At 43.2% G+C, this 68,990-nt stretch overlaps 5 protein-coding genes across 8 annotated transcripts; 4 read left to right on the top strand and 1 right to left on the bottom strand.

Annotated features, from left to right (window-relative positions):
* The first annotated feature begins 9,060 nt into the window (after positions 1-9,060).
* fabp3 (fatty acid binding protein 3, muscle and heart) lies at positions 9,061-12,683 on the top strand. The gene is made up of 4 exons (XM_075449411.1): positions 9,061-9,270; positions 10,741-10,913; positions 12,037-12,138; positions 12,224-12,683. Exons 1-4 carry the CDS (start codon positions 9,198-9,200, stop codon positions 12,275-12,277), a joined length of 402 nt encoding a protein of 133 aa, XP_075305526.1. The 5' UTR covers positions 9,061-9,197; the 3' UTR covers positions 12,278-12,683.
* A 2,630-nt stretch (positions 12,684-15,313) lies between these two features.
* zcchc17 (zinc finger, CCHC domain containing 17) lies at positions 15,314-25,027 on the bottom strand. Of its 2 annotated transcripts, none has more exons than XM_075449963.1 (7): positions 24,974-25,027; positions 23,891-24,077; positions 22,915-23,015; positions 22,724-22,815; positions 16,722-16,822; positions 16,438-16,577; positions 15,314-16,138 (listed from the first exon to the last, which is right to left on the bottom strand). In XM_075449963.1, exons 2-7 carry the CDS (start codon positions 24,027-24,029, stop codon positions 15,971-15,973), a joined length of 741 nt encoding a protein of 246 aa, XP_075306078.1. In that variant the 5' UTR covers positions 24,030-24,077; positions 24,974-25,027; the 3' UTR covers positions 15,314-15,970. The 2 variants fall into 2 exon arrangements, with proteins under 2 accessions (XP_075306078.1, XP_075306079.1); XM_075449964.1 differs by lacking the exon at positions 24,974-25,027 and adding an exon at positions 24,841-24,914.
* Positions 25,028-25,117: 90 nt separating this feature from the next.
* Positions 25,118-30,977, top strand: snrnp40 (small nuclear ribonucleoprotein 40 (U5)). Its single transcript, XM_075449269.1, has 10 exons — positions 25,118-25,326; positions 26,094-26,223; positions 26,345-26,438; positions 26,913-27,078; positions 27,709-27,831; positions 28,943-29,063; positions 29,148-29,230; positions 29,573-29,634; positions 30,466-30,569; positions 30,744-30,977. The coding sequence occupies exons 1-10, from the start codon at positions 25,216-25,218 to the stop codon at positions 30,791-30,793; spliced, it is 1,044 nt and encodes a 347-aa protein (XP_075305384.1). The 5' UTR covers positions 25,118-25,215; the 3' UTR covers positions 30,794-30,977.
* A 4,133-nt stretch (positions 30,978-35,110) lies between these two features.
* On the top strand, positions 35,111-43,483 carry nkain1 (sodium/potassium transporting ATPase interacting 1). 2 transcript variants are annotated; one of them, XM_075449880.1, is made up of 8 exons: positions 35,111-35,400; positions 35,730-36,136; positions 36,941-37,078; positions 37,176-37,256; positions 38,589-38,786; positions 38,954-39,014; positions 40,921-41,002; positions 41,694-43,483. In XM_075449880.1, exons 2-8 carry the CDS (start codon positions 36,083-36,085, stop codon positions 41,701-41,703), a joined length of 624 nt encoding a protein of 207 aa, XP_075305995.1. In that variant the 5' UTR covers positions 35,111-35,400; positions 35,730-36,082; the 3' UTR covers positions 41,704-43,483. The 2 variants fall into 2 exon arrangements, with proteins under 2 accessions (XP_075305995.1, XP_075305994.1); XM_075449879.1 differs by having other exon boundaries at positions 35,111-35,406.
* Positions 43,484-45,284: 1,801 nt separating this feature from the next.
* On the top strand, positions 45,285-67,533 carry pum1 (pumilio RNA-binding family member 1). Of its 2 annotated transcripts, none has more exons than XM_075450505.1 (23): positions 45,285-45,395; positions 50,325-50,497; positions 52,595-52,717; positions 52,876-52,944; positions 54,195-54,297; positions 55,019-55,212; positions 55,562-55,734; positions 55,831-56,095; positions 56,196-56,289; positions 57,285-57,383; positions 57,486-57,628; positions 58,124-58,262; positions 58,458-58,592; positions 58,986-59,285; positions 59,448-59,690; positions 60,168-60,438; positions 61,766-61,895; positions 62,062-62,196; positions 62,913-63,050; positions 63,716-63,841; positions 64,051-64,172; positions 64,668-64,860; positions 65,691-67,533. In XM_075450505.1, the coding sequence occupies exons 2-23, from the start codon at positions 50,336-50,338 to the stop codon at positions 65,820-65,822; spliced, it is 3,489 nt and encodes a 1,162-aa protein (XP_075306620.1). In that variant the 5' UTR covers positions 45,285-45,395; positions 50,325-50,335; the 3' UTR covers positions 65,823-67,533. The 2 variants fall into 2 exon arrangements, with proteins under 2 accessions (XP_075306620.1, XP_075306619.1); XM_075450504.1 differs by having other exon boundaries at positions 54,192-54,297.
* The last annotated feature ends 1,457 nt before the right edge of the window (positions 67,534-68,990 follow it).

Below are 68,990 nucleotides of genomic sequence, written 5' to 3'. Positions count from 1 at the left end.
TACATGTAACGGAGTTACGGTAAAAGGATACAAAATAAAAGAAACTGTAATCCGTTACAGTACAAGCAAAAACGATGTACTCAGATTACAGTTACATTCAGTGAGAATGGGGGTTACTTAACAGGATTACAATTTGAGAGAGGTTGCATCTTTGGCCCCTGTTATTTATTTAATTATTGATTGATTTATTCATTTATTATTAATTTATATTATTGCTGCGGCTTGTATGGTTTTGGCTTTTCGTCGGTATCATTTCGTCCATCTTAATTCTTGATGAACTGTATGGTGCCATGTTTTTTTTTTTTTACAATTTTACAAGCAAGGGTGTGCAAAGAAAAATAAAATGTGATGTAAAAGTCTTACTTTGCTTATTTATTACTAAAGTAGAGCACTTCATTGTCATTGCACATGTATTAATGAAATGCAGTTTGGCATCTTATCAAGTGTAACGTGTGCAGATTGTACAGCATGCAGTATTTAGAGATAAAATGCAGTTATTTACAGCTAGTGTAAGGAAAGATGGTTAATAGATATGTGCAGAATAGATAAATTACCTAGGGAAATGCATGTATGTGCAGAGAATGTATAATGTAGTTATGGCAGAACAATGAAAAGAAAAATAGCATGGTGTAAATAAATGTGATAAATACAGATGGAATCATACAGATAATATACAGATTATCCTATACCATAAATAGGTAAAAGTAATCCAAAAGTAATTAGTTACATTACTTTTTAAAAGTAATCCAAAAAGTTACACTACAATTACATTTTAAACAAGGTAACTTGTAACTGTAACGGATTACATTTTTAAAGTAACTTACCCAACACTGGTTCTTCACATCTATATTTGCAAGCGATTTTAACTTTAGTCTTTAAAGTTGAGATTAAGGACACACTTGACTGGCCTTGTGTGTTCAGGGGGTTCTTCTCACAGTTTGACCTGAATCATCAATCTAAAGCCATGAATTACTTTTCATCCTCGTTTCTGATAGACTGTTTAAACTATATTCCATTCAGAAATAAATGGTAGCAGTTTCTGATTTTTTCCCAAGGACATTTATTCAGTTGTACATTATTTTAAGTTTGCACACTCAAGATAATACGTCTGCTCAAAGATCCCATGAAATTGCGACCAGAGTGGTTGTTGCCTCATCAAATTCATACATTCCTCGCATGTGCTGAATCTAGGGAGGCAGTCCTCTTCCAAGTCACCCAGCTGGTGATATGTCAGATGAGACAACTTCTTACACTGTGGAAGTTCTCACAGTCTTTTCAATTTGTGTGGGAAAAGGACAAGAGTCTTTACAGTCAAACATTCTTTGTGCCTTGGTAATAATAAAATGTTGAAAGAACAATCTGGTAGAACTTGTCATCCCAAAGAGTGTGGGAATTTCATTATCTACAATACATAATATCATTTAAACATTCAGATCATCCTGTGAAATCTCTCGGAACAAGATTTACAACATTGAAAGTCCACACTCTTCAGGCTCTCAGGAGGCAGAGAAACTATCCTTTAGTGGGAAACTCTCCATGTGCTCAGAAACGCCTTAAAACCAAGTCCACTGGACACAGTTTGTGAAGTCGTAAAAGTCTTTCACCGTCCCTGGGTGTGAGCTTATCAAAAACTGAGTGACTGAGCGGAGGTAGAAAACTATCGAGCCGTTTCACGGCCGAATCACTTTTTCATTTGAATCAAAGTGAAACAAATTCAAAATAAATAAAAAATATGTTTAGAAACGGAGTCCGATTTTGAACTTTGAAAAACAGAAAATTGTGTTTAAAACATAAAAGAAGCACATCATTTTTTTTTCTTTCAGTTTGAATGTAAGTTTTATTTATGTATTTATTGAAATGTTTTCTATTTCAAATTTTCACTTTTGCACAATTTTGGTTTCAGATTCGACATTTTCAGATTCAGATCGTTTGTTTTCAGATAAAAACCTTTTTTGAGCCCCCACCCCCTAGACGAGCATTGTTCAATATCACACAGGGAGCGCTAAAACAACACATTAAAGTTTGACCAAACGATAAATAACTTATAGGAAAAGTTTTATTTATGTTCTACGAAATGTAGAGAGAGAGCGCCTGGCTTTTGATAAGTGACAGCTTAAAAGCCAGCTTCAATGGTATCCTGAGCTTTCACAAATAATGAGTTAAATCTATACAACAGCTTCATGTGAACCTTCTTTGTTTTATTTTGAATGAGGAGTGTATGGACTCTTACTCCACAGATAATAAAACCAAACACTAGAGTTGACCAAATTAAAATCGAACCAGACTTATGCTGCAGATCAAGTTTGGTCAGTTTTTTTCTTTTTTTTTTTTAAAGTACCTCTATTTTAACGCTAGTTAAATTGTTTATTCTATTCTATTCTGCAATACCAGAGTTGTTTCCCACCAGTTACAAGGTCCAAGAAATAATACTTTTCTTCCATCCTTTGGTAAAACTTATTATACCTTCAACCTGCACACATACACGACACCTGCACCATAAGAGCTTAAAGGAATGCGTTTAACACGGACGCCGTCGGGCTGTTTTTAGTGCTTCAACATCGTGTTCAGTATTTTTACACATTTAGAATTTAATACTTGAAAAGATGTAAAAAAAAACATTAATTAGATTTAGATTTGTTTTATTTATTTAAAGGATTTGTTTAAGGTTTTTAAAGGTTAAAGTTTTAAGGTTCGGGAAAAAGACGCTCAGAGGTCAGAGGTCAGACTCTTTCAGGTCATTTAAAAAGCTGGAGGAATCTTTTCCTGACAGAATTCTTCTTTGCCTTCTGCTCTTCCAAGCTCGTTATCTTTTCCATCAAACAGTCTGCAGATTGGTTCCTTTCTTCTTCTTTATTCTCCAGAGTCTCCTTCATAGCTGATAACATTTGTTGAAGGCCGGACTTTTCTTCCTGCCACTGTTTTCTCTCATTTTCGCAGCTTCCTTCGTGCTGGTGGCTGTTTTTATTTGTTCTTCCAGAAGATGGGTCTTGTCCTGCTCCCACTGTCGTTTTTGTCAGTGGGAGTAAGTCTTTCTGGATTTGGAGGAGACCAGCCTTCATTTTGGAGTTTTCCTCCATTTGTACGGCTAAGCTGGTCTCGGCTTCCTTTGTCCTGGACTTCTCAGTCCTGAGATCCGATTCCAACTTGCTAATTGTACAGGTGGCGTCTGCATTTAGCTTCTCTTTCTTTTGTAGTTCTACGTGTAGAACGGCGGTGGCTTTTTCTTTCTCATCTTTCAGATTTTTTAGCTCATTCTTTAACTGCTGCACTTCGTTTGAAAGTGAAGCGTTTTCCTTCATGGCGTCCCTTTTCTGGTCCTTCAGTTGAGTCACTGATTTAGTCAGTCCAGCCTTTATTTTGCTGGTTTCCTCCAGTTTCTGAGCTAAAGAGCTCTCAGCTTCCTCTCTCTTAATCCTTTCTTTTTTAACTTCTTCTAGCAGTCGGCATGCAGTTGATGAATGCAATTGCTGTGATTGGTATAAATGGTCATGAAGCCTCTTTACCTCATTCACCAAAGCACCATTTTGTTGTTGGAGAGTTCTTATCTTATCTTATCTTATCTTATCTTATCTTATCTTAGTCACCCAAGCTTTTATAAAACTCCAATTCTGGGATGGTCAAAAAACCTTGGGTGCGGGTTAGGTTCCTATTTACAGTTTTTGTTTGGGCAGCTTCCTGGTTAGTAGATGTCGTTACTTGTATGAGTTTCAGAATGGGATGTGGCTCCGCAACTGGCTTTGAGACGACAGCTGATGGTTCAGGTGCTGGTGCTGGTAGGGTGGAGGTCTCCATGGTCAGAGTTACTTCTACCGCAGCTGAAACTTCAGTTTCAACAGACGGTTCTGCAGGTATATCAGATGTAGAGGCTGTTTTGTTGGAGGTCTCAGCAGCTTGTAGTTTTTCCTCTGTTGCAGGACCTTCAGCAGCTGATTCTTGTTCCTTTGCTACTACAGCAGGCATGTCAGGGGTGTGTTGGTGCTGGCTGTGAAGATTCACTGTGACTTACCTGCAGAGCAGAAATTGGTTGTTCACAAGCTCCGACGGGTTGAGCAGCCGTGACAGTCCCTGGAGTGTTTTTGAACACTAGACCGAATGTAATTCTACTGGTATTCTTGAATTTTTTTTACTTCTTTTTGTGCACTGCCTCCGTTTTGGCCTTATGTTCGGGCTTTCTGTGCTGGTCAGGCTGCTGTCTTTGAAGTGTGGGGAAATGTTCTTCATCTAAGACCAGGATAAGGGTAGAATCATCTTCTTCCTCTGGGTTTGATTTAGATTCTGCGTAGGTTTGTAATTCAGGAGTTTCCTGGATCTTGTTGTGTGGGGAGTCTGCATTTGTCAATTTAAGACGTTGTTGTTTGCAGGGCTCCTCCACAGAAGTCGGACGTCTCTGAGCTTGATCTTCCACTGTGGGATTACTGGTGGACAGGGTGACGTGTTCTGGTTGTCTCATAAAAACCTTGAAGGTTGTTCCACTAGACTCCATTGTGAAAAATTCGGTTTTGTTTTTGGTTTCTAACGATAGTATTAATATGCGTTTGTGCTTCATATCAGTGTTGATAACAGACTGTGATAACGGGGATACGTACGCTCTAACTGTCTAAATGACCTGATGTAAATCCTGTCCTATATAGAAGGTTTGATGATGTCACGACTGATGTCAATCTAATGTCATGAAGGAACGGGGGGGGGGGGTTCTGGCTTAATTTTTATAATTTGTGAAATATTGATGTATTTATTTGTTCCTTTGACTTTGAACCCTATGCACAAAAAAGGGGGAAAAAACTCATGTCTTGCACAAAAAGTCCGAATCAGACCATCATTGAAAAAAACAAAAATTCAATCGATTTAATGTGAACTTTATTGAGGAATCAAAGGAATAATGTGTAAACCAGACTTAGAAAGACTGATCCATGCGTTTGTCTCCAGCAGGTTAGACTACTGTAACAGCCTGCTCACTGGGCTCTAAACGGGCTGTAAGACAGCTGCAGTACATCCAGAACGCTGCTGCTCGAGTCCTGACTAGAACCAGGAAATACGACCATATTAGTCCCGTGCTCAGGTCTCTGCACTGGCTTCCTGTCGCTCAGAGAATAGACTTTAAAACAGCTCTGCTTGTGTACAAGTCTCTTCATGGTCAAGCGCCAAAGTTCACCTCTGACATGTTAGAGCCATATGAACCAACTCGGGCTCTGAGAACCTCAGGGAGGGGTCTCCTGCTGGTGCCCAGAGTCAGGACTAAACAAGGTGAGGCTGCGTTTCAGTTTTATGCTCCGAACATCTGGAACAGTCTTCCAGAAGATGTGAGACAGGCCTCAACTCTGACATTGTTCAAATCCAGGCTGAAAATATTTTATTTTTGGCTGTGCATATGACACTTGAAAGTATTTTATCTGCACTCTTCGCTTTTAAATGAATTGATTAATGATTATTTTTTATGTTTTTTAAAAATTATTTTATTGCCTTCTTGTGATTTTATGTAGCTGTAAAGCACTTTGTGTACGAATTGTGCTCTACAAATAAAATTGCCTTGCCTACTACCCTTGTTGTTGTATTAGTATTGTAAGTTAGTAGTAGTAAGTTAGATATGTTGTTTGTTTTTTCTTTCTATTATCAAGTGTAAACACTCTAACAGAAAACAAAATGATAACAGCAACATGTATCAGAATTGCATTTGCTCCTTTGTCCACCCTGCTGTCCAACTAATGAAAAACCCATTTTGTTCGGACACATCTCTTCATCTTAAAGTCCCTTCACATTCTCTTCAGCTTACCTCAGAGCTACTTCAGCTTCACACCCACTTTAGAAATGTTTTCTTCCCTGACACCGACGAGAGATCCATCCCACTGTCCAGTTTTGGGAGCCTGGGGGGACAGACCTTCCTGGCTCCAGTCTCCAGAACTTGGGAATTCTTCCTGTCCTGATATCTGAAATATTGATTTTGGAGGAAAATTTAAGTCCCTTCTTGGAACTCAACATTCCAGACTTTGGTCTCATCCAAAAAGGCAATACTTACAAATCCTTAAAGTCTTCTTGAACTTATTTGCACTGTGTTGCACAATTTCTGTGTAATGCACGATGCTTTATGTACAATACTGCCGGGTGCCTTCTTTTTGCTAAGAATGGGATGTGGCACTATCTGTACACTGTTAGAACCCTACATAGTCTTGAGGTGTGAGCATGCAGCCTGGTAACCAAGCTAAACCAGCAAGTCACTGCAACAGGTCAAGTCATCGTCCAGCACAAAAAGAAATTAATCTGTTTTACTGGTTTAAAGGCATCGCATAGTGTAATATAGCGTTACCTTTGGGCAGAGAACGTATTTGCTGCTGGTCCATGTCTTTAGGTTAAGATAAAGGTAACTGGTTACTAGTTGTTCTGCTTCATCAGTACTGTGTGGGAGTGAATCAAACAGATGTTATTACTAATAGCCGGTAATGTAAACAAAAAACCCCAACTCTCTAGTTAAATTTTGACTCTAATGTTGCTTTAGTCTGATTTCTCAATAAGTTTCCAGGGCCTTCAGTGAAACTATAGATCTGTCTGTTTGTTGAAAAGATCAAAGGTAAAACTGCAACGGCATGTCTCACAGCAGTTGTTGCTGTAAAGGGCTCTCCCAGTTTTCAGTTCACAGTTTCATTCTATATAAGGTTAAATAATTTCCTGTTACAGCTGAACACTGTTGTTCTTGATCACATGTAACTCAGGACATCAGAAGATAGGATGGTACTATTTGTCATCGACAAACACAAATCTGCTATAAGGAATTACTGCACCTGGAGGACGGCTAAGAGCCTCAGACACACCAATCTGATGGCATTCAGACCCAAACTATAATTATACCAGAATGCTTCTGCATCAAGTCAAGTCACAGCTTTACTTATATAGCACACTGAAAAACTAAAAAAAGTTGAAAACCAAAGTGGTCGAAGTGAGAATCTGGTGGTAATTATTATAAGTAAGTTAGTGCAGAGGGAGTAAAAATATAAGTAGTGCACTTTGAGGCTAAACCATAAAAAGTTGAAAAATAATAACGGTAATAATTGGGGTTATAATGACATATTTAAGAATCATTCCTCTGCCTCACTGGTAACCAGTGTAACTCAGCCAGAACTGGAATTATGTGCTCTCATTTCTTTGTAACAGAAGTAAGTCTGGCAGCTGTGCTCTGAACCAACTGTGGTCTGGAAAGGTTGGACTGAGTTAACCCCATTGACAGAGAGTTACATTAGTCCAACAGAGGGGAGATACAAGCATGGATAGCTGCCTCCAGGTCCTTGCCAGATAAACTAGCTTTAATTTGGTTATATTTCTAAGCTGATGCCAACGGAGCCTCACAACAGTGCTGACTTGTTTGTTCAAATTCAAAGAAGAGTCCAGGAAAACAGATTTTTTTTAACCGCAGCATGTGTTTTGTTTGATTTGAGACGGTTAAAGATGTGGAATGTACCAAATATGATAATTTCTGACTTATTTAAATTAAATTGGAAGAAATTATTGGCCAGCCAGACTCTTAATGTTGTCAAGTTAGCCTAGTAGTACCACTGTTAGTGAGGTGTCTTCAGATTTAACTCTCAGCACAGTAGTGATAAGAAAAGTGTTGTTTTTTTAACACTTTATGAATACATAAAATAGTGTAATTTTACATGAAAGTGTAGCCAAATTTGCTACAGAGACATTTTCTTTAAGTTATTTGAATGTGATTTTGTGTCATGACGCTGCAGTTACAAAATCTGCCATTTATTAGAGCAGAGCGACAGCCTGCAAATGCTGAAAAAAACGTGAGTTGACGAGAAGTCTTTCTGGACTGATCTGTGACGGACAGAAAATGATTTGAATGAGGGTAGCTTTCTGGGGAAATTTGTCTGCACTTTATTGTCTTTACAAAAAGATGGAGCTCTGTTGCATGTGCAGACTGCCTAGGTCAATTTTAAGTCCTATTCAGCAAATACATGCAGGGGTAAATTAGCCACAACTGTGTAATCTGGGTGTGTTAGTCCGGTTTGGAGGAGTTTGATGCTGTGTACAGTTTCGGTCTGACTAATGGGTTTATATGCATTTTAAAAGGCCAGTTTCGGCTGGACTAACACAATGATATTACATATACCATATGAACGTGCTTGACTGGTTCCTTTTGATTAATCTGATTATCTGAAGTTTGTTTATGTTATAGACCGGTGCTTCAATCTAATCACCTGCTAAGTATCTTTTGTAAAATCCTGCACTTTTCCAAAAGGTTTCCCCAGAGGTCAATTCAAATTCCCACAGTCCTTTACTCTGCACAGGGTGACAGCTACACAAATGAACACCAATGCGTTTAAGGCTGAACACCTGCCTAAGGCAATGCAGTTTCCTCCTCAGGCAAAAACTAGTTGTGTGTGTACAAAATAAGCAAATTAAGCACTGTAGTAACACACACATCTTCCAGATTCCTTTCCCATCAAACTCATGACTACAGCCCAAACATTGGTCAGTACGCTACTGTAAGCTTAAGTTTACGTTCTTGATCACACTGATAACCCTGTGGTCAGTTAAAGTCAAAAGCACACACACAACAGAGCGAGGAGGGCAGTGTCAGGGAGGACAATCATGACATTTTCAACCCTCCGCACCCTTCTGCAGAAAAATCAATCATCGCCCCTCCTCTGCTGAGGCGCAATCACTACCACCCCTCCTCCATCTCTTTTCTTTACTCCTTTTATTCTCTAAGCTTGGGTCTCTTTATGGCTCTGCTGCTTACTCTGACTCTCCCTCTGATGCCCTCACTTCTGTGCAATGAGTGTGGTGAGCAATGCCGATATCATAAACTACTGCATCCTAAACGCACCACCACAACACCTGGAGACCAAACCCACTGATGCAAATAAACCCTTCGTTACGTGCAAATAGACATTATTTGCATTAAAATTAGTCTAGCATCTAATTCAAGTAAGTACATCACATGGCCTCACTGTCTGTCTCCAACCCGTTCCTTCCTCCCTCCCCCCGGCTCTCTGCACAGCCTGATGACATCATGAACAGCCGGCATATATCCAGCCAGTAGGATCGCAGAGAGGTCTGTGGTGCTGACTACACTCTCTCTGCCTGTCCGCCTCTTCTTTCATTCTGACGCTCCTCTGCTTTGCTGCTCTCTTTCTCTCTCACACACACACGCACACCCTCACAGTCTTTCGCCCTCACTTCTCTGCACCGCTGCAAACATGGCCGATGCTTTTGTGGGCACATGGAACCTCAAGGAAAGCGAGAAATTTGATGAATACATGAAGGAGCTTGGTAAGTGTTTTTTTTTTCTTTTTTTTTTTTCGTGCACGTTATTACATGTGAGTGTGTGCGCATGCGTGTGTAACAAGAGAGGGAGGATGCGGCGCTGCCAGTGCAGCGTGTGAGCACATGTGAGAATGAGGTAAAGGGAGAGAGAAATGTGTGCGGGGTTTTTTTTTTGTATTTGTATTTGTATTGGCGGATGGAGACATTGGGAGGTAAACAAGGGAGGAACCAAAATGAAAAATGAAGAAAATGATGGAGGAGAAAGAGGGATGGTGAGACAGCAGAATAAAAAGAGAGGGACCAGATGGGGGAGGAAAATGATGGAAGTGGTAGACCGCATGGCTTAAGTACTGCAAACAAGGGAGGGGCTCTCCTTAGAGCAGAGAAGAAACCTCCAACTGTGAGGGAATCTAAATGGCCAGTGGCATTCACACACACTTGAGTATAATGTGAGTGACCTTCCCTGAAAGCTGCTCATTGTTCATGTCAGTGGGAGGAGTTCAGTGTTAACATGGCCAGATGCCGAGCAGTTAGTGGAGTGAGAACATGGCTTCAAAACATCTCGAAACACTTCGGTTTAGTGTGGATGATGGGAACAGGTGCGCTGGATTTTACAGCTGTGTGGAGGCTCGCTGAACCATTTCACTTTGTATGTGCGTGACTGACAGAGAGATTCATTGCCCATGACCTTAGAGGCATATCATCATTGACTTGTCAGCCCTGGTTGCCATGGAAACCAGCGGCCTCTCCACCTCTAACCACAGGACTTTGAGCCTTCCGCACACACACTAAAGCGCCTGTTTTATGTGCTGCTGTGGGCTTCTGGTTGTCAGCCTAAACCAGAAAAGGTTCTCCGCTTTGGTAGGGATGGGTGTGAGTCACTGTTGCCCAATGAAATGAACTCTAGTGATCCCTCACAGACACACACCCAAGTAACTGTTTGCGCTTGCAGGTCCAGACAGGCACGCAGGTCAATGGGACTGTGCAGTGTTTGAAGAACATGCTGCAGGCCTGATAATAGACAAATAGAGATGACAGATGGTTTCTTTTGAAGGAACCTCTGAGGGCAAATCCACATTTAGCACTCGAGGGATGGTGGTGAAATATTACAATTACCATCCAGATATTTCTCTTTAGAATCAGCCACCGATATTCACGCTCCACCAAACTTTTTTAACGACTTCTAGGATTTTTCTTTTTTTTGGCTCAGTATCTCACAAAATACTTACAAACCTGGTGCTCCAATACACAAACATTTACATGACGTGGTGGCACACAGTTTGTTAGCATGTTTAGCTCATTCCCCCCCTTAGAAACGTTTCCCATCAGTGTCATTGTCTAAAGATAAATGTGGCCAGAAAACTGGCATCAAGCCGATCTTATCGATCATCTGTGAATGTTTTAATGTGATAAAAGAATCCTCTCCTTTAACTCTCCCTGATCATCGCACCCTTGTGGCTGTTTTTTTTTGTGCAGGTGTGGGCTTTGCTACACGCAAAGTGGGCAACCTGACCAAGCCCACCACGATCATCTCCTTGGATGGTGACACGGTGACAGTGAAGACCCAGAGCACCATCAAGAACACAGAGCTTTCCTTCAAACTGGGAGAGGAGTTTGACGAGACCACCGCTGATGACAGGAAGGTTAAGGTGAGGGGTCAGAGGTCGGGCCGCCAGACAAAATGCTGTCGTAGATGATCGAATCTTAAGAGTTTTATCATAGTTTTGATTCAACATGCCCGATAAATATCTTTTAAAAAATTTATTTTGTCTTGCTTTTCCATACTTCATGTCACACATGCGATGCTACAGAGTTGAATGCATATGCTAAATGTTTCTAAATTTTAAAGTAATGCTCAGACTGCAACCCATGCTGAAAAACCAACGTGCTTCAGGTCTCTGGCCCATTAGAAGAAAGTTGGGTTTTGGGGAGGAGAGCCTTGAAGAGATGGGCATTTCAGACCGAGGATGAACCAAAGGGCTGAATAAAGAGCCTGCAAAAGTTAGATATGGATTTATTTTTAACTGTAAATCATGAAAATGCATGTAAAGTTGTGAATGTTCAGTGGTATAAGGAGTCCCCTTCAAGCGCTTTTGTTTGAGGTGAGCACTTCTTGTAAAACCAGCCCGCTTAAACTCTCTGTTGTGATAGTCACAGCCACAAGGATGATGGATGGCCAAACAAATGGCTGTGATATGTCTCTTGGGGCCTGTAATTCTTCTTGAGGTGTAAGCAGGTCAGAGAGACTAGTAGGATAGGTGAAGGTCAACGAAAATGGAGACGTGCTGACACAACACAGGACTCGCAAGATCCACAACAAACAAATTTCTTCTAAAGCTGAGGAAGGCAAAGTTTCACAGGCTGAAAAGCCATCACGGATAAACACTCTTATCATAACAAGATATCACAGGCTATAGCTTACCTTGCCTAACGTTAGCTATTGCTATGGGCTGGGATTTACAGTAATCCTGTGGTCGCTTTCTGCTTGTTCTGCTGTTACATTAGCTACGTTTAGCATTATCTAAAACTGTTAGAGTAGTGCAATCTGTACAAATGTATCTTTTTCGCAAACTCCTCATATTCGTGTAAAATAAATAGATAAAGAAGTTAAACACAGGTACAAAGTAGCATAAAATAAAACCAACCTGGCAAAGCAAGTAACTCAGAAACTACACACATATACAGAAGGAGATTTATCTCGATTCAGTGCCATTCATGCGTGTAAACTCTGGTTTATTAACTATGTTTGACTGTATTTTTTTCCACCTTTAGTCCATTGTGACAGTAGATGGTGGGAAGTTGGTACACATACAGAGGTGGGACGGTAAAGAGACCAGTCTGGTCAGGGAAGTCAGTGGAAGCAACCTCACACTGGTAAGTTCCACAGAATGCGCACTTTTAACATCGGTATAAGGGCGCTCGCTGTATTTTTAACTGTCTTTTTTTCTCTTTGCTACAGACGCTCTCAATGGGAAATGTCGTTAGCATACGTCGCTACGAGAAGGCAGAGTAAAACCCAACACTGAACCCCTACTACAACACCCACCTGCATCTGTTAATGCCCCAGAAAACCTCCAAGTATCACTTAAACACAGGCCTATGTATGACTGCCGGCTCCTCTCAGTGTGCATTCTCACTGTACTTTCAGTATTAACGTTACTGCTGAGTGTGGCTTCCCCCTATCTCCCTGCCCTTCATTTCTTTCCTCCTTCTTCTCTAAGAACCAATGAATAAATTCCAACCATTTGTTGACTTTTTTTTTTTCTCAATAAAACTCCAGGTATGTCCTTTTTTGGTTGTTGTTGGAAATTGTTTTGCGTGGTGCCAAAGATGGCCTGGAAAAGTGTTGGAATTTTTGAAAAGTTTTTATGTTGAGATCTGAAAAAAAAATGGCAATAAAAGTGTCCCACACTGACAAACGGGTCCACTCTGGCTCTTTTATTTTTTACGTTGAAGCATGCCTGTTGTTACAGTTGATCTATCTATATTAATGCCCATATTTTTTTTTTTTTTTTTTTTTTTTGCAGCTGCAGTCATGACACATTTATGCAAAGTTTTATTCAGGGAGCCTCACCAAAACATCTCATGAGCTAAGAGCAGAACTTGAGAGTGTGACAATCCTGAAAATGCAGTTAGTCACACATCAAAGTGAACGGTTCAGCAGTGCAGCACATATCTACATTGTGTGCGATCACTGTTTCCATCACAACTGGCTTTACAGGGACTTGAAGCGAGGTTAATTATAGCTTAACATGTTCTGTCTGTGTGCGCGTATACAAGTAATAAAAATAATACATTTTATTTATAACGCACTTTACATTTACAATAAAATCTCAAAGTGCTAACAAGTGGGTATCTTGCCTTTGCTCTAGTTATACAAGGGGAACGTTCAGTTAAAGTGCGTTCTGGCAGTGAGGGTGAAGTTATGTCCTGTACTCAGGAATTAGGTGCGAGTTCTAAATTTGTATCGTTCCTCCTCACGTCATGTGTTAGAGACTCGGTGCCAACTGGAGGTAGGGTGAAAGGTCCTGGGAAGAGACAGCCCACCTTCTAAATTTACCCAGAACTGAAGTTTGTCCCAAGGAGGAGCTCACTTGCACTTCTTTGTTTCCTGGCATATTCAAAAGTGAGGAATTTCGAAAGGCCATTCAAAAAAACTTTGCTGGCCTCATTCATTAGTTCCACCAGCAGCTCTGATTTGTGCTTTAGGTCACGGTTCTGTTGTAACACCCATTTTGGGCCAACTGTCAGGACTCCAGCTGATAGTTGGAGGTTAAGCAGAAGTGAGATATATAAATAAATCTTTTCGTAATCACCCTTACTCCTCCAAAGATGCATCTGATCACTGTGGTCAAATAAATAAATGTTTTTTATTATTGACATCTTATGCTTCTTTTTGGAACAGCAGCTTTTCTTTTCATTGCGATGCAAAGCTTTCTTTACGAAAACACCGGTTCTCCTTCAGCCTTGGTGGTTCATAGATTGTTCCTCACCACCTGAGCCCCTTTCTTCTCAGCCGAGGGTTACAGTTTGAGTCTTTTTCCAGACCGTGGCAAAGTTCAACTCCCAATAATTTGACTGTATGTGCAGTCGTTTGAACTGATGATCTTGAAATCTGCAGTTGTTTGATGATGTCTCCAATAAACGTGCCTGGCTTGTGTAAATATGTGATAAGCTCTAATAGCTCTAATAGCTCTAATAATAAGCTCTTTGAGAATTGTTTGTCAGTCACTTTCTTTTTAGAGCACACGGAATCTGCCGGTGAATCTCGATGACTTGAAAGAAGAGGAAATGTTTGTGTCTAAACTGAAAGGAAATCAACCAAACAAATACCAAAAAAAATGAGCAGGAATATCAAATAGATGAAAACTGAGCAACCGATAACTACAAGTAATGGAAACAGTTCGAATGTCCAGCTGGTGTAGCTTCACTTGGTAGAAGTGTTAGATCCCAAACCCACTTAAAAAGCCTCTGCATTGATAGCTAAAGTTGTGCTTTGTGAATTCACAAGTGCAGTTTCAGCTACCTCAGTGTTCTATTTTCAAGGCCATCCCAACTTAATATTGGCAATAACAAACACCACAACGCCATCATCAGATCTCCAAGACTCCAGCTGAGCCCATAAAACATGGCTGTGGGGTGTATGTTTGGCATAAATGAATGGGAAAATAATATCAAGTTGAGCTTGACCAACAAAGTTGATTCTTGAAAACACTTTTTAACAAAAGTCATCTGAACTCGGTGTCTGACTTAAATGACAATGGGTCTTTTTCTGATATCACGATGCAGTGGAAAGCTAAAAGTGGATATAGAGATAAGTTTTTACCTTGAGCTTAAATGATGCCTGTTCGTATGTCTGGTGGTTAGACAATTATTTCTGAGTCTTGTTCAGTAATGGAAACACGCATTCAGACATATTAACACCTAGTTTCCTTCATTCTAATTACTTTGTATATTCACCAAACTTTCAACTGTCTGTAAACAGTTCAGAATCATTTAAAACAATTAGTAAAGATTCACGAAATCAGATGATCTTTAAAAAGTGGAGGCATGACTATCCTACACAGAGAAGGAATTCGGACCAGCCTAATGTCAAATTAAACAAAGTGATACTTGCTAAACAGATGCAGGTTCACTAACTAACATTCACTGAGGCTGCACTCTGTGCAATGACACCATGAAAGCTTAAATTTCTGGTTGTGCAAGCTCACTATCTTGCATTACATATCCATCTGATGCAAACAAGAAACTCACTGGAGTTCTTTCATTCAACAATTTCACACGCAGAAGCGTGAAACTTGATCGATGTGGCACTACATTGATTCTCTGTCAGTAGTTTCTCTCGTCTTAAACTTGGATGGAATGAGGCATATCCTGCACTCTCTGCTGTGCAACTTCCTTGGTCCAGCCACCTTACTGGAAAACATTAACTGAACATGACCTAAGGTTGGGCCTGTGTGTGCGTTCTAGTCCCTGAAGGACTCCCAGTAAACGGCAACTATAACTTATTACGACTTCAAGGTCCTTGAACAAAGACAACCACGAGGCGTTTTGCTACAGACAAAAACAGCTTTAATGACGTTAACAGTTGACATGCAGGATGAGGGCTGAGTGCGCTGTGAGGTGTCCCCCTGGAGGTAAACCTCACAAACACACTTACACAATGACATTTACACATAGGTGCAGAATGAATGGAGCACAACCTCAGGATGTCGCCACATGCTGAGGTTCCTGTTGCGCTCACTTGTGCTGCATTACATTTCCTGTTTGTGTCTTTACTATTTCCTTTTGTTTGTGTGAGTGTGTGTCGGCCTTACGCCCCTCGCGTCGGCTTAATGGATTTCCCAGAGTGTCAGAAACCAGATAGTTGTAAACAATACTTTTCAAAAGGGGTCACCACTTGCTGCCATATTGCTTACATATATTTGATTCTCTTTGTGAGGGAGCCAGAGGTCACCTCAGGACAACCGGTGATACTCGTATGATTTCTTCTTGAGTTTTAGCAGGAAGCGATTACCCACATATGCGGAAAAACTTCTAAAATAAAATGAGGCATTCTTTCATTAGCTGTTGGTTTATGAATAATTACGAGTAGATATAAAGCTGGAAGTCAAGCACTTTGTTGTTGCAATCCACTTCCCCTGTCTGCGTCTGTGTGATAGCTGCATTGTGTGCCTGTATTCCCGGGTCTCGTGGTGCGGCTGTGTCAGCTGTGTCTGTGGGATTTGTGTTTTTTGTGTTTCTTCTTTTTCTCTTTTTCCTCTCTTTCATGGGTGTCGTCATGGCGCCTCCTCTTGGATTTGCATTCATTGCTGCTGCTGCTGCTTTCGGACTCCTTTCTTTCCCTCTTCTTCTTCTTCTTCATTTTCTTTTCCTGCAGCGTGCGACACATAAATAAAAATATAGCTTTAAAAGAGGAATTACAAGAAACTCGGACGATGCTACATGAATATGCAAAAAGCTGGCCGCAGTTCCTGCTCCTCATGAGAAACTGAGTCACTGTTTTTTTGTTTATGTCAGCACAAAATCTGCCTGTGTTTTTCAGAAAGTCAAGAGTTCTGTTGAAGCAACAAATGCAGACATGTGTGATCACATCACTGGAGTCAGCTGAGGAGAGATGGAAAAAAAAGGAAGTGAGAGCCATGTAGGTTTTCTTATCCGTTTCATTTTCACCTTCTTTTTCTTCTTTCTGTCTGAGTCTTGCTGTGGCGTGACCGCAGATGTCTGCTGCCGCTGTGGCTCGTCGTCGTCCTCTTCAGGCAAAAGAGCGTACTGCAGTCCCGGAGCAGAGAAGCAGTCCTTTGTAAAATGACCTGAAAGCGGTGAGGAGTTATTAAAACCTGCTGCAAAAGTGACTTCAAAAGATATGACAAACTGAATTAAGAATTAGACAAATAAGATCTATGTGTTTGCTGCTTTAAGATATGACACCCATATTACTCGTGATGATGTCGTACCCTTGCAGCCGCACTTTGAACACGTTGTGTTGAGTACAGCCTCCAGTGTGATCCTGTTACCGGTTTGATCTCTAAAGTGCCTTCGTCGCCTTGCGTCCTGCCTACGAACACACACAGGTTGTAATAACACACTCCGACGCTGACAAACACAACCTGAGTTACGAATGTAACTACGGATCTGTGAGACCGAGGGATGACCGTCACTACGGTCTTAAAAAGGAATGATCACCTTCGTTCTGCCTATCACCGAAACCATATGTCAAAAACGTCACGCCCGTGACCTCCGGAAGCAGAACGACCTGCGTTAACAAATAGCAGGGATTGCTCCCGGTTCAGTCTCCTACCTTGAGCGCCTCAGGCTGTTCTGAGCGACAAAAGATAGTGACGGTCATCCCTCGGTCTCACAGATCCGTAGTTACATTCGTAACTCACGATCTGTTTCGACCTCACTCTGACCGTCACTACGGTCTTAAAAAGGGATGACAAATACCAAAATGGTCGCGAAGGACATAAAAGCTAATTATTAAAACCTCGCTCGGTCACGGACATGAGGGCGGCGTCGCCGACCGAAGCTGGGCGAGTTACATCCACCCTATAAAACCTAGTAAAAGTGCATGGCGTAGACCATGAGGCCGCTGCACAGATATCGTCTGCTGGTACTCCCCTGAGGGCAGCCCAGGACGTTGCCATACTTCTGGTAGAATGAGCTCTCATACCAGGAGGGGCTTGCATCCCCCGTGCCTTATAGGCATGGGAAATAACCTCTACTAGCCAATGGGACAGCCTTTGCTTTGAAAGAGGCAACCCCCTTTTTGCTGCCCCATAGCAGACAAACAGTTGGGAGTGTGCTCTCCTCAGTGGCTGTGTAAGGGCCAGATAAGCCCTCAAGGATCTCACTGGGCACAAGGTGAGTAACTTCTCCTGCTCTGCCTGTGAGGCAGAGGCAGGCTGAAACTGATCCACCTCCAGAACATGGTTGATGGACTGCCTGTTAATAACCTTTGGTAAAAAGGCTGGATTTGGCCACAGTGACACACCAGTGCCGCCTTCCCTCCATCTGAGGCAGTCGTCACTGACAGAGAGGGCACACAGTTCCCCGACTCGTCTTGCTGAGCAGAGAGCCAGAAGGAAAGCAGTCTTGAGAGACAAAGAGCGTGGATCGGAATCCGAAATGGGCTCGTACGGAGCCTCCGTGAGTGAAGTTAAAACCATCGGAAGGTCCCAGCCTGGAGCCCGTAGGGTACGAACTGGACGTAACCGGCGCGCCCCTTTCAAGAACTGGCCAACCAAAGGATGCCTTCCGAGAGGCCCGTTGTTCGCCCCCTGGTGGAAAGCGGAAATGGCTGAAGCATAGACTTTCACCGTACTAACCGCCTTGCCTTGATCCAGTTGGGACTGCAAGAAGCGTAACACATGAGGCACAGGGCAAGTTGCTGCTGGCTCAATATCCATACTACGGCACCAGTCAGAAAAAATTCTCCATCTGAGCGCATAACTGGCTCGAGTAGATGGGGCCCTGGCGTTGTTGAGTGTCTCCTGTACAGACTCACCTAAGCGATCAGCGACCGGCTCTGCAACGGCCAAACCCAAAGGCGCAGGGCGGCTGGGTTCGGATGCCAGACCTTCCCGTCTGCTTGTGACAGCAGATCTGCTCTGCTTGGCAACCGCCATGGCTGACCCTGCAGTAACTGGAGCAGGTCCGAGAACCAGGGTCTCGCTGGCCAACGTGGGGCAACCAGCAGGACTGTGTGTTGGCCCTCCTTGATCCTCTGTAGAACCTGAGGGATGAGAGGGAGTGGAGGAAAAGCGTACAGTAAGCCTATTGGCCACTCTTTCGATAGAGCATCCAGGCCCAAACTGCCCCCCTGCCCCCTGAGGGAGTACCACTCCGGGCAGTGGGTCGTTTCTGCTGACGCAAACAGGTCCACTTGCGCAACCCTGTACCGCATCCAGATCTGGTTGACCACATCTGTGTGCAGTCTCCATTCTCCCGGGAGTGGACCAGTCCTGGAGAGCATGTCGGCCGCGCCGTTCTCCACGCCCGGGACGTGCACAGCCCTCAGTGACGCCAGTCGTGGCCATGCCCATGTTAGGAGCTCCTCCGCCACTTGGAGGCATTTCTGGGACTTTGTCCCCCCCTGGTGGTTGACGTGATACACCGCAGAGGTGTTGTCCGATCTCACCAGAACATGGCTGTGCTGCAATGTTGGCAGGAACCGCTGTAGCGCAAGGTGAATGGCCTTCAGTTCGAGAACATTGATATGTTCCGACGTCCATGGAGGTTGCCAAATGCCCCACACTGAACGTCCTTCCCAGACAGCCCCCCAGCCCGTTAGGGATGCATCTGTCGAGATGACCTGTCTCCTGTGAGGATGACCCCCCAGGGGGACGCCACTGAGCAGGAACTCCCTGCTCCTCCAAGGACGCAGGGCTCGGATGCAAGCCCGAGAAACACGCAGCCTGACCTTCCTGTCGTCTCTCGGGTGGAGTCGGAACGCATTGAACCAGCATTGGAAGGGACGTGACCTCAGCAGGCCAAGAGGAACCACGACGGCTGCCGCAGCCATCAAGCCCAGCAACCTTTGGACTCTGTGGGCGGTAACTAGTCCGCCGAGCCGAAAGCACTTCAGGGCCTCTATTAGGCTGTCTACTCTCCGGCCAGTGAGAGACGCTTTCATGTGGGCTGAATCTAGGAGGATACCCAGGAATTCTGCCTGTTGGCGGGGCCGCAAATTGGATTTCTTCCAATTTACCACGAAGCCCAGGAACTGGATGTGGGCCAGCAGTGTCTCCGTGTCGCGCACCACTTGCTCTTGAGAATGGGCGCAAACGAGCCAATCGTCTAAGTACGGTAGTATCTTCAAACCCTGTGCCTGGAGGGGGGCTAGTGCAGCGGACACCACACGACTGAAAACTCTTGGGGCCAGGGAGAGGCCGAAAGGAAGGACCTGAAACTGGAACGCCCTGCCTCGAAAGGCGAAACGGAGGTATGGCCTGTGTTCTGGGCAGATTGGGACATGAAAATATGCGTCCTTCAGGTCCAGAGACGTAAACCACTCCCCCTGCTGGATTGATCGTATTACCACTGCGGTGTGAACCATTTTGAATGGCAGCACCTTGAGGTATTGATTTAGGGGCCTGAGGTCGAGGACAGGCCGATGACCGCCGTCCTTTTTGGGCACAATAAAATATTTGGAATAAAACCCAGCTCGCTGTGCGCTGGGTGGTACCTCCGAGATAGCCCCTTTTAAAAGTAGTTCTCGAACCTCGTTGTCGAGTACGGACTTTAAAATTGGGTCTCTTACAGCTGTTATTCTGACCCCTGAAAAAACTGGGGGCCGCCGTCGAAATTGTAGCCGGTACCCGTGGGCAACCATTGTCACGACCCAAGGGTCTGGCACAATCCCCTCCCAGGAGATCCGAGACAGCTGGGAAGGGCATCCGACGGGCAGCCCCTGACTGCTACGCCGGGCCACCGCCCCGGCCTGTGTTTCTGCCCCTGTTTGGTTTTGCTCCCCGCCTCCCCCTGAACTGGGGATGTGGGGCTGGCCCCTGGGTAACTGCCTGAAAGCGCTGGCCCTGAGCGATACTAGCCTGAGGAGGCCGGCCGGGCTGCCGTTGCCTGAACCTACCCCCTGCTGCTCTGTAGACGCCGGGAGCTGCTCTAACGCCTACCCGTTGGACAGCCTCCCTTGATGCTGCGGCACGTTCGGCACGGTCCAGCACCTCCTGGGATCCTGGATGAAAAACACACCCAGGTGCCACAGGGAGGTTAATCAGCTCTGCTTTAATAGCCTCTGGCAGACAGGTTTGCGCAAGCCACACCTGACAACGGCACAACACTGCCGAGGCCATCGAGTCTCCTACATCCCGTGTGAGCTGGGAGTGAGCAGATAGCGCAGCCTCCACCAGGGCCATGGCATCTCCGTCTGCCGGGTCTAGCGTCTTACGCAGAGCCGCCAGCGTCATAGCAAGGGCATTGCCCATACGGGCTGCTCGTGCCGAAGCGTTAAAAGACCTACTGACCAGGCGGTCTGTCTTTGCACATTCCTTACGCGGGCAACGTGGATTAGGGGATGCCCGCGCAGGCCCAAGTGACGTCCAAGAGGCAACTGACGCCTCCACTGGTGGCATGTCTCCCAGCCCTGTTTCAGCAGGGTATACAGCCATTGCCAACTGACGGCAGCCTGGGTTAAACTGGGGCCGCTGCAAGGTCTTACCCCAAGCGGTCCTCAGCATCTTGGTGTAGTCCTCCGCCACGGGAATAGAAGGTGGGGGGCTAGCGTGAGATACACCCTCCCAAACACCCCCATAAGGGGCTGGGTCTGGTGTGGGGGGCTGAAGGCCTAGAATTTTAGAGGCACACAATACCCTTGACAGCAGATGGCTTACCGGTATCTCCCCCACGACTGTGGGCTCACCTCTAGAGCCAGTGTGTAGTTCACCACCACGGCTGCCTCCACCTGTGGCGTCAGAGGTCTGTGACGCGTGGAGGGACAGCACGTCTGTATCGGCCCAGTCCTCCTCCTCACCATGGCTCTCAGGCCTGCGTAAGGGGGGACCCTCCTGGCCCGGCGGTAGGGATGGCGGTAGGGATGGCGGGCCTTGATGGCCTTCTAGCCTGTCCATCCTCCTTGATAGCCCCTGAAGAGCTGAGAGGATATGGGCTAACCCCGCACTGCCGCCCTCTGCTGCCTCAGCTGGAACAGGGCGCTTCGCAGCTCTGGAGGCCCCTTCCTGGTCAGACCTATGGGGGGACTCACGCTGCCGGTCCCTTGAGCATTTGCGCGTACGCTTATGCCCATGTTTTCGGGCCGACCGATGGGGTGAGCGTCGCCCTTCCGCCCTGCCTTCATGCATGTGACCAGACACCAGGTTGGCACGGCGAAGTCGTTCCCCCCTAAGCAGGTCAACTGCTGCACTGCAGGGGTTGTCCACGTCCTCCAACACGTGGGCGGCCCCAAGGCAAGTAGGGCACTCCCTGTGCCCGTCTGCGGTGCTCATCGCAACCATGCAGACTCTGCAGTGGTGCGAGGCCATTATGGCGAGTTGCAGGAAAAAAGCTGGTGGCCGGCAACCGCGCGCGAACGCACCTAACCGGCACACACTCAACCCAACGGCTGCGAACAGCGGCTATAGGGTGCTGTTTGATAAACCACTTAATTAATTAATTAATTTATTTATTTATGTCACCACTGAAACAGTAAACAATAATCAGTAAGCACCAATCTGTACTTACCTGAACAACACTCATTTATTTATAACAATAATCCTTACCTTATCTGGCTACTTACCTGAAAAATTCCAGTGGCCAAAGTAACCCAGTTACAACAGCGGTAGAGTAATGTGAAACTTAAACAACACACTACCTTAGAAAACAATATGCTACCGGCAATACAAAATATATGCAAGTGTAGCGCTAGGGTGGCCCGTAGTATGCAAACGCGTTAAGAAGGCTCACTTAGTGGTAACCAACAGCACTTAATAATCTTCCTCTGGCGGCCCGCACCAGTGCGCGAACGCACCTAGCAGGCGCACACTAACCCCACGGCTGCGAACAGCGGTATAGGGCACGCAACATATAACAAACAATAAATAACAAAACAAGTGAAGCGCTACGGTGATCTGCAACAGAGCGCGAACGCAATTAAAGCAGGCTCACGGCAACGTGATATTAGCTTAACTGCACAGTCCAATTCACAGGGACACAAGGCACCTGTTACCCTCGGGTAGTGAATTCTGTGACTGTGTAGCCTTTGCAAAAAATATCTGCTTCTTACCTGGTCCGGTTTTGAGGCGATCAAGGTGAGAGACTGAACCGGGAGCAATCCCTGCTATTTGTTAACGCAGGTCGTTCTGCTTCCGGAGGTCACGGGCGTGACGTTTTTGACATATGGTTTCGGTGATAGGCAGAACGAAGGTGATCATTCCTTTTTAAGACCGTAGTGACGGTCAGAGTGAGGTCGAAACAGATCCACAAAAACTGTAAGTTTTGCACTTACTCTGCCATGACATTGTTGGGGTCCAAGTCCCGCCCAGTTCCCTGATTGACGGCCTTCATTGAGAAGGAGAGCTTTATTTTGTCACCATGAATCTGATGCACAGAGAAAAGAGATGTAATTGTCCTATGATGACTTAAGATTTACACACCGTACTACACGTGTGTGCTGTCTATTTGTGTGTTAGTTTTTACCTCTCGCCCGATGACTTTAATCCACACCTGCTCCCCAACATCTACAATCTCAGAAACATTCTCAACCCTGGAGGCAGAAATCTCGCTTACATGGACCAAACCTGCATGTAAAAGGATATTATTGTCAAAGAAACTGTAACAGGATTCAGGAATGTTAATTTACATTTGTTTTACGGAAGACAAGGACTTAAAGATTATACCCTTCCCTTTTGTTTCATAAAAATTTAAAACATGCATGAAGACTAACTAGAATACATTAAATAAATTAAATGCAGGGTCCCTATTTATATCTATTTCAGCCTTCATTCAACTCCCACTTTAACCAAACTTTGCTTAGTTGTCCCTCTGGTGGTGAAGATTAGTAACCGCAGTTTAACATCACATGTAGGTCAAGGGCGACTGTGCCTCAGCAACAATCAATCATTCTTAATCATCAAAAAGGTAATTTAGCGTAAATATAGATGTGAAACACCCCACTTCATCAATCTGTCCCACTTTTAAAAAAAAAAAAAAATGCCTCGTCTCAAACACCTTGACTTCGCTCTGTGTATTACCTTACATTTTGACCACGAAGAATAAATCATATCGAAATAAAACAATGATCATGAACAAAAACCCTGACAATCATCAAACATTTTCACGCAATTGGAAGACGTGTCCTGAAAAGTACCGAAACCTTCCTCCTTGGAGCTTTTTTCCACCTTGAATCTCAGGATACATAATTATGGACTGACAGATTTTGATTGACCAAAATTTCAGGAATGGTTCCTACATCCTGTAGTATAAATACAGTTTGTATTATTCATTTAACTGCGGGGTTTTCATCATTCTGAAACTTTTTGAGGCTCTGCTACTTACTTATTTGAGTTTTTGTGCGGTTTTATTTCTTCACATTATTATGGTTCATTTTACTCAGTTTGCTTCTCTGACCTGTGTTTCTTTGTAAGTATTTGCAATTTCGGAACCTGCTACCCACCTTCCTTCTTGTATCCTGGCAGTCGAACAAAGGCTCCGTAAGTTTGTACAGACACCACCTCTCCCTTGGCAATGCTGTGGAGTGGGGGCAGGCCTTCAAGTCCAGCCGGCTCTCGGCCTAAGCTGTCATAGTCAGACATCGTCTCCACTGGGGTGGAGACTTTGTGGATCTGTTTTGATATTTGTGTCTTAAAAATAGAATTTTTAAAAAATGGGAGAAGAGTCACAAAAAGCACACATAATAATCAGTCCATTTCCAACAGTTGAATCTTTGAACTTCACGCTGTAAAATTATGTTGAACACGGTTTTCACATTCAAAGATGAGAGCAGAATTTTTTTTGTGCTCGCTGCACATCCGCTGGCATATCAGCATGATTTATTACATAAGAAATAGCTTTGAGGCCAGCCTTGGTCCAAAATTCACTGCAAAGAAGCATGATGTGGATGCTTGAACCTCATAAGCGCACAAACACTGAAAATGTACTTTTACAGTCAGTGGAATATAACACATCTTGTGTCCAGCAAATAAAACTGTGAATGAAAAAAATAGTAGTAAGTACTTTTATGAGCATTCGTGGATCAGTGAAGGGGATAGTCAAACAAATTAAACACCCTCGGTATGGAGGGAGTGAATTTTGTGTTATATCAACATTTGATTCAATTGTGTGTTGCAACAACACGTACAACACGTGGAATAATGTTTCAGTGGTTGGCGGTCTTAAATTCTGCATTAGAGTCGGTATCACATATTTTAAATTACTATTTTTGTAGACATGCAGTCATCACAGCTGTTTTGTTGGACTTTACTGGCATGAAATTAAGAGACTACAAGAAACACGAATTTACTCAAAAAAACAACTCAAGTTTACGCTTTGCTCCTGTAATCGGAGAAATCAATTGAAACACCGCCGCTAAGACAAATGTTAGCTACATTAAAACATTTACTTCACCTTATTTAACCCGGCTAACTACACAGTTAACACAGTCCAGTTTGTCCGTACAGCAGTTTAAATTCAAGGTGGTAAGCTGTTAAACTTTGCAAAATCTGGCAAATAATTCAGTAAAATAGAATATAAAACGTACCTTTTGTGGCAACTGAACTATTATTATTTTACATCCGGTGCAAACGAATTGACAACAAGCAAAGCAGCCAATCATCACAGCCAGAACAAATTTAAACCAATCACACGTCTCGAAGCTACCGGAAGTACTTCAAGTCTGTCTTCTTCGTCGATGCTGCGTTTTTCGACGTCTCTCGTGAAAGACGTCCATTCCTTTTTTTTGTTACATTATTATATTTGTTGTTTCTTGTTGACTTACCCGGAATGATTGAACCTAAGAAGAGACCCGGAGACATGGCGTTGGTGCCTTCCGCCATGAAGCGGCCCCGGACGGAGCTGGTGGCGGCGGCTCAGTCTCAGCAACTCGTGGCTTCGGTACGAACATTAACCTGGAAACTGCTTCAGGAGCATTTTAAACTTTCTATTAGATAAATGTACAACACTTTCGTATTTACCCAGTGTGTGTTTTAAGCGTATTAGCCAAACTGAGAGTTGTTTCGGTTTTGTAAATTGGACAGAAAGGATAGCTTGACGGTCAACAGGAATATACAAACAAAAGGAAATCCACAATGGTGTTTAACTCATACCTAGCCAAGCTTAGCTAAGACTGGGGCTTTGTTTTTTTAATACTATACCGGTCATAGTAATTGTGTGGTGGGATATTTGTACATAATATCGATATTCACTGTTTACATGCGCATCGGTATTTTGTTAATGTGTTGCACATGTAAACCATCTAATTTTCCTTTCAGAAACATGGTTTAGAGAAACCTGGATATGCTACTTGAAATATTTTGACATACTCAGATGATCAAGTAAACAGGGAAATGGTTTTTCCTTATTCCTGTAAACACCAAATCTAGAATAGGAACAAAAGTGGAATATTTATTTGCATGCAAACACCTTAAATTGATGCTCTCCATCAGTCATCACAACACCAAATAAGGCAATATTTAAAAAAAAAAAAAAAAAAGGATGCTCCACCACGTTCTGTTGGCGCATGCGAGTCCAAAACCTCTTTATCAGTCTTTATGTTGGTTTTTCCTTTTAATATGTCAACTATGCATTTGTTATGGACCTCACGCAGCCCTGAGCTCACTGTTAGAAAGCCACTGCATTAATTCCTGTTGTGTCTCCCACAGGGACCTCCACGGACCTCCAGCCTGCAGTCTCCAATCATGTTGATGTCGGGCCATGAGGGCGAGGTCTACTGCTGCAAGTTCCACCCAAACGGAGCCACGCTGGCCTCCTCAGGATTCGACAGACTTATATGTCAGTTGGTAACACAGTTAAACCACTGCAGTCATTGGACAAATGAACAGCTGACAGGCCTTTGTTGAAACACGTGTCATGGTGATTTCTGTATTTTTTTCACAATGTTTCTATCCCGTAGTGATGTGGAACGTGTATGGAGATTGTGAGAATTACGCCACTCTGAAGGGCCACAGTGGAGCAGTGATGGAGCTGCATTACAACACAGATGGCAGGTATGGACGGTGGAGTGATAGACAGGTGGTACAGTGAGTTTGAGTTTGAAAAAAAAGTCTTTTAGGGAAGCACTTTGGAGTCATGGCTCTTTTTTTTTTGGGATCAAAATGCTATGTTTGTTTTTTTTTTTTTTTTGGTTAACATCTACCAAATTGATCACTAATCACAATTTATATATACAGTATATCTTTTAACCATTCAAGCAAACCATATCAAACTTGTTCATGTGATTTTGGTGTTTGGCTTTGTGATAAATATGAGTTTGTTGGAGTGCATGTGAATTCACCGAGCACATTCACTCATTTGTGTTATTCCTAGAGAGCGAGACACACACATTCCCATTTGCCAAAGGTTCTCATCTGGCTGAAATTATTTGCATGGGTCTCATTAAATACGTGCTTCTTCGTTCTTGGTGTAATCCAGCGGTTTGATAAGGGGGTTTGTCAGTTGTGATTTATTTCTGTGTATTTCAGCGTGTTGTTCTCAGCAAGCACCGACAAGACAGTAGGTGTTTGGGACAGTGAAACGGGGGAGAGGGTTAAGCGTCTGAAGGGCCACACCTCCTTCGTTAACACCTGCTACCCGGCTCGCCGAGGGCCCCAACTTGTCTGCACTGGGAGTGACGACGGGACAATCAAGGTGAGACATTTTTTGGAATAAATATGTTGACCCCTTTCGATTGATGATTGTGTATTCTAGATCTTATGGCTGTATCATTGTGAGATTCACCAACTTCATTGTTCAACCTCTTTTTGATCAAAACGGTTACAGTGCTGATTCTCGGTGAGCGATGTCTGTAGTGATTTGGTTCTGCAAAGAGCCAGCTAAACCAACATCTTAATTTCATCAATCTAGCTTTTAAAAACTGTTTTAAACAACAGTCTGTGTTTGTAAAAGTTCTCTGTAATGCCGACAGTTGTTTATATCAAAACGCCCAACAATGTTTTTATAGATTAATTTGCAAACACTGACTCTGACTGCTGCTCTATGCGGTGCAGCAGACAATGTTCCCACACACCAACTGCTGATATTGAATAATTAAACAGCTTGAAAACAAGAGGAACAGTGACATCACGTTCCTCTACTGCTGCTTCGACTTCATGTACACATTTAAGCTTAGTTTTTCAATTTTTCTCTCTTGAATTAAGCTAATAAGACTAAACATGTAAATCAGGCTTTAAATGTTGTAGGTTTTAGTTGGACAAGGCTGAGACCTTGTTTTTGCTTTTGGTGAAGTCTTTCTCTGTTATGTGTTTGTCTGCACTGTAGCTGTGGGACGTTCGCAAGAAGGGGGCCATCCACACTTTCCAGAACACCTACCAGGTTCTGGCCGTGACTTTCAATGACACCAGTGATCAGATCCTGTCTGGAGGCATCGACAATGACATCAAGGTACTGGGCTCCAGAATGTCCAAAAAAAAAAAAAAAACAGCCTTGGAAGTATAATTTGGATATTTCATACAGACTTAATGGTAATTCACTGCAATAGGTTCTTTGCCCCACAGCACAAGATTTTACCCGCATCATTCAAATGCTGTATGTCATAATTGTTTATGGTATGGCAGTCATTTCCTCTCTCGTTGGTAGCTCAGATTTTTCACTTTATGCCCCTGCTTGAATTAGAAATGATGTTCGGGTGAGTCATTGAATTGAATTAAGAACTAAAACCTTATCTTAGCTTAGTAAACTGGGATCTTTTTGGGATCCTTTCAGCTTATCTAATCTGATTTACTCCGAAGAACGTATAATAAATAAAAATGAGCTGTATTAGCATACGTAGCTCGATTGGAGCATTTCCTCAGCGACTCTACCGGGTTTGCTCTTATGCAAGTGGTGACACCAGGCAGGACTCAGTCATGTTCAAGACAGCATGGCTGAAATCCAAAAAGGATCATGCACAGGTTTAAGGATCTTTGTGTGAAATAAGAATAGTTTATATATAACTAGTTAGCTCAGCTGTAAAATGAGTAATTGCCACATATCCTGTGCGGGAAGTGTTTGTTTTCTGTACACAACACCACAATCGGATAATTTAAATTGGGGATTAATTGATCACTGCTGCAGAAAAAAAACAAGAACAAACTCTGAGATGAACAAGAAGTGGTGGTTGTTCGCACATTAATCTCTTCCCGATTTAAACATCCCTTCTGTAATTAGTAAAGTACCACTTCAATGATCTCGACAGAACACTCAACACAAAAGGTTATACGTATTATCATTGATTTGATCATAATGTTGAGCGCAGCTGGTGGTGTGCTGCTGTATATGTTCAACTGTCACCTCAGTTCAAGCTCTCTGCATATAGATCAGTGTTTCTCAATTCCGGTCTTTGGGACCCACTGCCCTGCATGTTTTCGATGTTTCCCTCCTCCAGCACACCTGATTCAAACGATCAACTCGTCATCAAGCTCTGCAGTGGCCTGATCAGGAGCTATTCATTTGAATATAAATCTTGATACATCCTTGTGTGAAAGTCTCGTCAGAAGCTGTTTGTGTCGTACAGGTGTGGGACCTGCGGCAGAATAAGCTGATCTACAACATGCACGGCCACGGCGACTCAGTAACTGGGCTCAGTCTGAGCTCTGAGGGATCGTACCTTCTGTCAAACTCCATGGACAACACGGGTAAGGTTGGCTTTTGTTTGACTCATTGTGACGACGGTGTATGGTCGGATCCTTTTCTTGACATCTTTTTGTGTCTCTGTGCAGTACGGATTTGGGATGTGCGACCGTTTGCCCCCAAAGAGAGATGTGTAAAGATTTTCCAGGGCAATATTCACAACTTTGAAAAGGTAACAGGACTCTCTTTTTGGTCAAAGGTGCATGTGTTTTACTTGCAGTGAAGGCACTTTCTATCCAATCAGACTTTTTAGCATCTTAACCACCTAACAGAACATTTTCTGATTGATTTACTTTTTTTTAACCCACCCACAAGAGAAACACTAAATATAACGTCCTTAGTTCTTTTATCTTTCGGAATATCATCAATACAAAACATAATTGTTGCATGTTGTAGCTCAGCTTTCATCTTATTGTTACAACAATGGCTCGTACAGCACACGAGGGATGGGGATATCTTTTTTTATTTTTTTTTTTCAAATGCAGTCTGTAACATCTTTTATCCTTTTGTTCAGAACTTACTGAGGTGCTCCTGGTCTTCTGACGGCAGCAAGATCGCTGCAGGCTCAGCCGACAGGTGAGAAACAAAGACACAAATGTGAACAAGAACACAGAGGTACTGCATATCAGCATCTGTTTTCAAAGCCTCCATGTTTATGGTTGATCATTTTATGGTAAACGCTACAATAAAAGCAATGGATCTTTAGCCCTGTTAAACATAAGGATGAACAACGTGCAGAACTAACCTGGCGAAAACAAAAAAAAACGTGTCCCCGTCCTGGACTTTGTTGCCACCTGACACACCCACATACTTTAAACTGAAAGCCATCTACAGCTTGTGGAAATGGCATTTATTAAAGAAAGCTCTAAACGTTTAAATAAAGACACGTGTGACAATGACTGGGACCCAAGCGGATTGCGACCATTTGGATTCTTGTTTGTTTCTCAGCTAACTAGAAGCCAGACGCTTAGTTTTCATTCAAAATAGTGCTCGTTGATATTAGATGCTTGGTTGTTGATGCACAAGGGGATTTGAAATCGAAGTTGTTCCACAGCTGATGTGCCTCTGAGCTGGTAAGGGATGTAATAACAGAGGTGAAACGAGCAGTATGTAAGGGCCAGCTGGCGTCTTGGAACGCTGACGCTGCAGTGCTGGCTTGATGTGCGTAAGCACACACTTGATGCTGGGCTGAGCCCCCTCTGTTTAGCATGTGGGAATTGCCAACCTGACTTCAAAATGTTGATGCAACATGTGTATTGCTTCAAGCTCGAAGGTTAAAATTACACGTCTCTCCATGTCGTATAGGTCATATTCCAGTTTTAATGATTTCTATTATTCTAACGGATCAAATGAGTAAAATGAGGGTAGTTTGTATAGAGTTATGATCGGCTCCGTCTGTGTTTGCAGGTTTGTGTATATCTGGGACACCACATCTCGTAGAATCCTCTACAAGCTGCCAGGTCACGCTGGCTCTGTTAATGAGGTGGCCTTCCACCCAGAGGAGCCTATAGGTGAGTCGAACAACTGCGTCAGTCACAGATTCCTTCACAGAAGGATCAAGGAGTTGTTTTTTCTACAAGTACACAAGGTTTAAATGACCTGTGGATAGCGAAGTAAGGGATTTCCAAATGTTCAAAAACAAAAAAAAAAAACTTAAATTGTGTTTTCTTCTTCTCTCTACACAGTGGTTTCTGGCTCCAGTGATAAACGTCTGTACATTGGAGAAATTCAGTAGGATGTATGTGTGCATTACATTGTATGTGAGTATGTGCGTGTCCTGCCTTGGAAGTGTTTGACGGTGGGGCAGGAGCCTCACGGTGGTTTCACGTGCTTCAGCCTGTCTCACAACAACCTCAGGGTGAAGTTTATTACGATCAGCCACAAGAGCCTCCACAGCGACTTGTTTTTTTTTTTTTGTTTTTAAAAACGATGCATTTCTTTTTAATAAATTTCAATATTCTGTAAAAATGGCTTGTCATAGTCTTGTTTCATTGTGATGTTTTGCTGCGGTGGGAGAAGTTTTACCTTTGTCTCCACTGCCATTCTCAACTAGTTACTTTGAAAGTGGAAGGTTAAATGTCATATACATTAAATTGAGTAAAAATGTGTTGGATTTAAGCTTTTCTTACAGGAAAAGTCCACATTAAAGTTGAGTTTAGAGTTAAACACTGAGGAAATATGTTATTTATGGCTGACTGCCGTGTTCTGTCCCACCTCTGTTATTTGTTGCTGTAGAGTTTAGTGTTTTTACTGCGTTATTGAACGGACTTCATTGCAAGGTCAATTATTTCTAACTTCACTGTATTTAGAAAATGGAGACAAATCGAGTTTCATTTGGCAACACAAAAAAAACCCCTCAAAATTGAAAGGGAGGTAAGGAAAGACCGAAACAGAGTGAACAGCTTTCCGGAAGATTCTCCAATCGGCACATTAATTGGTGACGGCGTCCATAAAAATCATGATTCGCCACTTTATGTCCGACTCCATCAGAGGCTCATCGATCAGTTCAAAAAGTATTTCTCATCCTAGAATTGCAAAGACCCTTTTTTTTGTCTTTTAACATATACAGGGAAGAAAATTGAGCCCTCGGTGGGAACTAAGTGAGAGACCATCATGGCGCCATGATCCGTATGACCACCCTTGACCACATGACCACATCATGCTCTAGGTTACCTTAAAAAAAAAAAAAAAAAAAAAACTTTTTCTGTTTTTTCTATACAGTCTGCTGCGCCATCAGAAATTGAACCTGAAACTGCATTACACAAGTAGAAAGCCATATATTAGCACTGTTGAGTTCTCTGGTTCACAAGCTCATCTCAGATGGAAAGTGGGCAAAACTGATGTTTTTGAAGATTTGCTGTGCGTGATGCTTTGGAGATGTGCTGCCGTCAAGGCAACAGCTTATCCTGAGAGGTCTGTGGTTATTCAGGCAGGAAAATAACAGACCTCGTTGGGCAGAACTTTTGACGGTGTAGCTTCATGGACACGGGAGTGTGTGTTTTAATCGACCTGCCTGCAGTTCAGGTCCATCTGAAACCGTGTGAAGCATCACGAAGAGGAGAATCAGCCGATAGCCGTGGCAGATACTCCTGAGCAGCTCAAACCTCGTATTCAACAAGAATGAACACAGGTTGCTCTGGAAAAACTGCAACAGTCATAGCCTTCTGTTCCAAAACTCGTAAAAAAGGCTGATATAACACAACAATAAACCTCAACTTATGGATGTGTTGCTGGGACACTGAAAATCATTTATTTTATGTGTTAAATGACTCCACAAATGAATGATCAATTTACAGATTTAAGATTTTATTGGATTTCAGAGAAAAACAAGTTCTTGAACTTGTTATCATGCATTGTTTTCCCTTTCATTAGAGTTTCCTGACAAACATTTCTCAATTCTGGACAGACTGTACAGGTCCCAGTTCCCACAGCGGCCTGTTTAAGTTTCAAGTGTTCTCCTGTTAAGTGAAACCAAACACTGAAATGAAAGAGATCATTTAAAACGAAAAAAAAAACCTTTTCTGTTTGTGTTTTTACGCTGGTGCTGATTTTTAAGAGAAAAAATGCCAACAATAATAACTTTTCAAAGCTTTAGATAAATACAAGTCAATTCAATATGCTTTATACAAGGCATTAGAAAACTGGGAAAGTTAAAACATGTTAAAAAAAACCCAACAATGTCCAATCTGACAAACAGCCCACTAACCAAACTCAAAACAAACCAAAGATAAGATTAATCCAATCAGAGGCACAAAAAGATAAATTGTCCATTTTAAGAAAAAGAAAATAAAACAAAAGTGAGTGAATTTATTCTCTTTATTGAATCTGAGAGACATATTTAAAGTGATGACATACAACTGTGTTACACGAAGGAAGGGGGGGTGGGGGGGGGTGTTCTGTTGTCACATGGCGGTCATTTTCTGTCTCTTTTATCTGACCCGACATACGTGAGGCTCTCTGTACCGACCGGCCGCACAGCTCGTGGTCCGCGGCAGAAATGCGCCGAGGCTGTTCGGTGTGCTGTTTCCCGCTCTGAAACACCGCGGACACGAACAGGCAGAGCAGCTCCGGACCCCCCGCTGGTGTTGGGGGTTGTGGGGGGCTATAACCAGAGGCGCAGCTTGTCAACAGGCAAGGCAGGCAACTGCTTGGAGCCCCGAGCCACTAGGGGGCCCCCGAGAGCTGAGGTGCCAAGGTCTCCGCGGATCCTTAAAAAGTATTAAAAAGTCTTAAATAAAAAATACGTTTTTTAAGGTCTTAAAATGTCTTAAATTTCGCCGATTTTCGAAGAGTGGCATTAAATTTCATCTGGGCGGAATGAAAGAAAGATATGTCTGGAGAGACGTTCAAACTTTTGTGTGTGCGCCAGTACTTCCGGTGAAAACTTCCGGTGATTTGACAGCTAGCGCGTCAGGTTAGTAACCTGACTCAGGTCATCTGGCTGCGTTCACCAACTACACGCAGGGGCGTTCCCTTTCCTCAACAAAGGTTAACTTATAGCCGAGAAGAAAGATGATAATATAACGTAGCTAAAAAGACTAGCTTTCTTCAGTAGCCTAATGCTTACCGATTTAGCAAGCCTAGCAGCCTAATTGCTAATGCTAAACGCAGTAACGTTACCAACCATACCCGACGTCAAGGAGTTAGCTGAGCAGGAGCAAGATTATGGGGCTGGCAGAGTTAACTTCATAATGGGTGAGTGCAGGTTTCATTCACTTGTTTTCATTCTTTCACAGGATTGATTCACTTCGTTGGTTTATCCGATTGCTGGCCGCCGAGCCATTATGTGTCTGGGTTTGTGTAGGTTACTGATCATGGTTGTTAGCAGTTGATAGTCAGGTTGTGTGACGTGTGGGTGAGTGTGTATTTTTTCTATGGGTACGTGCCATTGACTGTATGAGCGGTCTGTGCTCGTTTTTTATTTAGATTGGAGATACTTTATTAATCCCGAAGGAAATTAAATTTTGTTGTGTGGTTTATGCAATGCAAAGTCACTGTCCATAGTCTGTGCTTCACGTGAGTTGTCCAAAGTTCTGGTTTAAGTTAACTTGAGTAGTAAAATCGTTTTGCTAGTTGTAAAAGCACAGTAGACATAACTCGAAAATTAGGTTCAATTATGGATTTATTTTGCTCAGAGCCTCAAACAAACAGACAGACAAATGGCAGCGAAAACACGCTCCTTCGCAGAGACAATTGGGCATGATTGTCCTGTAGTGTGTGGTGTTCCCTTGTGCGTTCGAATCTTATGCGATCATGTTGACACACTGAAGCACACATTTCACACTGGACTTTTTTTCAACACCGAACAGCCTAGAGTGTAGTTTTAATATATATTTTTGCCGTGGTAATGGTCTTAATTTTTATTCTTAGAGGTCTTAAAAAGGTCTTAAGTCATTAAATTTGTTGATTAAAAAATGTGCAGATACCCTGGGTGCATTCAATCAGAAATTTTCTAGTTACTTTATAAACTGTCTCAAACAGTGGCGAACGTTCGTGGTGAACATGTTTTCTTTGAACAGTTAAATTTAAATGATTTAGTCAAAGATTATCTCGTTAACATGCCATTCTATAATTCCATAATTGCATTGTTGACTTTGTCAAACTCACATAGAGTTCCACTGTAGGCTATGTTCGCGGAGAACTAGCCCCTCAGAGTGTTTGCGATTGTTGGCAACGTTTACCGGAAATTCAAGGCTAGTGGAAAATAAAAACCATACTTATGAAATCGATATCATGAACAGCTTTACTTGTCACAAAGAATCTTTAAATGAACACAATTATTTTTGGATGGCCAGCTACACCCGGTAGATAAATAGCAACAGGCGAATATCAAGTGCCAACGTAGACAACGTAGTCTTTTTTAGTTATTTATTTATTCTTTACATGTATATTTTAAAAATAACAATGTTTCTCATGTTTGGAACATGTTTGGAATAAAAAGAGGTTTTATTTCAAACACTTTTCGTTGGTGTCAGATGTTTTGGTGACGAACACTGGTCGGTAGGGCCCCCTAGGATTTTTTTGCTTGGGGCCCCCACAGACTCTAGAATCGCCACTGGCTATAACACAGTTAATTATTGTCGCCCGTTTCAGCCTCACTCTCTTAGAGCCCCCCACCCTCCCCACGATTCTTTTGTGATCCTCTCTGACGCCTCGTGGGGGCTGCTGGCTGCTATTCGGTCGCGCGCACTGCCGCACGCGGATCCACAGATCCCGTGCAGCTCCTCCTCGAGGGGTCGCGGTGACTGAGAGCCCCCACCCCCCGGCTCCTCCTGCGCTCGCCCCGGCACCGATTGTTGACAAAAGACGCTGAGAGACGGAGCGAAAGGAGGCCAGAGCCCGGTACTGGTGAGCAGATCTGTGCGCTAACTTGACTTCTTTCCATTAACAGCTCGAGGAAAGGAGGACCTGGATGGCGGGGGGGTTGTTGGCGGGGAACGAGCACTGTTCCGCTCCTAGAAATCCGTGAATCACAACGGGCTGCTTTGTGTCCGTAGCGGATTGCGTGCAGCCGAACGTTAGCCGTAGTACCACTGCGGGGTCGCTCCCCTCCTCCCCACCACCCCCGTGTGATCCGGTATCATATGATGTTCATTTCTGTCTGTAGCCAGGGGCAGATTATGACAGCTTTCCGTCTCTCTTTGTGTCTTTGTGTGTCCCCTCTTCGGAAGGTGTGGCCGAGGTGATTCGGCGTTGGTCGGACCTCGCAGCAGGCCGGTGTGAAGTGGACCCCCACCACCACCGCTACCTCCTCCTCCTCCTCTTCCTCCTCTTCCTCTTCTCCTCTTCTCCTCTCTTGTTCCTGAAAGCAGGAATTAACCAACAAAATCAGAGGCCGAGATGGGTCAACCGCTCTGAGGGGAAGCATCCGGACCAGCGTTGCTGGAGGAGGCGGCGGCCTTTCGCAGGTCTATTCATCCGGGAATGGTGTGAGCTGAGACGGCTTGGCAGTCTGGATCTGACCGGGGACCCATCATTTCCCCGGAGCCTCCGCGGCTCCAAGCCGCGTCCTGAGCCCTCCAAAATGGGGAAGTGCGACGGCAGATGCACGCTGCTGGTGATCTGTTCACTTCAGTTGGTAAGTATGCATGTTGTTGTCCCTCTACACACTCGCCACGAAGATATAATTAGAGCAGCGTGCCACAGAGACTCGCATTGTAATCAGACATTTTTTTGTCCAGCCTGTCTGTACAGTCACTGGGATAAAAAGAAGAAGCTTTGAGCCGCAGCTGCTGGGGCAATGTGTAACATGAAAGGCGAGGCTGTGAGTCTCTGAAGGAGTGGGAACTGGGTTGGGGGGCGCTTTGGTGTCAGGGTGGTCTGTATGTGTTTGTAAAAAAGAGGGGTGATTGCCCTTTTCAGGAAAAAAACATGTGAATATTAAGCACAAGGGGTACAAGGAGGCCCTGTTCAACATCTGGTCTCTATCCTGAAGTTAAACTGAGCCCTTCCTTGTGTTCTCAAATAGCTTGAGATGTAATAAGTGTGTAATAAGAGTGTGTGTTCCTGGCGTGTGTGTGTGTGATGCAGACAGGGACAGTAGCAGGGTGAGGGCTCGCTGTCGAGACTATTGTTCGCAGAGCTAATGAGTTGTTGTGCAGCAGGGGGATTTGTCCCATAGATTCTCATTAGTTTTGTGGAGCTTTTTTTTGGGGGGGGTGCTTCTCTTTTACAGTCACTGGACTAGCTGGTGCTCCAGGCAGTTACCATGGAAACAACTGCGGCAGACCTGTGTATGTGTGTCCCTGTCACTGTGTGTGTGCGTGTGAGTCCTTGATTAAGTGCGAGTGTTTGTTTTTGGTCGCCCCTTACGTATGTTTAATCTCTTTTCTAATGTGATTTTGTGCGTTTTTACCCCCCCCCCTCTTCACTTTGTCTCCAGGTGGCAGCCCTCCAGAGGCAGGTGTTTGATTTTCTGGGCTACCAGTGGGCTCCTATCCTGGCCAACTTCCTGCACATAATGGCCGTCATCCTGGGCATGTTCGGCACCGTGCAGTTTCGCTTCAGATACCTCATCTTTGTGAGTGCTGCTTACTCACCGTCTTCTGCTGACATCAGAACCAGCTTTACTTAAAGTTACTAATATGCCAACACTGATCCCTCTGTCTTCCCGGCAGTATGCAGTATGGCTGGTCCTTTGGGTGGGATGGAACTCCTTCATTATTTGTTTCTACCTGGAGGTGGGAAACCTGTCCCAGGTAAGGGTTGGTATGGATGTGACACCAATAACAACATCTTTGTTCCCATCATGGGCGTCAGTTTGATTTCAGAAGTGCTGGGGACAATTACCATAAACCTGAGTAATGTTTGAAAAGTGCTGGGTACAAGCTAGGCCCATTACTTCCGAATTGAGGTTTCATGATAAATAATAGGCATTGCATTAGATGATGCGTATTGACGCGATATTGTCCCCATGTTAAAAGTTAAAAGCCATCTGCGCGGTCTTGTTTAGGCCGTCGGAAACATCCTGGGTTGGGACAAACTTAAGCGTAGGCCCTATTCGTATTTCAAAATCCACATTTTAGTACAAGACACGATTTCGGTTATTGCACAGCCCTTGACACACCAACAAATCTCAGACAAACCTCGACCAAGCAAGAGCGCATCAGGAGACGTAGCCTGGCTACAAACAGCCCTTGCCCTGACAAAGTTTTCAAACATTGCCAGGCTATGAAACGGGCAAGAGTGAACGAGCAGCAACCCCTCTGTGAAATAAGTTTTCATTCGTTGTCTATCTCGCCTGATATGCATCATAAACACTGACGAATCTTCACCTGCAACAGTCTGTTACACTGTAACAGACTGCAGACCGCAAGCGCAGTGTGTGGGAGCAGAGCGGATTCAACATAGTTGCTATTCAGCAATGGGGGCTGATCGCAAGCGCATTCATACAAGGAGAGTGAAAGCAGAGCGGATCAAATAGTCTTTGGTTAGGAGAATGCCATGATACAAAATTATAGTTTTTAGCAAAAGCGGCGTTTGCACTTTCTCTACTTTTTTAAAGTGGTGGGGACAAATCTGCTCGTCAGACAAAGTGCCGGGGACGCGTCCCCACAGTCCCCGGCGGAAATGACGCGCCTGGTTCCCATTAAAAACCCTTTTTTTTTTTTGGTCCAGCTTGCCAGTTCTTTCGACAATCGGTTAAGCGTTTTAAGTCCCTCGTTCTGCACTTTTATGGCTTGTCTTTTACCTAATGTCATGTTTAGTTGTAAGTCCCTGTCACAGACGGCTTACATTATCTAAGAGTGAACTCTTTTCCCCGTCATTTAGTCCTATTTCAACTAATTCAACAAGTTTCAACAAGTTTTCCTTCAGTCCGATCCCCTACATTTTCCCCAGCTAACAGCTGTTGAGGACATGCTCTTATATGTCATGTATCACCTCACACATTCTGGAAGTTCCAACCTCGATAATCCAAAGATTGGAGCCACTTCGGCAGCCTGAAAATGACACCGTATTTTGTAACATTAGAGATATATATATATAATATACTGACTTGTGAAAATTGGCGTTTCTTGGTGTGTTTTCAGGACCGGGACTTTCTCATGACTTTCAACACGTCCCTCCATCGTTCGTGGTGGATGGAGCACGGTCCTGGTTGCTTGGTAACACCAGTGCTGGACTCTCGCATGGCCCCAGATGACCACCATGTCATCACTGTGTCTGGGTGTCTTCTGGACTACCAGTACATCGAGGTGTTGAGCTCGGCCATCCAGATCCTTCTGGCTGTACGTATCTAACGCGCACACTCACAAACGGCAACTTCAACATTATTTTGGCTGACATTTACCAGTTTCTGTGAAACGTTGGGACAGTCACTCCTACGTCAGCAGTGACTCAGCTTTATATAACACCACTCTCCATATTCCTGACCATCACTTTTCTTCTCTGACAGCTCTTTGGCTTTGTGTACGCCTGCTACGTAAGCAAAGTCTTCCAGGATGACGAGGACAGCTGTGAGTGCTTTTGTCTTCTCCTAAAAGCTTGCTGATGGTCTTCCATCGCCTCGTTCAGTTGATTAGGTTTACTTGTCCCGCTCTCGAGAGGGTTTTTGTGTTAGAGATCCATGGCTTTGTGTGTGAGTGATGTTATCGCATTGTTTTCTCTTGCATGAGTCATGCTTAGTGATATCAGTGCAGAGGATTCCCTCTGGGTGATCTGAGCGATCCATCTGTGGAGAGTATTATGTGTGCTGGAATATTCCCACCATGAAAGTGTCCGTCTGTCTGCTGGCAAGTGCCAGACGTCTGTCGGGTCTGCCATCTGTGATTCTGAAGTGTTCCCCTTGTGATGTTCCTCCCAACAGTGTTTTACTTTCCCTCAGTGGAAGAAATGAAGTAGGGTTTTACATCACAGGCTTGATTTCCGCTTAGAGGAAGCAGGCTATTATATTAATAACTTAGTGGTGATGATGGAGCAGCCCTGGTGCTTGTTTATGATGCTTTTACAGCAAAACCCAATTAATATGGAGTTGTTAGGACCTATTCTGGTATTGACACTGATTATTTGAAGCCACTTGTTTTCTGATATAAATACAGCTCTCTTCCTAAAAAAGAGTACCAGATGTAAATATAAACAAAATGGAACGATTTGGAAACCGTAAAAGCAGAAACTGTGAAGTGCTGAATATAAGACAGAATTTGGCCGGGGAAGTTGTACGATGGCAAAAAGCATGCGGTGGAACATCTGGAAACTGCTTAGGCTCATTTTTAAAAGGCTAGTAACACAATTGTGTGTAAAAAAAAAAAAACAACAAATTGGCCTCAGAGTGTTTTTCATAAGTAACAAGATGTGTGGACAATATTTGTGGATGTAACATTACAAAGAAATGTGTGATTTAATCATTTTCTGTGAATAATATCGTGACAGAATTGTGAGAATCTCTGCACAGGACAAGATTGAAAAACAAAACAATAATGAATAGCTGTGATTGTCGGGCCTTCTGGCACCTCTGTATTAAAACCAGACATGTTTCTGTTGTGTAAACTCAGCAGCGCTTCTGGAAATCATCAGAGACGAACACGGTTCATCGCTGCATCCACGAACGCCAACCCCCCCCCCAATCTGAATAAGTTACAGAATGCTCCTGCCTTTTCAGGCCCCGATCTAATTTAAGATGGACTGAACCTAAGGAAAGAAATGTCCTGTGGTCCGACAAATCAAATTCAAAACAAAAATAAATGATTTTCGGGAGGTCATGGACATCGTGTCCGCACGGCTTCAGTTGAGAAACGAGCCTCCGGGGGAGCATTAGTGCACATGGCATGTACACAGGTCTTGAACCAGTATATGCTGCCATTCATTCATCTTTTTTGAGAAGGGGCCTTGCTTCTGTCAGCAAGACCGCATTCTGTGCATGTTAAAGGAGCATGGCTCCCTAAATGAAGTCAAATCTTAAAATGGCATGTTTGCAAAGAGAAAGTATGAACATTTCTTGCGACTTATTGGCTGAGGTAACGCCACATAATATCTTTCCCGCAATAAACTAATAATAGAAAATCTTTTTGCCACCCGGTATGAGTTTGAGGCAACACGCATTTTTGTGAAATAAGTCAAACTATAGTGGTTTCTACCATGTTCTGGTTTAAACTTAATACAACGCAATACAATAGAATAACGACAAAGATGAAAATGAGAGCGACACAGCAGAAAGGGAAGTAGTGAGAGGATCTACTGATGTTTAATCTTTGGATATTCTGATATCCAGAATTATATATTAAAATATTCCCACAGTAGGTTTGCAGAGGTTTTAAGTGTGCTGAATGCGCTGGATGATGCGTTCTGATGGCGTCTGTTTATAGATGATCTGTTTATTGGAAAATAGAATGACGTCATTCTTTTTCTTCCTCACCCTTTTTGAAGTTGATTTCATCGGTGGGTTTGACTCGTACGGCTACCAGCCTCCGCAGAAGTCCTCTCATCTACAGCTGCAGCCTCTATACACGTGAGTCACCAAAATAATGTTTGCCTAACTTCTTCTGCTTGAATTGCTTTTTTTTTTTTTAGACTTAAGAGTTTCTCTTTTGAGGGGCACCCCGGCGGTTTTGTTGGACCTTCACATGAAGTTTGTGGACTCTTTCGAAAAACCTTTAGTCAAAATTCAAGTAGAAGTAGCCCTCCAAGGCTTTATTTATTTATTTACTGGTTTATTTTTTGGTGTTTCATCAGGTGAGCTCCCCTCTGAGCAGTTAACCTGAGAACTGTTTTTGCCAACTGAGTAGATGTGGTTTAGTGATACCTTGTTGTTCCTTGTGTGACATCTACATGTATATATTATTTTGTGTTTCGTGTGTTGTTGTGTTTATTACTGCTGACCTGAAATTCTTGAACCTATGTTGCCCAGAATACAGCTTAACAGCATATTGGGTGCTGTTTTTAAACTCCAGCCCCCCCATATCATAACCCAGCATTTCTTTTTTTAATATTCAAATGAGTCACTTTGCTGAAGAAAGCTCCCTCCAGGGTGACATCAGATACCACAGAACTGTTTTCACAGGCTGAGTGGCAACCTTACAGTAAATTCCCCTGCACGCGTAACGTCGATGGAGTCATGTAATTGTATCGTTGTGTTTTACTGTAACATTTGTGTCTGGCTGTGAAAAAACCCTCTGACCTCATCCTCTCTTTCCTCGCAGGGCTGGTTAAGCGTTGGTAGCGCCCCCTTGAGGCCAAACCCGAGGGTGTCACAGTGGATGGAAAGCAGCGGCAGGTCGTCGTGATTACACTCACTCTCTGTGTCACAGTTTACCAGAGGAATGGACTTTTAACCCCACCCAGAGGGAGAGATGTGCGTGTGTGTGTATGTTTGTTCTGTTTGTGTCTGAGGAAGAAAGCCCTGAATAGAATGCACAGAGCTCAGGGATGAACCAGCATGTGATGTGATGCGATGAAGGAGTGAAGCGATACAGACCGCAAGAGCTGGAAGACTTCAGTCAAATCACGTAAGAAACAATTCACCAAACTGCCAGCTCTCAACACTCCCTCTAGTGTTTGTGTGTGTGGTTGTGTAAGTCCACAGGACAAGCTGGTGCTTTGTGGTTGCACCCTGGACTCTTTACCATTTGGTGCCCCTGTGAATTTTTTGAGGGGGTGCTCCTGTGTGTGTGTGTGTGTTTTTGCGGGGGGTGGGTGGGGTCACATAATAAGAAGAGGCACAGCTCGTACCTGTTGTCGTTTTAGAATGTGGTGATGTCAAACTAGAGCAGTTTTACAATTTCCTGTTCCCAAAGCCATCTTTAGTTAAAACTTGTTTACATGGGAGCCCGGGCCTGCTGCGGGAGCAAACCTGAGCTGGTGGAGTAAAAGTGGCGAACTCCTTAGAAGATAAGGCTGGCATTATGTGATAGGTTTATTGATGTAAAAAAAAAATATTTAATCCAGTGAAAAGGCCATTGAAGTGTTAGTATCTCTTGCAATAATTTTCCACGTTCCCAGCTATTCTTTGGCATGCGGACCAAGTCCATTTATTCTGCTTTATTTTTAAAATGACGTACAACAGCTGGTCAACGCAGCAAAGGTCACTCCGATAGTAGTGAACTGTTCATTTGTCGGTACTATTTTAAGACGAGAAATACGGTGTCCTAATGCCTGGTCTAATAAGTATTAACATTAGCGCAGATTCGAGCATGGGATTGATGCAAAATTGATAAGGACACTCCACTTAGTAGAGCCTCCGCCGGGCTAAGTTCTCATGAGTTTCACCAAAAGTTGAATGTTTTGGTTCTTTTGGGGGAAAATACATGTAAGCTGTATAATATACAGGTAAAAGCTATGATGGACAGGCCGTTATCAGTTCACTGTCTGCATATGGTATGATTACAGTGAAAGAAGAACAGGATATCATCTGTCCTTTCCTTTAAGATTGTTTCACTTCAAGAAATCACGACCGGTACCGGGTCATTTTGTTTCTAGGCAAATAAGTTCTTCCCGTTGGGCACATGTTGATTAGATATGTGGATGGCTTTGGGATCAGGCATTAGTGTGTCTATGGGGGGAGGGATCAGTGGGGTTACTGTGCATGTAAATAACCAGCCAATGATTGTTTTGTTGGTTCCATTTAGAAAAGGGGTCGCAATGTTGGGGCGGGTGGGACCACAGGACAGGGTTACACGTTAGAGTCTTTGCTTCGTACCTGTTTCTCTTGTTCTCTCTTTTTGCGTATCCTCACACTGGCTCACATCTTTCTTTTTTTTTTTTCCTTTAAAGCCTATTTGCAGATATTATCCTTGGTTATTATCTCACTGACTACAGAGAGCGAGGGGTTTACTTGCAGAAAGGTGTATCATACTGTATGTGATGTTTTGAGCAGTTTTTGTCGCTACAAGTGGAAACAGGAAGAGCGAATAGGGGAGACAAGTATGAGGTGCAGACCCTGATGGGTGTAAGGTGAAGTTTGAAATAATAAAAGTACACTTTCTACATTAAATGTGACTTCTGTCTTCATCTAAGGTCTCACTGGGAGTATCTAATTTTTTGGCCGAACTGTGATTCTTTATCTTCCATTGTTGTTATTAAGTTGATCATCTGCAGATAAGATTTGATTGTAAAAATAAAGTCGCAAAATAATTATTATATGGAATAAAACGTAACTCTGGGAGGCTTGTTGTGCCTAACGCTTTCCATAAAAAGCGGCCATGCACCAAAGTTTACTGTCAAAGTATTACGTAAACTGTAGTCTTTTTTTAAGAATGGTACTAGCATATTTTTTGGGCCAAAGGAAAAGTGAACTGGCTGAACAAAAGCACATTAAATTTTTGGATTCCAGCTTTCTAAAGATACGGCTTAAAACAAAGAGTTGGATAAGACCAAGAAGAAGCTTTTTGTCGATATTAATGTCCACTGGATTCAAAAATTAATCCCAACATCTAATACTAGATCAGTTCAAGATAAAAAAATTTAAATATTTCACCTCAGGACTGGAGACAACTGATTCAGCTGCAAAATGTTGCAGTGCACTTCCACTTTATTTCCCACGCAAAACAACATTTTCCAAGACTGATATTTTTAGTACCTTTACCATTAAACTCTTCTGACAAATGAGTATTGGAGCAAGATACAGGTGAAGCTGTGAACTGTTTTTACGATCTGTAAAATGCTGTCTCTTTGGTGGAAGTCTCTCTTCCTGCTGTATCAGTTGACCAGTTTAAAACCGAAACAAACCTTTTTTCTTGGAAAAATATATTTTACTGTGATATTACAGATTAGTCAGTTTATCATGAGGTTTTTTCGAATCAGAAAGTGTCCAGTAGATCAAAATGTTGTCAAGCAATTAGTGACTGTATACAACTATAATCTAACTACACATTTGTTAGATTATAGTCTATAATCCAACTACACATTTGTACAAATGTAATTGGGACTGTTTATATTTACTTTTTTTAATGATCTCCAATTACATTCCACCCGTTGTTACCCAACTCAGCTTATATATAAATATATAGAATAGCTAGATAGCTTTAATGGCTGTTTAATTCGGCCATAAAAGTGCATGAGCCAATCCTAAAAAATGTCCATAAATATTACTCTAGGGGCAACCATCATCCTCCGTATACGCACTACGTCACCCACACACACCGATTCAGGACAGTCTTCACCACGGTCTGCAGCCTCGAGGTCGCCACTGGAACATTCCCAAAAGGCGGCTGGCTGGGGTATTTTTATTCCGTGGGTCGCACACACCCCCTTTTCACACCGTCCGCTTACATTCCGGAGATGTAACGGAGCGTCCAGCAGCCGCACACTTGGCCGTGTGGTGCAGCACGTTGCCATGGCTGCAAGCACCCGTTACCGTAGAGACCCCAGTGCTTTGTGTATAATCCGCCCCGACGCAGGCATGTAATATCACCATAAAGCTATAAAATTATAACACACCGTCACGTCAAACTTGTTTTTCATCAAAAGTACCCTACTTCTAATAACCTGTGTCAAAAATTTAATTTAGTTTTTCTTGCAATGTTTGTGTTGTAGCCTCCCCGGTATTTTTGTGATCTGTTCCCGGTACTCAAGCAGCAACAACTATACTTATGTAGGCCTACTGTAAAAATGATTCACTCCACCACCGACAGATATGTGAATGCGGTACAAACTAAATCATAACAAATACGCTGCACAGCTGACAGACCGACAAACAGACCACACATAACAAAGAGAACCGCTTCGGTATGAACCCTCCCTCCCCTCTCGGTTGGCGCAATGAACCGTACGCTCCCTCTCATCCCTTCCCGTCATGCAGCGCTGCTGCCTGCTCCTCCGTCGAGCCGCCATGTTGTCGGAGTGAAAGCCTGGGGTGTCAGAGAGAAACTGGGGCCGAAATCCGCGACCATCCACCCTCTCCGCCGGTGAGTATCGCCTTGTCTCTGGTCGAGTTTGCAAGAAAGATTAGTTATTCATGCATCTATGTAGAAATTGTTGATTTTCGGGCTACGCGTGGGGTGAAACCGTTGGGTTTTGTGAGGCTGAAGCGTCTGCCTCCCTTTCAGCTGCCTGCCTCCTTCTTCCCGTTGTGTTGGTCTTCCGCTCCAGACAGCTCTCGGGCCTTTGTTAGCATCCGCGTCACCGGGACCTGTGGGTCTGCAGGTACGGCAGACAGGTGGAGACCCGTGGGGGGTAGTTAATAACAAAACGAAACTGTTGAAAGACCGGCGACGGCGTTGAAAACATTACACAGAGCCCGTGTTTAGCCGCCGGTTCGAGCTTCTGACGGGAGGCCGTGTTATTGTAGGTAGACACGGGCAATGCACCCTCCATAACTGCTCCGAGTCTGGCATGAGTGGAAGCGGATACATGAAAAGGAAACCTTGGTAATTGTCTCGAACCATGTTTTCCAATCATCTGCACCTTCTCTTTCGTTTCGATGTGTCATGTCTTACAGGAGAGGGATGTTGGTCTGTTTTGAGACACCGAGCTTTATCTCCTGCTAGCTGCAGGTTGCCTGCTCGTATTGTCACACCCCTGTCGGTGCCCGGTATGCGGTGGATTGATCCCGGGCACTGAATGATTAACCCTGTTAGACTATGGAACGCGCTGCCTTGTTTCCGGATGCTAAGTGTAACTCGCAGCCTACCAAGCCGTGTGCGCTTCTCTTTAGGGGGAATGGCCGTGCTGTGCTGGATTTCCGGGTGTTACTCTGCCTGATTTTTAAGGTCGAGCCCTGGAATGAAGAGCTAACATTTCCTTCTTGCTGAATGCAGAGTTGAGCAAGAAAACAAAGGCAGGATCGCATATGTGAATGATAAGTTGGCAGGCTGGTTTGTTTTCATCTTCACAGGCTGTTCAGCTGGCCGGTTCATGGTCTCAGCAGTCTCAGAAGGAGGCTGCATATGTTTAAAGATGCTTAGTGTCAGTCTCTCAGAGGTAATTACTGCATATGGCTCGGTGTTAAAAAGAGGTGCTTGTCATTTTCTCATGGCCTGTAGGGACCCCATAGGAGACAGCACATTCTGAAAGAGATTAGAGCTTGTTGGATAAAGAGAGGCTGTAAAATATAAATTATACCTGTCTTCCTGCTAAACACCACCGAGGGCTGATGTGACAAATATTGCCCATAACCATCACTTGGCTTTGTCTGTCTTGGAGTTTTATAACTGTACATTTAATAACTGTCTACCCTTCACTCTTCACCCAGGTTAAGTAACCAACCCCCCCCTCACCTGACCTTTTCCAAAAGGGGGCCACCAGTTTATCTCCATGCCTTGCAAATAAAGTCAGTAATCTCTGCGGTGCATACATACCTAAACAGTTTAGTTTTTCAAATTTCGGCTAAACCAATAACAGATTTGTTTTGCACACTGAGGGTGTAATGTGCCTTCAGCTTTGAAGGCTAAAGTTTACGGTGCTAAGCTAACTTTGTGTCCCTGTTTATATTTGTCAAAATGAGTAAATGGAAGGGGTGTATACATCTAAGATAATAAGCCAAAACTGAACATTGGTATCCTAATGAAGATGCGTTTTTTATTTTTTTTATTTTATTTTTTTAATGCAGAAACTCTCTTGTCGTGGACTAACAAGTGTGTTACTCTATCAGAAATCCTACTGTGGCCATATCCCACCCCGGGGTACCTCTTGAGCGCAGTTTCACAACACATCTCTGCAGATAGAACATCTAGAACCAGCGAGGGGTAATTAATCAGTGACCTGAAATAAATGCTCATCATTGGGATGTCTCTGATGTGTACAGACTTAATTTGTATGTGTTAGGCGTAATCCTGTTTGAACTTTTATCTTGTTGGACTTCAAACCACTACGTTTCAAAATGCAGGCTACGGTCACGTTTCTAGTATGTCGTGCAGCTACAGATTGGCAGTCGAATTATCTTCCACGAACTTGTAAAGTGATCCTCTGTTATCTTGTTCTGATTATCTATGAAGTAGCTTAATGGCAAGTTGCCACTTTGACCCGCAGTTGTTTGACTTGCAGTATGAGTAACATCAGTGCTTTCCCCCTCTGTGTCTCCACTGTACACACTTTAGCGTGCACCTTGGGCCTTCTGTGGGGAAACCACTGACTTAATAAACCGTTGTTTATTTTGTCGCTGAAGCTACAGCCCTTCATCCTCCTCACACCAATTCATTTTGAATGAATTTTTAATGAGGTGTTTGTTGCATCTTTAGTTATTAAGGCAGAATTATGGTGCTGTTGAGCAGTTGTTGCTGTTTTGATATTAAATAGAATAGAATAGAAAAATACTTTATTCATCCCCCAATGGGGGAAATTCAAATTAGTCAAGTAGCTCAACAAATTATTAATATTTACAATGATTGTATATTAACAACAACAATAATACCAAATCTAATGAAAATACTACTACTAACTAATAATAATAATAATAATAAATGACAAAATAAAAAATCAATCAATCAATTTGAGAAGAACTCAGCAGTCACTGTTAAAAAGCCTTATGGCTGTGGGAACAAAGGACCTTCTGAACCTCTCAGTCCTGCAGTGCAGAGAGATGAGCCTCTCACTGCAGCTGCTCCTCTGTCCTGCCAGGATGCTGTGGAGAGGATGTTTATTGATAGACAATAGACAATTCCATCCCTGAACAAGTAATCTTTCATTAAGGTATTTGTTATTGCAGTGCACTTGTGTTAGACAGTACATGGAAGATATACAAACTATGTTAACGATTATGTGTAGTTTGAACGACAGTTACTGTCATTTTTTTTTTTTTTGTCTATTTCGAAACACAAGAGGCTGGCCTACTACTCTAACTGAGGGAATATTGTCTACGTTGTCCTGAGATAATAAGACTTCGTGTAGGAGTGATGTGCTAAGGTCTACACGATGGAGGCGCCGACTCTGAACCTTGATTCTAAACTATTCCGAACGCTAAAATGACACGGATGTGATTTCTTTGACTGTCTCTCGTAATCTTAGATCGTCAAGGTTGTACGACGTGAATCATAAGTGAAGACAAAGATTCCTTCATTGTCGCTATATGTAGGCACCGTACGGTGAAATTGGGGCAGAGCTTTCGTTTCTGCAGACCAGCAGACATACATGCTTAGGCGCTTTCACTCATTCATTCCACAGAATAGAAATAGTGAATTTAAAAAATATAAATACACACAAAATACTATGTTACCTCCACTAAGAATAGTGCTACTAGGAGGAAAAAGGGGGGAAAAAGTACTGTATTTTTGTAAAAACAAAAAAATATAAATTAAATCTAAAAGGAGAAAAACTCACTGATACTATTTAGTCAACAGTAGCAGCAAAGTATATTGCAGTTGTCTGTAGGTTTAGCAGCAGTCAGAGGGTGTAAGTAATAGTGCATATTATGCTCACATCTGTGAGCTAACAAGTCTCCGCAAGTAAACTAAACGTAATTGGAGGTTGTGTGAGAGGCTCAGATGACCACGTACCCACAATTTGTTGTGACCACGTTCATCGCTCGTCTGCCACACAAAAACTACATTTGAATAAGTACACGACTGGCCCGTTAACTGCGTGTTATCCTTGGTTATCGTATTGGTTGTTGTGACCTGCAGTGTTATTAAGACTTTCTGGTTGGTCGAGTACTACCAGCAGCTTATTATGCCTCTCTGTTGAAGTCATCTCATCTCGTGTGATCAATGCTGCTCGTAAGATTTATTAATTGGACAAATAGAAACTCTAGCACACCTCTGTTGAAAAGTGCCATTTTGTGGCTTTGCGTAACTGCAGCTGAGCCTCGTCTCCATCCTTTTGTGCACCATGGCCCAGACTTCTCAGACAGATGTGAATGGTGAGTCACCACGCTAATTTGACTTTTCTTATTGTGTAAAACAGCAGTGCAGACACAAAGCGCTGCCTGAAGGAACTTTTAAGTTCCCTTGACAAAGGTACTTGTGGCTAAAAGTACCTGGGTACAGTTTTTGTTGATATAGTGGACAAATGCCATCCTCGGCAGAGATGGAAGTCACGCTTCCTCTGTGTTTTTTGTATTCCAAGCTTCTCTGTTCTATATTTTGGTTGCTGGTTCGGCTAATGGCATTGACTACTCCCCGCTACTTTGTGAAATAAAGATCAGAGTGCAGTCTGCATTGTTGGGCTTGTGGTGCAGTGTTTCCCACAGAGTTGGATTCTATTTCTGGCAATATTGGATGGGACTGGGTGGGCGGAGGGCTGGTTCATGTGCGCAACACGCTGGTGGAATAAGGCATATCGTTATTTTCCTGAATTACTTCATGAAATGGTGTATAAAGTGCTCCACTGCAAATAGTTGCTTGAAACTTTGTGAGAAAAGGATGAATTAGCAGCACATTCAGCTTCCCCTCCAGCGAGTCTCTCGTTGAGCAGATGTACCAACTCCACTCTCCTGCTGCTGGTTCTGTTTAGAGTGGCCCTCCACCTCACAGCAGATCTCCCAAAGAGCATAACTGAATAGCATCATCAGGTCTAAGTCTAGTCTAAGTAGGTGGGGTTTGTGCTTGGGACAGACAGCTGAGTGACATCAAGTCTGTAACTGAAATAATCATGCAAGCATGTACTGATCAAACAGCATGCTTTGGCTTAAAGGGCTTTTCTCCACTAAGAGATGGATAAGATTGGAGTCAGATTTGATCTGGCTGTCTCAAGATGGAGAGCCCTGCGAGCTGTTGTAGGACTCACGAATTGACATGACTGGCATTCGATTTTTGTTATAAAACACTGGTGCTTTTTTTCAGCATCTAGTCATTGTGGATGTTGAACGCAGCACACTTGTAATGAACAGATCTCATGTTAAAACTTTATCAAACATTTGTTTTGTTCAGTGTATTGAACCTAATCATATCCCCCTCCCCCAGGCTGTGGTGGAATGAGCAGTGTGTGTGTGTTGAAGAGGAAAGCAGTGCTCTGGCAGGATTCATTCAGCCCCCACCATAGAAGTACATCTCCCAGCATGCCTGTGGTGCTGAGCAGCGGAGGACACGCCCCCCCAACTGGACAGACCCCTCAGGCCACACCCCCCAGCCAGCAGGTAATACCCGCCCCTCTGACACCTGTCCACCTTTCACTCCTGTGTCGGGTAGCTGAAGACTACGACACCTTACAAACAGTTGGCCCAGCCTCCCAGCTACATAGTGGTTTGGCACAGCACAACATTTGTAACGTGTTCCAACACAGGATACCAGAAGAACCAGCATTCATTGTCAACTCCAACAACATCAGTTCACTCAGGGCTGTTAGCCAGTTTCCCCCAGAGAGTAGCCTGGGGTGCTGCTGATATAGTTGCAGTGCTCTGGTTTGATAAGCCCTCATTTAGTAATAGCACATGATCAGACTGCGCTGTCTTAGTTTTGAGCATGTTTACATCACGACAAAGCCTCTTACCATGTCATCCTACTAAAAGAATTTGTTCTCGCCTGTCAAACAAGATATATGAATTACATATGGCCATGCTGGTTATTGTCAGCGTATTACAACATTAAAGGGGAGGGGGAGTGAAGTGTTATATGGCGGATAACGTAGAACAGCATTCATTCCCAGCTTTTGGATATATTTGCATTTGATTCAGAAAATCTCATGAACCAATTTATTGCAGTCTTATCTTTGAGCCTTGGGGCTTTTTCAGGGCTGTTATCTGCTAAGTAAATGGAGTTAAGTTTGGGTCAGCCCAGCTGGTGATGGCAGCTAAAGCTAGGAGAGCCTGCTTTATCATTTCAATTCCCCGTTTGCAAGCGTGATGAATTCCACGAACTTCATCTTATATGCTCAACAGTCCCAGATAATACTAAACCAATAATCAAAAAGATGTCAATTTAGAGGGTTCAAACACTTTTAAGGGAGCCTCAGTGAATGGCACTGAGGAACTTGTACAGTAGTGATTAAAAGACTTTTTAATGTTTAGGATGTGGTTGAAGAGCTCAGAAATATTAGTTTTTGGGCGATTTGACTGTTTTTCACATTCCGAAACTAATAGACTTTTTTCTTTTATGTATTCTGTGTACGTCTAACCGTAATATTTGGTTATCTTGGATCGTTTGCTAAGTATTCGTGGGATTAAACGACATAATCACGATCCCACCAGGCTTACAGAAACTTTAAACAAATCTTTGTAAAAATGTGGAACGACACACTGTCTCAAACTTTGAAAATCCTTGTTTCTAAACAGAAGTAAGGCATTATTGTTCACATAAAGTAGAGATTTATTGATTGAAATCTTTTTTTCATTGTTAGCGGAGCTGCTCTGATAGCATTAACTTAGCTCCAACAGTATAACTTGTTGCAGAGCAAAAGAAGCATTTTAAGATCACAAGTTGATTCCAAGTAATGACAAATTACTTCTTGATAGTAAAACTTTGTGTTTTTTTCCATATATTACGAAGAAAAGATCTGTCTTACTAATGTGTCCTACTGTGTAAACAGATGACTAAGCCCATCTGTTACTAATACATGTTTTCTGTGGATTCTTTGTAATTTGGGAAATTTTCCATCTACCCTCAAAATGAGCAAGACAGGAAGTCACCTTGAGCGTTACTGGTGAAAAGAAATGCATTGTTTTATTTGAGTGTGTTCGAGTTTCAGACAAGAGCGTGTGGCCCTGAAAGCCTCGGCCCCACATGTTTTGTTGATGATGATGCTGAGTTTTGAAATCACATGTGAAAAAAGTCCCTTTTTATGTGGTCGAGCAGTTGGAACAGTTAAAAAAAAAAAAAAAAAAAAAAGGCCTTCAGATGTGGTTTTATCGCATATTTTTCTAATGCTCTGCAAATGAGTTACTCAGTTTTGGAGAAAGAGAGACTGAAGAACTTTTAGCATTTACATATCCTGCTCAGAATGAAAGCCAAGAGGGAGGAAAAGAGAAACTTTCATACTTGTGGCTTTTCAGGACAAGTCTAGCTTGAAGCACTTTTTTTTTTTTTTTTTGGTTTATAGTTTGTCTGGTGTTGACGGGTATTCCACATACATTTCACATGTAAATTAAATCAGAATCGACTTTAGGAACCACTTGTAAGTGGTTGGAATCATGTTCATTGTGGGCGTTCGGCCTGTTTATTTTCCCAGAGGTTCTGCCTGTCGCTGCCTGCGGTAATTTTAGAGTAATATGCACGTGTTTGCTCGTGTCTCATCTAAGGGTGTGGCGGGTGCTGGACGTTCCCAGGACGATGCCATGGTGGACTACTTCTTCCAGCGGCAGCATGGTGAGCAGCCCGGCAAACATCGCTGGCCCACTGGAGACAACATCCACGACAGTCAGGTATGCATTAATGTGGCATGAAAAAATGTAGATTTAAGAAACCACTTAAAAAGCAACTTGATGAACTCAAGTTAACTGTGTTGTTTATGCGTCGTTTTAGTTTGAATGTCTCCGGTTGTCACTGTTTTCATGACTCAGTGGGATGTGTGTGTGTGCAGGTGCGGTCGATGGACGAGCTGAACCATGACTTTCAGGCTCTGGCGTTGGAGGGACGTGCTATGGGAGAGGTGAGCCACGAGTTTCTGGTCAGGGTCAAGTAGAAGATGATTGCATGGTGCTTTAATGCCTCAGCTTTTCATGAAGCATTTGGTCAGCGTCCACTGTTGATTTCTAAATTTAGATTAAAATGGCTGCTTTTCATATGTTGATTACATATTCCCAATACCTGATATCAAAACGATTGCTTAGTATTTCAGAGTGTTTTCTTTGGCATCTGGCTCAGTGAGTACATGATGAGTTACTCCAATGGATTCCAACTTGAAAAACGGGGAAATCCACGGAGCCTTAAGTCACGATGAGTTGCTTTTTGATTTAAGCTGCTAGGACTGGCTTTGTGGTGTTATGACTGAGAAATCCCGTTCCAGACGGTCCGATCCATCAGAACCATTTGATTTGGGGCAGACTTTCTTTTCTAAATGTTAGTTGACGTTTGGTTCCAAATTAAACGGTGCTTGCTGACCGTTTGTGTCATTCAGGCCCTTTTTTTTTTTTTTTTTCCCAAAGACAGTTGCTTTGATGCTGCAACTCTGCTGCAACCTTTTTGTCTCTTCTCCTACACAGAATTGATAATAAGGGCATAATTCTCAATCAAACTTATCAGTTCCAACCCTTTCATTACATTTGGCAAGACTGTTTGTGTTGAGCCAAGGCCTCCAATTAGTTTTGGCTTGTTCGTAGTGCTGATAAATGTTTCGTTTTCAGAATTGAATGTTGTTTTGCTGCCATTAATTATGTTGGCAATAAGAAGAACTGTGTTAACAGAAACGTACAGAAGACGTACCACAAAGCTTCTTTTTTTTTCCGTCGAAAGAGTTTCAGTTTTAACTTGAGATGCCCCTGAGGGTTTTTGCCCTCTGTTGCCAGAAGATACAGATCACATTCACAAAGACGGTCTTTCTACGGGGGTTTAAAAAAGTTTCTTGTTGTAATCGAAAGCAAGGGGAGATATGAAGATAAACAAGCAAGCTGCTGATAAGATGCCAGAATCCAGACACTGGTCAAAACTATTTGCAGCAATTGAGATTTGAAATGGTGTGGTGTTATCCTTTTGATTCACTAATAGAGTACAAATGAGGGTCAAGGTGTCTTTAAAAGATGCACAAAAGCCAAATAAATCTAGAGATTATGGCTTTAGGAAGGTTTTATGACCTTTTTACCCCCTTTAGTGTGTGTGTGTTTTTTTTTTTTTTAAAGTAACCTTGTCTTTTTTCCTTTTCCCATCTGTTTCTCCTTTACGTTGCTTGTGCCTCTGCAGCAGCTCCTAACTGGTAAGAAGTTCTGGGAGGCTGATGACTCTGGGAAAGATGGACCAAAAGGGATCTTTCTGGATCAGTGGAGAGACAGTGCATGGGGCGCCTCAGGTACAAAGCTGTCTCGGATATCTTTATGGGATCGTTTTCTAACTTTGTGGCAAACGGGAGGCTCAATCGACCGCAGGAGCTTTCCTGTTTATTTAGTTATTCGTCACCTCCTTCCCAAAAGAACATCGAGAAACCATCACTGTCTGGAGCTGGGGGAAAATATATTTAGATTCCTGTTTGAATCAAAAGCTTTTGTCAAAGTGAAATCACTGTCATGTTTTCCCAGATGATGATTTCTTGCTGCATCAAATTAACTTAGTGTAGTTATTTTTGTAGACATGACAAAAGAAATATCCCTGATCTTCAGAGGCAGTGTAACACCGCACACCAAAGGGATATTTGAGCTGCTTCTGCTAGCTCTTCTTCTTTACTCTCTTTTATTTTTTTGAGATAATCATTTTTACATGATACTGTTGGGGCAATTGGACTTTCTTTGGTAATGATGTACAGCTGATTAATGTAAGATCCAATGAATAATTAGAATGTAACAAACCGCTGAGGTTTTAACAAAGAAGAATATTAAAGAAATGCACCCGCTGGAAAACTCCAGAACAGTCAACCATTCTTCACATTTCTCCAAGCCGTAGTTAGACTTGTGGTTAAGCAGTATTATTGACCTGTTTATGATTCCTTTGCGTTTGATGCTGGCAGTGCGTTGGGTAAATATATCGTCTGACCACGCATTGGTTGTAATTGATTGTCTCTGCTCCTATCGTGACAGATCACTCGGTGTCTCAGCCGATCATGGTGTCCCGTCGGCCAGGCCAGGGTTTCCATGGTGGAGGTGAAGTAGGGGTGGGCTCGGTGATGTCGCCGCGATCTGAAAGTGGAGGGCTGGGAGTTAGCATGGTGGAGTACGTTCTGTCCTCCTCGCCGGCAGACAAACTGGATTCTTGCCTGCGAAAAGGACCTTATGTAAGTGTGTAGCTCCTTTTTCTCATCGCCATCAATCAGATCTCTCATTCAGTCTTGTTTCTCCTCCCCTTCTTGAGTTCTGGTGATGTTAATTGTGGCTTTTTTATGTAATTGGCCACAGCAGTTGTCAGGGCTTCCATGTCCAATTGTCTTCCTTGTTTTGTCCTGTCAACCAGTCAAAGGGGACCTTGTTGACTTTGCCTCTTTTTTTTTTTTTTTTTTTTTTTTTTTTTTTTTTTTTTTTTTTTTTTTGGCTGTTCTTCCCACTCCTTTTGCGTGTTTGCCACCGTTATGTCACGAGGACTGCTGGATTTCTGTTTCCACTCAACCATTTTTCTCCGTGATGCAGGGGCAGAGAGATGGGGAGGTGGAGGAAGACAAGAGAGAGAAGCCAAAGACGGCATTTGAGGGAGAGAAACTAAAAGAGTTAACAGAAGGTGAATCTGATGTCATCGGTGATGTCATCAACCCCAATGGGCTGCCTGTACAGAATGGCCTCGACGTTGACGTCAAGGAGTTTGGGTAGGACACAGTGTGACACGTGTCATAAGAGAAATGGTTGTTATTCAGCCACCTTTTCAGGTGTAAAACGAACCTCTGCCTCTCCTGTCCTTCCAGTCGTCCCCCAGGCAACATGACCGCCCCCGGCCCTGAGGGTGACCTGCTCGGAGGCCCTGGAGGAGTAGGGGCTGAAGGCTTGGCAACCCTCGGAGGTGGCGGAGGTCCCAAACCTCCCGAGGACTTCTCTGGTGTGGAACAAGGTGGAGTTACCATGGACCCAATGGAGTCAGTGATGGAGCCTCTTCAGTTTGACTACAACTCTCAGATGCCCATGGACTCTGCGCCCACTGTGGGCTTATTTGATTACGCTAACCAGCAGCAGGTAAGGCCTGTTGGCAGAGAACACAGCGTGTATTCATTTTTCAGGAGCTCTGTTCAGCTGACATGAAACTGTGATTCACCTGCCCTCGTGCTGTTTGCAGCTGTTTCAGAGAAACAATGCCCTAGCCGTGCAGCAGTTAACAGCAGCCCAGCAACAGCAGTACGCACTGGCAGCCGCACAGCAGCCTCACATCGGTAAGTGTGTGTGGATATCCAGCGACATATGAGCATAGAATAGAGCATTTCTTAAATAACAGATGGCCGTGTGACTTTTAAACGCCTAAAACTTAGTCTGGCACATCTTAAAAGTTTATCTTAATTTAATATTCTGAGGCCATTAGGCCATTTGCTGTAGTTTTCTGAAAGTGTCAAATACACAACATTGTACATTTATGTTGCATTTGATCCTAATGGGTTAAAGAAAATGATGTGGATCCGTACCAGAGAAAACATCCACGAGGAGGAGCTAATTTTCTAACAAAAAACGGTACACGATTGCCAACAAAGCAAGTTGGTAAGAGCCTCCAATTGGAAAATCACTGCTGTGATTGTTATGTTTTATTAAGTTTCAGCTGCCAACAAGTTCTTTAATCCTGATACAGTGAGCGGCTTCCCATCCCTTAAACAACCGCATCAGAAGATAAAAACTGGTCGTGGGAAACATGTTACTCTGTTTCAGAGTCAAATTATTAGTCTGCATCAAGCCAAAACAACGGCTAAGGACATTACTGAGACTACTAAAAGTGGAGTTAACTGTCCCAACGCTGGAAGAATAGTGGTGAAGATTCATCTTCATCTGGTCGCAAGAAGATCATGAACCATCGTGATCAGAGATCCCTTAAATGCTTGGTGAAATAACAGAACAAAGAATAAACAGTAGAAGTCACAGCAAAGTTAAAATGTAGAAGAACATGTTGTTGCTGTCCAATGATAACCAGCTAATGTGTTTTCAAATTTCTTTGGTTTACTCTGAAGCAAGTAATGCTTTACATTGTGGTCATGCACCCACCATAAACATGGAGATATGTGATTAATACCTACGGTTCTAATAACGGATTTGCCGAGTATCTTTAAAGTGGTTAACGTGCCTGAAATGTTCATTGAATGGATCTTCTATAAATGATTTAACTAGCGCATGCTTTAAAACTTATTTAGCCCTGGTTCAAATGTTCCCTTCATGTGTTTTTCAGGTTTGGCCCCAGCTTTTGTGCCCAACCCTTACATCATCAGTGCCGGACCACCAGGGACAGACCCCTACGCAGCCGGACTCGCAGCAGCAGCTACACTCGGTGAGACATGCGTGTTTGAGATTTAATGTTCCACCGTTAAGCACCTTCATGAACATAGAAATAGTTACCTAATATCTCATATGTATATCTATTCGTCTCTAGGTCCAGCAGTGATGCCTCCCCAGTACTATGGTGTGACGCCCTGGGGGGTCTATCCAGCCAACCTTTTCCAGCAGCAGGCTGCTGCAGCCAACAATTCAGCCAATCAGCAAGCGGCAAACCAGAGCCAACAGAACCAACAGCAGGTAAGTTGTGCTATCTGCCGAAATCTAGCTATCTGCTATCTTTCATTGTTCAAGATGCTTCTGTCAGAGTTCTTGTGTGCCTGTTTAAATGTGCTCACAGGCCCTGCTGCCTGTTACTCTGCTGGAAAAAATCTTTGGCGCTCACATAGATTATAAGCCAGTCGGCAGGAAAGGTCACATCCTATGGCTGCTAATTCTTTACTTGTCCTTCACCCATATGTGATCTCATGACTGTTTATTACATACCACTGTGTGTGTCAGTGTGTACACATTCTTTTGAATATTAACTTCAGGAGCCACATATGATGCTAACGTACAGCATTGTATGTCTACAGCAGTGGTTCCCAAACTTTTTGTGCCCAAGGCACACATGGATGTGCCTCACGGCACACAGTTTAGGAACCACTGGTCTACAGGAGGCCACGTCCTTTTTGGTGTGAGTCATTTTCAGATTTTTTTTCTAATAGTTTCTTTTCCTCCTCCTTTGTCGTAAAGGTGATGCGTGCTGGAGGAAACCAGCGTCCTTTGACTCCCAGCCAGGGTCAGCAGGGTCAGCAGAATGACCAGCTGGTTGCAGCAGCAGCAGTAAACTCGGCCCTTGCATTTGGACAGGGGTTAGCAGCAGGTGTCCCTGGTGAGTACAGCTTTCTATAAATTGATTGGATTACAGTGGAAATAGTCTCAGCAGATGAGTGTAAATTGCTTTTACAGCACTTTTGTGCAGATATATTAGTTATGAATATTATAATGAGGTAGTCTGTTCCACTTTTGTCTGCATGAACAATAAAACCAATGTGAATATACATTTTTATTGCCTTCTCATCCTCAGGGTACCCTGTTTTGGCGCCTGCAGCCTATTATGACCAGACAGGGGCCCTGGTGGTAAACACTGGAGCCAGAAGTGGCCCCGTCCGCCTCATGGCCCCTGCTTCTGTCATAATATCTCCCTCCGCAGCACAAGCAGGTAACACAGTAACTCACTTTAAGCACATAAGCAATCCAAACTGTCCCACTTGCTTACTATAGGCAACGATACAAGGAGGGTTGTCATGCACACAAAACAGCAGATTATGTATTGTGGCCTCTAACAACATGTTCTGAATTTTCAATCTTGCTAGAACATGCAATTAGGAGATTATCAGGCTGCGCTTTAGATCCATGGTTGGATTTATACCAGGAGTTCCCATGAGTCTGTGTTAATCATTATTGGAGTTTTCCAAAGCATTGTCAGAAAATGAATACAGCGCATACTTTAAATTATCTGCTTTAATGCACAAGCAGCACAAATCATTCAGTCAGACTGTTTGTATAATCCTTCAAAATACTGTGAAATCACTTTGTCCTTTTGCTCTTCCAGTTGCAGCAGCAGCAGCCTCTGCTGGTGGTGCCAACGGTGGTTTGGGCGGTGGGGCTAATGGTCCGTTCCGCGCCATGACGTCCCAGCAGCCTCAGCAGCAGGGTGGCCCTGGCGGTGCTCTGGGAGGAAGTTCTTTTTACGGATCCTCTTCCCTGAGCTCGTCCTCCCAGAGCTCCTCGCTGTTCTCCCAAGGCTCTGCCCAGCCTGGACCAGGGTCCGCCTCATTGGGCTTCAGCCAGCCCACTTCGTCCTCCCTTGGTGCCACTCTCGGGGCTACGCTGGGAGGCTTTGGCACTGCAGGTAAGAATACAAATTTCTCCACATCGTGTATTTCCTAAACATTTGAGATTAACAAAAGTGGCCCGGCATAAAATGTTGTGAACAGCTTAACAAAGCGTTTGGTTACTGATTGACAATTCCTTCGGAGACCACAGTCAAATGTATATCTTTGTCTCCCTCTAGTGGCCAACTCGAGTGGCGGTAGTGGTTCCAGGAGGGACTCCCTGACAGGCAACAGTGAGCTGTACAAGCGCACACCCTCCAGCCTCACCCCCATCGGCCATGGAGGCTTTTATAACGGCACCCTGGGCTTCAGTCCATCCCCTGGCCCTGTGGGCATGCCCCTGCCCAACCAGGGGCCCTCCCACTCCCTCACACCCCCACCATCCCTCTCCAATCACAGCTCCTCCTCCAACCTAAATCTCGGTTAGTGTATTTGATGTTTGATGATTGAAAAACCCAATACTTGGGATCTGTTATCACATTTCTCCATCATGACAATCCGTTTAACTAGAACATTGTTATACATGCCAGTTTTGGGGCCTTGCATCTCAAAACTTAATTTCATGATGTAATATTAATGCAATATCCGTATTTATTTTGGGATTTCACCTGTTATAAAATAAACTCTTACTAAAAACTTTCATCTTTAAAACCAAAATATTGAATATTGTGTGAATTGTGTGTGTATTGTACAGAAGTGCTGAGGCTCATCTTTTGATGCATAAGAGGGGATTCTTTGCTTTTGGTCTTATTTAAGCAGAAAGGGATGTTGTTCACACTTTAATGAGATCATTATCATATTCATTTAGATTTATCTTCTTTTATTTTGAAGTTACATCATAGTTTGTCTTGAGTCAGACTTTATTCTGTGTGACACCCCCCCCCCCCCCCCCACCACAGGAGGCCTGACCAACGGCAGTGGCCGTTTCATCTCTGCAGCTCCAGGAGCAGAAGCCAAGTACCGTAGCGCCGCCAGCTCAGGCTCCTCCCTCTTTTCACCAAGCAGCCAGCTGTTCCCGTCATCGCGGCTACGCTACGGCATGTCGGATGTGATGCCTTCAGGCAGGAGTCGTCTGCTGGAGGACTTCAGAAACAACCGCTACCCCAATCTGCAGCTCAGAGACATCGCTGGCCACATTATGGAGTTCAGCCAAGACCAGCACGGCAGCAGGTACACACCAGCAAATCCCTTCAGCCTAAAATGTCACTTGTGATTATTGACTATTTTGTTCCAGCTTCATAACACCCAACATAAGCCTTGTACATCAAACTATTAACAACTGCAATTATATGTGTCAGTCTACATTTCACTGGGGCCCCCAAATGCTGGAATAATTACAAGATAACTATATTAATGTGGCGGAAGAAATAACCTTACGAAATGCATGCAAGGAAAAAAACTTTCAAGGCATATGGAGTATTCTGTAAGTCCAGCTGTTGCCTGCTGTGCAGCAGACGAGCAGCAAGTCCTCAGAACGAGGAAAACGGGTTCATTGCTTATCAAATGTTTTAAATGAATTGTTTCTTAATCAACTCGTTGGCTAATCCTGTTATCTTGCATCATCGATCCATCTGCTATACTTTTGTTTTTTAAGTTACAAAAAGTGTTTTTTAGGTTTGCAGTCTTGTTTTGAGCATTTGGTTCAGTCACAGAATCTCAAAATCAGATTTCTGACATTGTGCTCTTGTAGAACTTGTATTGGTTTTCTCTCTGTGTTGACCGCCAACAATCAATTGTCTGGTATAGATTTAAATCTGTGTACTGTGCAGAGGCCTTCAGGTGGTGATGGGGAAACGGCATCGCTCAGGTTGTCTGTTGAATGCCGAATCAAACTTGAGTTCTTTGGTTTCTTTTTTTCATTCAACAGACATTATGAGCACGCTGGATTTGCTAAAGTTTGATTGTCCCACTACTGGCAAGACTTTTTGAACAAAAAAGTTCATGTTGTGTTATTTTTCTTGCTAACTGCATAAATGGAGGCAACGATCTGTCATCATCTCTGCCATGTTCTGTGATACAGTCGGAAGATGTGCTAATTATGCAGCACGGGGCTCTGGGGTCCTGCTTTCAGCGTCTGTTGGGGTGGAACTGGTCATGCCTCTGATGCAAACTTTTCCACTAATGTGATCTATTTATACATTAAGATGTCCAGTCTGCACATTCCAGGCATTTTTTTTTTTTTAGGGCTCCTTTTTTATCCTTACCTTGCATCAATCACTTCAACTCACAAGCTGCTTCAATTCCCTCTTTGTTCTCTTTCTCCTTTTGTCTGACCGTTCACTCCGATTAAATATTTAGAACTTTCTGTCTCACTGTTTTGCTTTACGTGTTTATAGGTTTTCAATGTCTTCCAAACTTTATAAATCCCCTCTCTGTGCTAAGTGGATTTTAGTAAAGCTGTCTCTACTCTCTTGTGATGTTTTTTTAACAAAAGGAAATCTTGAAGAACAAAACGAGCACATCTTCAGTGAACTATTATCCTCTTTGACTTTTAAAGGTTTATCCAGTTGAAATTGGAGCGGGCGAGTTCAGCCGAGCGCCAGCTTGTCTTCAGTGAGATACTGCAGGCTGCCTACCAGCTCATGGTGGACGTCTTTGGAAATTACGTCATCCAGAAGTTCTTTGAGGTGCGTATGAGAGGAGTCTGTGCAGTGTGAGTGATTTGAGATGGAGATATGTGGAAAACATCTGTTATTCCATAGAATTTTTTTTGCTGTGTGGATGCAATGCATACGCAGTATTGTCAAATAGATTCGAGGTGTACACAGCCTTGCTTTGTTTGTCTGTTTTTAGTTCGGCAGTCTGGACCAGAAGTTGGCGCTGGCCGAGAGGATCCGAGGTCATGTGCTGTCGCTGGCCCTGCAGATGTACGGCTGCAGGGTCATTCAGAAAGCTCTGGAGTTCATCCCCTCAGATCAGCAGGTCATTGTAAGTGCAATTGTACCCTTGAGCGTGTAAACAGTAAAACAGATTGTACTTCTGCAGTCAGGTAACCTTAATTAAAGTTGTCATACCACGCTACGCTTATATATATATATATATATATATATATATATATATATATATATATATATATATATATATATATAGTATTTTTTTTAGTTAAAATCGATAGGGGGTAATAAGCTTTAAATATTAGTGTCAAAGAGCATCTTTTATATTTGTGCTCATAATTTAGCTGTAAGGACTGAGCATTCCTTATTGATCACAAATGCTGCATCGATAAAGAGATGTACTCCTCGCACTGAGATAACATCTTTCATCTTCAGCATGGGATTTATGTTGGAGCTGCCTGGTGTAACAGCAGGTTCCTTGCATGCACTCTGTCATCAACCGCCAAAGAGGCTAACGATGAAACGGTTTATATGCAAATGTTGAACTGCAGGTAGTAAGACAAATCCAGATGAATATCAACAGGAAATAAAGAGCTTAGATTCTGTGTTTCAGGAAAGGTTTTCAGGTCTTTTCTTAATGGACTCCAATCGATTTCCCAACAGGGCATCTGTTAAAGGTCCAGTGTTATTTGTCGGGCAGTGAGAAAGAGTTTGCAAAATGTCCTCGGGCGAGATTTGATTCCCCACAAACATTTACCAGGTCCCTTTACGCATTCTTCCGTCCTCTGCTCTCTCCCCTCCTCCCTGCAGAGTGAAATGGTGCGGGAGCTGGACGGCCATGTGCTGAAGTGTGTGAAGGATCAGAACGGTAACCACGTGGTGCAGAAGTGTATCGAATGTGTCCAGCCTCATGCGTTGCACTTCATCATCGAAGCCTTTAAGGGACAGGTGGGTCCCTTCTGTGCTCACACACAAGCTATTTCCGCATCCAATCACTGAAGCCTGCCAAGGTTCAGCTGACACACACACACACACACACACACACACACACTGGCAGTGACAATATGCTTGCTGCCTCAGTGACAAAGTACACAGATACATACTCAGTCCTTTGCAGGGACTGCGTATGTTGCCATAGCAACTGAAACATCAGCCATCTCCTACCTTTTAAAGCTAAATGTTACATTAGCATAAAGTGTTAAAGGAAAGATGTTGCGTGTTCATGCATGTGCCATTTGCTCAGCCCGCATGGACGGTTTGGGTTCAGACGCATCACTCAGGATGCTTTGACAGTAAATCTCACTGATGTGTGAGGGTTCTGCTTCTCATGCATTTGCATGTTGTGTAACTGCATATTTCCTTCTGGGTGGCTCAGATTTGTTTGTGTAGCTGGAAGCAGATCAGGAATTTGCTTTCACCTGCCTTGAAAGGGTGGGCTGGTTATGTGAAAGAATGTCTCCAACAAATTTGCGCCGTAACCCGAGGTGCTTTCTGCACCACAAGTGAAAAGATTTGTAGAAAAAGGTACATCGGTGTCATGTTCACTTCACTCACCTTGGCTCGGTGAAAGTTTCTCAGGGGAATGGCTAACAACGAATAATTACCTGTCTCAGGTCTTTGCCCTCTCCACTCATCCATATGGCTGCCGAGTCATCCAGCGCATTCTCGAACACTGCCTTCCTGAACAGACTCTGCCTATACTAGAGGAGCTTCATCAGCACACAGAGCAGCTTGTGCAGGTAATAAACAAATCTACAAAGACGGACCCAAAGCCTGTCACCACCAGTTATATTTCTCAGAATGACAACTCATGTTGTCTTAAATAATCTCCCCACTGAGCCTCCAGATTTTGGAAGTTGGCAGCGTTTGATGTGACGTCAGAAGCGCCAACTGTCCTCTTCAAGTTTGAGTCAATGCGTCTCTGGTGTTTCGTTTTTCTTTTTTTAAGGACCAGTATGGAAACTACGTGATCCAGCACGTTTTGGAGCACGGGCGAGCTGAGGATAAGAGTAAAATAGTGGCTGAGATAAGAGGCAACGTGCTGGGACTAAGCCAGCACAAGTTTGCCAGGTAAATTCCACCACAGACACACTTGTATGTTTTCAGGTATTATCTTTACACGATCTCTAAAGAAGGCTTTCTTTTCATTTGTTCGGAACACCTTTTTGAATGTGCTATATGGCATGCAGGATGATATCTTACCCAGCTGGCACTTGTTACTTTGACTCTGTAAACACATTCTTTAGAGGACATTGACTCAAAAAATAACACACAGTAGAAAACTTATTTGGATCTCAGGTGCAAAATATAGATTAAATCTACATAGATTTTGTCGCACGTTTCTGTGTAAATTTGAGTTTTCCTCAATAGATGTAAGAGGGTACATTCATTTGTTGCATCAGATCTTAATGGGTTTATGTTTAACACTTCTGCTTTTGATTGTTTTCACACGCAAGCACCAACATGTTGGATGGGAAATAATCTAAGAAAAATGGTGACGCATTTTCTTTGAGAAAATCGTACAGCGAGAACACCTTAACGGTCCCTTTCTGCTTCTTTCTCCAGCAATGTGGTGGAGAAGTGTGTGACCCACGCGTCTCGGGCAGAACGTGCATTGCTGATCGATGAAGTGTGCAGCCTGACGGAGGGCCCCCACAGTGCCTTATACACAATGATGAAGGACCAGTACGCCAACTACGTGGTGCAGAAGATGATCGACGTGGCCGAGCCCACGCAGCGTAAAATTGTCATGCATAAGGTTGGTGAAGGACGAAGGTTGTCGAATGTATCCAATGGACGTGCTTCTGAACGCCAACTTCAGCGTTTACTGGAATAACTGATTGAAACTCTGCACGCTGTAAGACGCTCTGCTAAATCCGCGACATGACTACCCTATGACATCATGAGCCTTGAGAAAAGTCAACATCTGAAGGAAGACGTTTTCAGGCACGCAGACTGGTTTTTAGGGCTGGACGTTTCATCTTGGCAGCGTTCCAGAGCTTCCTGCACGAATGATGGGATGGAAACGGTCGTTTTGACTGGCGTTAGATCTATGTTTCGTACATTTGTTCAGTTTTAACCGACATGTACTTGTAAGCTCTTGCGTAAAGCCATCGATGTTTCCAGAAGTTTTACATTCATTTACATAAAGCGAAGGGTCTTGGAATGATGGATTAATGTAAAAAAAACTATAAAATACAGGTTTTCTAGATGTTCCAGATGGTCTCAGGATTTAAAAATGTGAGCTTTAAACAATCAGCTGTCAGATTTGTGGCTCCTGAAGGATTTTCATCCAACATTCAAAGCTTTGACTTTAAAAGAAACAAAAAGAGTAACAGAAGGAATCCTGCAGACGCCAGTAGGTGATAGTGCAACGTCCTCGTTTACCTACACATCCGTTGGTCTTGCATTGGATGCCAGTGGTTTCCCAGGCAACAGCACAAAGGCTGACAAAAGTACACAAAAATTAAAAAAAAAAAAAACCTGCGAGCATGTAACAGTCGACCTCGATATAGGTGTCCACAAAGAATGTTATGACCTGTTTTGAAAATATCAACCTAACCTGTGTGTGTGTGTTCGTCTGCACAGATCCGGCCTCACATTTCGACCCTGAGGAAGTACACGTATGGAAAACACATCCTGGCCAAGCTAGAGAAGTACTACATGAAGAATGGCGTTGACCTGGGTCCTCTTTGTGGCCCTCCTAATGGCATCATGTAAACTGACCCCTCCACCACCCTGAAATCATGTCTACCGCCTGACCCGTCTCCCCCTCCCTCACCTTTCAGCTCGTTTTCCTCATGCTGTCATGTCTATGAGCCCCCACCCATCTGGCCCAACCAGCCCCTTTAGAAAACATGCCCCCCCCCTTCCAAATCCCCACCACTGAAGACGCGAGGTACCCCTCGTACCACTGTTTCCATGACGACCCTTTGGAAGGAGCCTGTTGCTACAGGCAGCCTTAGTTTTTTTTTTTTTTTTTTGGATCCGTTTCGTCACCCCTCCCCCACCTGAGCCCAGGCCTGCTGAACTGGGGGAGGGAGGGCAGCGAGTGGAGAGAGAGGTGAGATGTGATCCACCCATCGCTTCACTCCCCTTTGTTTTTGTTTCCCTTTCATCCCTTCTTTTTGTTGCTTCTGAACTCAAAGAAAGATTTCACTTTTTGCTACTGCTGCGCACACAATCCTAGCGTCCCCTCCTCCTCTTCCTCCCATCCTGGCTATTACCACTATGAGATGGAACGAGTATTTAATTTGTCTGACGTCACAGAATCATAGACGAAACACACACACACACACACACACACACACACACACGGCATCAGCTAACCAGCAGACAGATCATTTAGCATGGGAGATTCGTTTTCTGGTCTTGCTTCTATAAATATAACGTGTATACTTGGTGTAGACCTTTGCATATATATATAAATATATATATAAAACTTTGTAGTTTTTTCTGGTTTTTGATGTTGAATCTGTATCTATAATGTATCCTAGTAGTGACCACATACTTCTGACTGTATAATTGTACATTTGTAAACCCTTGTAATGTAAAAGTGCTTTACCACCCTTTTTTGGTATGAGAAGAAAAAAGAAAAATTCACTCTTGGGGAAAAAGAAAAAAGGAAAAAAAAAAAAAACCTGTGCATTTCAGTGTATATTCTCACCTCCTTGGTTGTGACATATGAGTTGTTGTATATTGTAAATTGTAATATCAAATTTTTTTGTTTTGAAAAGCCCTTTCTATACAGCGTAGTACTTGTACAAAGATTTGCCACGCTTGGTTTTATCTTTATCTCGTCACTGCTTAACTTAAGACGTCGATCTCCCACTGACTCCCGATTAGACACGTTTTGTTAGACTTGGTGCCGTCTTCTGGCTTGAATGTTCTTTCTTTCTTTTTTTTCGTTTGTTTTTTTTCGTTTGTTTTTGACCTTTTTTTTTTTTTTTTTTTTTTTTTTTTTTTTTTTAAACATCTTTTTTATAGGAATCCTTTACCCCATGAAATACTTGTGTATGGGTATGCTGGGTGGGTGGGAGAGTATAAGATTTTACTCATTTAAACACCCCTCCTCCCCCCCAAAAAACCATTCAATTACCCATGACTGTTTTCAGGGGTAAACCCATGGATTGTACAGAGGAGCTTCTTGTGTTTTTTGGCATTTCTCTAGTGCTGTAAGTGCTGTATCATACTGTCGATGTCCTTTTGGGTGAAAGAGGCAGCCCGTCACAGCACGGTGTACATTTGGAGCAGCCTTGTGTATATTTACTACGAGCACACCTGTAACCATATGTGTATAGTTAACAGAACCTGTGTATGCTTATTGCCTGGGCAACTATTTTTTGTAACTCCTGTTGTAGATTGTCTCTAAACAATTGTGTGATCTTTATTTTGAAACCAAACTGAACAAAAAAAAAACTTTGAAAATTTACCAGTCTCATGCGTGCTTTTGTTATGTTTGATAGTCATTCGCGAGGACGTTTCAGTGCAGACTCTGTTTTTGAGCCTAGTTGGAAGAAACTAGATCAGGGTTATAGTTGTCTGTTCCACTCAGTTGAATTGCTGCCTGCAGAGATGCGACTACACGCCGTAAGTCAGAGGGGACCAGAGCGCTCACTCCTGATGTTCTAGATTCTCTGTAAGTATGGCTGATTAATGAGGCTTGCACCTTTTAATATGGACCTCGCTTACAGGCGGCAGTCATGAACAGTAATGAGTGAACCCACTAAACAGTCGTGGAACTAATGTATGACACCCACAGTGTGCCCGCGATTTTGACTGACAGGTTAATCCGGATAATGATGTGATCCCGTGTCGAGGATGACGGTATTGAAAAGTAATACTTGAAGCAAGTATCCGTTCAAACAAACTGTCCCACCTGTGTTTTTTTTTTCCATTTAATTCTTTGAAGTAGACTCTGAAAGGAGATGAACCTGTTCTAACCTGTCCAGCTTTTTGTTTGGAGCATGCTGACCCTGAGCGGAAACAAGCCTGTATGTCGATAACAAAAAGCTGGGTGTGACTGGCGTTAATGCCGTGGGTTTGATTTGTTAACGGTTACAAAAGCTCAGGACGTGAACTGGTTTTTTAAAGTATATAAAAGGCTCTTCAATCTCCTGCTGTTACGAAGCCCAGCTCTTTCTATAGGTTTTTTTTTTTTTTTTTTTTTTTTCAGAGCCAAGTCCAGTTTATGGTACTTTACTCGAGACACGAGACGGAAATGTGCTCAGTTTGTAGTTCACCACATTTAACTTGAAACTTTAGTGAATTTCCAATAAAATGCAATCAAACAAAAAATGTGTGTAAAACATAAAAAGATGAGATCAATTATTTAGACAATGGAGAACAAGCTACAGTTTCAATAACTGGAGCAGTTGCAGCTTTTCTAAGTTTTCAGTAGATTTTTTTTTCTATTTTCAAGCTTAAAAAAAAAAAATCAGTTCATGAAGATACAAAAACTTTCTTTGAAATCAACTCCAACAGTATACCCCTGCTTTAATAATGCATCAGTAAAAAAATCATTTCTCCTACATTTGAAAACTAGCTTTCAACAGTACTTTAACCCAGGTAACATTTTCAGTGCTGGACTTTACCTTGTAACAGACCAGCCTGGTATTGATATGCTGAATTTTGTGTAAAGCTGTCCAATCAACCATCCCTGGTCTCCCATAAGCTTGTGTTTATTGTGTAGTGTTTCACTGTAAAATTCTGGGTTAAAACTCAAAAAGAACAAGGCCTCTGGCCCAGTGCTCTATTAATATCTGTCAAAGGGGGTCGAAGGATACGTGTGATGGTGCAACTTGGCAATGCTTTTGTAAAACAGCAGATCATATAAAACATGAGTATCTATGGTAGACCCTACAGTTTCAAATCTTGTATTTAGTCGGG

Source organism: Odontesthes bonariensis, chromosome 18, assembly GCF_027942865.1.
Source record: "Odontesthes bonariensis isolate fOdoBon6 chromosome 18, fOdoBon6.hap1, whole genome shotgun sequence".
In the NCBI taxonomy this organism is placed as follows: Eukaryota; Metazoa; Chordata; class Actinopteri; order Atheriniformes; family Atherinopsidae; genus Odontesthes; species Odontesthes bonariensis.
Note: the sequence above shows the minus strand (reverse complement) of the source record. Positions and strands in the feature narration are given on the sequence as shown.

What these genes read in the sequence shown, in the direction of transcription:
- fabp3 (XM_075449411.1), top strand. Translation starts at nt 9,198, where the DNA reads ATGGCCGATGCTTTTGTGGGCACATGGAACCTCAAGGAAAGCGAGAAA. An exon ending in TGAATACATGAAGGAGCTTG is followed by an intron (nt 9,271 to 10,740) that starts GTAAGTGTTTTT and finishes TTTTTTGTGCAG; the next exon opens with GTGTGGGCTTTGCTACACGC. An exon ending in GTGGAAGCAACCTCACACTG is followed by an intron (nt 12,139 to 12,223) that starts GTAAGTTCCACA and finishes TCTTTGCTACAG; the next exon opens with ACGCTCTCAATGGGAAATGT.
- nkain1 (XM_075449880.1), top strand. Translation starts at nt 36,083, where the DNA reads ATGGGGAAGTGCGACGGCAGATGCACGCTGCTGGTGATCTGTTCACTT. An exon ending in GCTTCAGATACCTCATCTTT is followed by an intron (nt 37,079 to 37,175) that starts GTGAGTGCTGCT and finishes TCTTCCCGGCAG; the next exon opens with TATGCAGTATGGCTGGTCCT. An exon ending in AGGTGGGAAACCTGTCCCAG is followed by an intron (nt 37,257 to 38,588) that starts GTAAGGGTTGGT and finishes GTGTGTTTTCAG; the next exon opens with GACCGGGACTTTCTCATGAC.
- pum1 (XM_075450504.1), top strand. Translation starts at nt 50,336, where the DNA reads ATGAGCAGTGTGTGTGTGTTGAAGAGGAAAGCAGTGCTCTGGCAGGAT. An exon ending in AGGGACGTGCTATGGGAGAG is followed by an intron (nt 52,945 to 54,191) that starts GTGAGCCACGAG and finishes GTGCCTCTGCAG; the next exon opens with CAGCTCCTAACTGGTAAGAA. An exon ending in GCCAACAGAACCAACAGCAG is followed by an intron (nt 57,629 to 58,123) that starts GTAAGTTGTGCT and finishes TTTGTCGTAAAG; the next exon opens with GTGATGCGTGCTGGAGGAAA.
- snrnp40 (XM_075449269.1), top strand. Translation starts at nt 25,216, where the DNA reads ATGATTGAACCTAAGAAGAGACCCGGAGACATGGCGTTGGTGCCTTCC. An exon ending in CATTACAACACAGATGGCAG is followed by an intron (nt 26,439 to 26,912) that starts GTATGGACGGTG and finishes TGTGTATTTCAG; the next exon opens with CGTGTTGTTCTCAGCAAGCA. An exon ending in ATATTCACAACTTTGAAAAG is followed by an intron (nt 29,231 to 29,572) that starts GTAACAGGACTC and finishes CCTTTTGTTCAG; the next exon opens with AACTTACTGAGGTGCTCCTG.
- zcchc17 (XM_075449963.1), bottom strand. Translation starts at nt 24,029, where the DNA reads ATGTCTGACTATGACAGCTTAGGCCGAGAGCCGGCTGGACTTGAAGGC. An exon ending in GCCAGGATACAAGAAGGAAG is followed by an intron (nt 23,016 to 23,890) that starts GTGGGTAGCAGG and finishes TTTTACATGCAG; the next exon opens with GTTTGGTCCATGTAAGCGAG. An exon ending in CCCAACAATGTCATGGCAGA is followed by an intron (nt 16,823 to 22,723) that starts GTAAGTGCAAAA and finishes GTGTGTTCGTAG; the next exon opens with GCAGGACGCAAGGCGACGAA.